The following is a 72,089-nucleotide window of genomic DNA, read 5'->3' on the forward strand; positions in this document are numbered from 1 at the left end:
TTTTTATAAGAAAACCACCACGTCAACGACGACGTCAATGGTGGCTAACGGCAACGAGGGGCCTTTGAAGAATCCGAGACCAAGTAAGAAGGATCAAGAAGAGGGTAGCAACATATTAAAATTTCAGAGGATTTGGCAGGCAGAAAGATGGAAAAACAACTGTTTAAAGTTTAGGCTTAAAACCTCAGATCTACGACTCTAGAGGCATTTTTCGGAAAAGCCAAGTCCATAGGGTGAAAGAGGAGATCAAAAGGAAGAAGTGCGTTTTTTTGGGAGATTTTCGGAGCCAACCAGCAACAACGATGGTGGCCTTACATTAGATTCTGGGCTTAAGTTTGATCGGTGACCGGCCTTTGAGTTTTTGAAGAAGAGTAAAATTTAAAATTTTTTATAAGGAGAAGCTACAATGAAATAGAAAAAAATTTTTTGGCTTTTATAGGTGCCAAAAAGAAAGAGAGAGGGCTGGTGTAGATCCGGACCCGATCCAGGGTCCACATTTCCGACCCGTGGATCGGGTATATGCTCCCGACCCGTGCTCGACTCCATCAATTACAATCCCCTCCTGCTGTTGACCCACCAACTTAAACCCTATCTGTTGACTGGACTGTTCCGAATTCATGCTCCGAACCTCTCTCAATTTTAACCTAGTCAGCCCAATGTTCTTGTTTTGAATTTTAAATTAGGTTATACCAATTTTGTAGATACATTTCTACCTCTTCGATTCATTTTGTTTTATTCATTTACTTATTATATATTTATCATAACTTTCAAATTCAAAAATTTGCTTATTAGATATAAAAATATGAATTCATCATCAATCATGTTTATCTAAATATAATTGATCATCTATGTAAATCTATTATTTTTAAGGTTGTCGTAAGCTTAAACTAAGAGCTTCTAAAAAGAATATGTTATGGTTTATATCAATAGAATTAAGTTTGAGAGTAGGTTACGTATATAAAAAAATTAGCATCCCATTATACTTAAAATTAATATCAGCTTAGTCATATGTTATTTTGTTTAAGTTTTAGTCAAAAATGATATTTTTTTATTAATATCGATATTTAAATATTGAACAAAAGTTTTTAGGTTTTCACCAAAAAAAATTTTTTCTTACTTTAAGAGTATTTAAGATAAACTCATTATTTACTTGAAGAGATTGTCGTCGAATTTATTAAATATCTTATCAAATTCAAACTCATTTTATTTATTCACAAAATATTATCATACAAAAATTATATAAAAATATCATGCAATTATATCATAACATGCAATCATGCAAAAATAAATCATAATAAATAATGCCAATAAATAAACTTCATACAAAATATTATGAAAAAAATATCATAATAAATCAAGCAAATAAATATAATAAAAATCACGCAAATAAATATAATAATAAAAATCCTACCAAAGTTTTCATTTTTTTTCTCTTTCTTTTTCTCATTACCTTTAATTCAATCACAATTAAAATACTTAAACAGAAAAAAAATTATAAAATAACAATAAAAAAAAAAAAAAGAAAACCTATGATCATACTAGGACTTGTGTAATTTACAAAAAGAAGCTGATGGATAGGAGAATGAACTTTAACGGGCCATTAATAGATTACGAGGGGATGTTTTGGTCTATGTCATACTACAACTGGCGTGGGAGACATACATATATTGGATTTGGGTAGAAAGGAATGCACACATATACAAGTTAATAGAGCTCACAGGAAAGCAAATATTGAGAAAAATCAAATATGTAGTTTGATTAACTTTAAAATATAGCTTACAATCATGTTAACCAAGGACTGTGTAAGAGATAAGAATTAAGAAGAGACTCATTTGTTGTGTAAAAGTTGAATAATATGTACTTATTGCTTGGTAACAGTTCTACTGCTTCTTGGATAATGAATAAAAATTACTTATTTAAAAAAAAAATGCTATCAAGTCAAGTCAAAAAGAGGGACAAGTAGGTTTAGATGTGGGTCGAGCCTCCTCCAAACATTACGCTTTGCTCTCAGTATTTAAGCAAAAAAACCAAGCCTTTACGATTTCCTTCTCCTTTCTCTTTCTAGCCTAAAAACTTCTTCCTCAAAACTCAAAGTTTTGTATTGCTTAATGATTCTGCTTGTTTCAATTACTTCTTAAGTCTTTGATTGCTAATATTTTTTACTAAAAATTGAGCTCTTTATATAGGGATTAAATCCCTTTTTAATTTGAAAATTTTAATGCTAACTAAATTTATCAAGATCTTGTAAAAAAATTATTTTTCTTCTTTTTAAGAACTTGATTCCAAAGAATTATCAAAATTAAACTTAATCTTATAATTTCAAATCTAAATAAAATCACAATATTTAAAAAAATTAAAATTTATGTTATTTTTTTACCAAATAACAAGACATAAATAAAAATAAAAACACTTTTGGGTCTTTTTATTTAGACTTAAAATCTATGGCATAATTAAAAGTCCAATATCAAATTAGAACTCCAAGCTCAATAATATCAAAAAGACCCTAAACAAAATTAAATGTTTACATCTATGATAGTAAAAATATCTCTTAAAAAATTTTAAAATGTTGTATGGTTAAGATTATAATTATAATTTTACCTTGTGTAATTATATTTATTTCACCATGTAAATTTAACATAATAAAAATGGGTGAAAATTTTTTGAGGATAAGATTCAAAGGAAATCTAAATAATGATTTCTAAGAAATTTATAGGTGAGAAATTTTTTTCAAATTCCATCAAAGTATTGGAGTATTTGAAATAATTTTCAATATTTACCCTTTCTTTGTTAAAAATAAAATTGAATTTTATAAAAGATAAAAATAAAATATTGTTTAAATTAAATTATGGGCATTATATCTTATTATTTGCATTATATATATATATTGATTTTGAAATAAATATGAACTATCGAAGATGAAATTCTTGAGAAATTCAAATAGTTATTCTTAATAAATCTTTAAGTGAGAAAGTCTTTCTTAATATTGTCAAAATATTAAAATAATTTTTAATACATAAAGTTCTTATTTATTTTTCAAACAAAACATTAAAAAAAAAACAAAAAGATGTTTTTCTATAGCAATAAGATAAATTAAAAAAATTATTTTTAAATATCAGAAGTATGACCACTTTTATTAATGTTAAGAGATAACATATAATTAATTGATATTTTAAAATGTACGTTTTGAGGTGCTAATCTTTCCCCACAATAAACATACTGTTGAATATGATTTTATTTTTTATAAACTCAAAAGTTATCTCTTTAATCAATTTTAAAATTTTATTAAAATAATACATTTTTTAGGTGACCAACTATATTTAACAGAAAAAAAAAAAAGTGATGACTTTCCTATTTGATTTTAAAATTTCATCTACCAGTCACAAAATCATTATGACACTATTTTGTTTTCAAGTCATCAAATGCTTAATGAAACTATGTGCCAAATAATTCTTGACTGAACATTCTTATCAAAAATAAAATAAAATATAATACAATAAAATAAATTAGTTTAGGAACAATAATTAATTATTAGTATTAAAAATTTATGAGATATCATATATAGATGGAGTATCTAAAAATTTAATGATGATTTTTTGATTTGATTTTAAAATTTCATCTACTAGTCTCAAAATCATTATGACACTATATTTTTTTTTTCAAATCTTCAAATGCTTGATGAAACAATATGCTAAATAATTCTTGATTGAACATTTTTATCAACAATAAAATAAAATAAATTAATTCTGGAACAAGAATTAATTATTAGGATTAAAAATTATGAGATATTCTTATACAGATAGAGTATCTAAAAATTTAGTGATGACTTTCCGATTTGATTTTAAAATTTTATCTATGAGTCTCAAAATTATTATGACACTATTTTTTTTTTCCAAGTCATCAAATGCTTGATGAAACAATGTACCAAATAATTCTTGACTGAACATTCTTATCAAAAATAAATTAGTTCGGGAACAATAATTAATTATATATTAGTATTGAAAATTTATGAGATATTCGTATATAGATGGAGTATCTAGTAATCCAAAAGTTTGACATTGTGGTTGGTTGAAAGGAGAGAGGAAGGAAGGAAAGAATCTGGAAGTGTTTTTTTTCTATCATTTCCTTCATTTGGTAAGGAGGAAATAAGATAAGGGAAGGAAAATGAACGGGTTTGGCACATTAACTTTTCATTTAAGTTTAATTCAAATTTAAGTTTTACGATTTATTCAATTTAAATTAACAAATTCATTTACAATTTTAATGTTAATCTTTTTTTCTTCTTTTTTTTAATACTTTCTTTGGTTTTATTTTTCATTCTTCATACCTGATTTCTTTATTTTTTTTTATTTTTTCCTCACCTTTTTCCTTTCATTCCTACCAGATATAATGTAAGTGAAATTCTTCCTGTCAACGCCACAAATGCAGTATTAACAATGCATTATTAACAGTGTAATTTTTTTGTTATTTAAAATGATCAAAGATTAAACTCCATTCATTAAAATTAATAATCAAATCGTTGACAAAATATTAATTAAAATTAACGAGTGGAGGAGTTCAATAGCTAATCGAAGACCATGTCAGTTTTAAAGACGAGTACTCTCTTACTTTTCAAACTTAATATAGATATATATTTGAATTTTGATCGGTCAACTCATTGTCGGCTAGCTAGCTAGCTCTATAAATATGGAGGCTAACATCCCATACCCTTCAGTTTTTTCATACACATCGGCAGGTTCCTACAAGCGATAACAGAAGAAAGGCGTATAGTTTTCAGTTTTTTCTTGAAAATATTTACAGATATTTTTGCAAAAAAAATTAGTGATATCTAACATATCGATCTCCATGAGAAATCATCTTTGTTCAGGATCAGGGAAAATGAACTTCGAGTCAGCCACAAAACGTTGCAGCAATCTGATAAGAAGCCTAGTTGTTTTGAATAGAACAAGTATGGCCACAAGCAGCGGCTTGAATACATCAAAGTCAGGATTTCATGGAGAAGTGGATGGGTCAACGCCAAAACTCGAGCGGTTTAGGATAAGAACAATTGAAGCAGGCCAGGTTGTGAAGGATGAGGAACAGAAGTAATCAAAACATAACAGCTGTCGCATTGCATTTTTATTTTTTATTTTTTTATAATCTATTCCAATTCTTTGATCATCTTTTGTTTTTTTACAAAAGAGACCAAGCTTAAAGAGAATTGGAAAAAAAAAATTGTAAATATGATAATTGAATTTTAGCTTTACGAGAATTCATCTTGTAAGGAGGTGAATGAATCATTTGAATTAAATTAAAGTTCAATTTTTGTATTTGAAAAAAAAAAAGTATTTTGTTTTTAGATATTATGGATTTTACATTTCTACAATGTCAATAGGTTCCAGCTATCATAACATGGTAGCAATATACAACACCAAGACTCGGGTCTAGCAGTTCGAATTATGTTAATTAATTTGGTTTAATGTTGTTAATTAGAGAGATGGAGGTTAAATTATAGATTTTAGTTGATTTGTGAAATCAATTGGATTAACGTTTTTATAAATGCAAAGGCTAACTGCTAAGTTGGAGGGTTTGCATACAACATTGGATTTCAGTTTGTTTACTAATTTTTCGAGTTAATTATTAACATTTAAAATCATGATATGTGTGTTTGAAAACATATTGGATCTTGTCTTAGGTAAATTAAAATTATTTTGAGGTAATTTCCAATAACCAATAAATTTTAAAGTTGATTATGCCTAAAGACCACAATTTTAGGATTAATTTTTTCTAAAATTCCTCTATGTATAGGTAGAGATCAACTTTCAAAATTAGCTAATGAAATCTTAACTTAGTGGCAAAGAGGAGACAGAACCTTAAGATTTTAAATTTAAATTTTATTATGTGAGTTTAGTTATTTAGTTAAAGTAATAGTTTATTAAATAATTATTTAATAATATAATAATTAATTATACGAATGTAATACTTGACTATGAGTATAACTTAAAAAGAAAATCAACATTCAAATTTTCTTCAATTAGGAGAACTTTCCCACGGATTAAAATTGTTGGCTGAACCTACTTTATTGCATTTTGGGCAAAGTATGCATGGCAACTTCTATGAACAGTGGCATGTACAGGAACAAAATTGAAGACTATTAGCTTTATATAAATATATATATATATATATATATCTGCGGAATCTAATTTTGGGTATGGCAATAACCAGAAAAAATCCTGATATTTATCACCTGACATACAAGAAATGAATCTGATTAATGATTTTTTTTATTTACAGTTTACTCTTTCTTTTTTATATAAAAATTAAATGTCAAAACGTAAAGAATAAAAATATCAATAATCAAATGAAGTTTGAATAGTATTTCATTCACGCCCAAAAGAATACGTGAAAACATTTGGCCACGTAATTCCAAGAAATTATAGATGCGTTTAAATAGGGAATTTTGAAATTTTGAAAAATTTTATAATGCTAACGTTTTGGAATACATCAATTTAAAATAATAGAATTTGTAAGTATTGACTTATTTGGATAATTATTTTTACAAGAAATTTTAAATATAAGAATTTAATAAGATAAAAAATAATTATAATAGATAAATAACAAATATTAGAGATAGAAAAATATTAAAAATATATAATACAAGTATCATTAAATTTGTAATAATGTTTAGATATTATTAATAATATAAAAAATAAAAAAACTATAATGAGTTTTGCAGTTAAAATTGAAAAAAAAAAAAATTACGTAAAAAATATAGTAAATGTTAATCTTTTATCATAAAATCAAATAATTTCATAAATTTTACCTCCTTGGATGAAATTTGAAAAAAAAAATTTTGGGTCTCCTAAAATTTTTTATTCAAATTCAAGAATTTCTACAGTTCTAATTTTTATTTTATCAAATAAGATAATTTCATTTTAAAATTTTTAAAAAAATTTCACAAATGAAATCTCTCTTTAAAATCTCTCATCCAATCGAAACGCAACCCATGAGTTTTCCTCAAAGGCGTTTGAACGGTTTGGCATGTCCCCGACGTTCTGGCTTCTTTAGCCTTTAACTGCTATTAGCACACTGCATTGAGATACCGCACTCTCATTTCCATTTGCATTTAGGTAGGTGTTGCCGCTTGTTGAATCGTATTTGTTGCCTTTCTTTTACTCATTTGCTTGCTTATTGTATGCATTAAACAACCAGGACCACATGATTATATGAATTATCAACTTTCCATAACGAGTAACCCAAGTCCTAGCTACTAAATGAACTGCAATAAATATAGAACGCTGAGAGTCTGCTCGGTCCAAATCCATTGCTAGATGCAGTTGGCTCTATAAATACAGAGGCTAAACCCTTAATCATGCATTTCCCTGCCCAACAAGCACAGATCGAAAATAGAGCTAGCGCCCATTAATTCACTTAACAAAATCTGCTAGCAAAACGCTGAAAATCCCCATGAGAAACTGGATATATTCAGGGTTTACAAATTTCGATAACGCCGCCACAAAAAGACGTAGCAATCTAAGAAGCAATGTGATTCCGAATAGCGAATAGAGTGCACGCATCGGGGCCGAGGGTTTGAACGCTGGTTCAACCTCAGCCTCAGTTTATCACGGAGAGAAAAATCAGGATCAATAGAGTTGGCATCGGGGCAGGACGGGTTTTGCTCATCTCGAATTCGATTCAATTTTATGTGTTATTAAATTCGATCCAATTTTATTGGATTTTTTTTTTTTGTTTTTTCATATTCAAACTCGATTCGACACGATATTATATAAATCATACTTGACTCAACTCGGTCCGAAATTAATAAAATATTATTTTTTAAAATATAAAATATTTTTTAAAATATAAATATTTAAAAATATCATTATATAAATATATATATAAATAAAAAATTAAATAATTAATTTTAAAAAATAATTTTTTATAAAATATCGGATCGAGTCGGGTTTTCCTAAAACCCGAACCCGATCCAACACCGATTATTTCATAATCTTACCCGACCTGAAACTTGAATTTCAAAAAAAAAAAATGACTTCATAAGATCGGATCAGATCAAAATCTGTCGAAGATGTGTTAAATTGTCGATCCTAAAGATCAACGCCTAAGCTTGATGGGTTCAAGATCCGAACAGTTTCAGGACAAGTCAGCAAGCGTGATGAATACAAGTAATAAACTAATCAAATTATGAAATGAGAATTTTGTAACATTATAACTTCATAAATTTCTTATGTTAATTCGATTCTTTGGTGAATTCCACATATTTTGAAGATCTTTTCTTATCTTTAAGTTTATTTGTTTCAATGATTTTGCGAAAAATTTTCAAATATATATATATATATGAAGAAAAATTAAGTTATACCGATATAAAATTAATTAATTTTACATTTTTTTATAAATATCTTGTACAATTAATAATTTTAAAAATTGATCATTGGATTTAGCACCATAATCATGTTTATGTATAAAAAATTATATATATGAATAGAACATGAAATATATGTATAAAAAATATGATTAGTTTTACTTCGGTGAAGGTGAATCCTCAGCTCTATATAAACTGGAATGATCATGCAAAATGATAGAACACAATTTTACACCCATCGATTTCAGGTTTTTTCCAATTCTTTTTTTCCCTTAATCGCCTAGGAGGTGCTTTAGTCTCAGTCGTAAGTCGAGTGGACCAAGATTAATAAGGCCCCTTGTTTGGGCCGGCCATGCACATAACATGCTTATTTTGGGCTTCTATTTTGTCCATTCTAACTTTCTTTTTAAAAGAAAAATGAAATTTAAGTGTAACGAAGAGGTCAGAGTTTTCACTTGTTCGTATCATATGGGTCAGTTGAAGGGTGTAAATGATATATTAGTATTCGTAAGTTATTCGGGTTCGATTCGAAAAAAATTCGAATTCGATTAGATTATTGTCGAGTCGAGCTCGAGCTCGAGTAATTCGACTTATCGATCGAGCCGAATTCAAATATTTTTATATCCGACTTGAGTAACTCGCGAGCCTAATCGAGTTTTTATATTTAAATATATTTTTATTATTTTAATTAATAAAATATTTCGAGTCCGAGTTCGAGCATGAATAATCGAACTCTTGTCGAGTATACGAATCGAGTTTATTTTTATATATTAATCGAGCTTAATCGAACGAGCTCGAATAGCTCGAATTCGATCACGAATCGAGCTCGAGCTTGAAAAATAAAACTCGATCGAGTTCGAACCGAGTATCGAGCCCCGAATTGTGAGTCGAGCTCGAGCTCGAGCTTCTCACTACTCAACTCGACTCAGCTCGATTACACCCCTAGGTGAGCTTAGTATATTTTGGTTTATAGTTTTAGATTTAACGGCAATATTTAATTTTTTATCTATAATATATACATGCAGATACACATTTATTTCATACATCTATACATTTATATATAAATATAAATTTTAAAAATTATTATATGTAATTTTCTAAACCTTCAAATATCAAATAAATGAAACAAATATAAACTAATAAAAAATAGAATTTAAAAATTATTTGCGTAAAAATTTTCATGAGAAATTATATAGATCAAACTTCTACGAGGAATAAAATTTTCCATACCAAAATTAGGTTGATATAATTATAATATGAATGAACGTAATTATGCAATTAAATCTCAATACTTAATAATGTGTCGGGTTTTGAATTGCGGACGTCTATTTTCCAATTACAATGTAGGTCAAATAAACCGAAATAGTCTGGATTCAGTTGTTCTTGGTCGATTTTTATAGTCACGTGGCAAATTCATCAAATAAGTTATTTTTATTTTCATAATATTCTTCACAAAAATTGAACTTTAATTGATAAAAAAAAATTCTTCCTCTAATAAACTGAATTAATCTCTTGTGGGTAAAATTAGAATGAGTTGACTCTTGCTTCCATAGAGTAATAGGAAAAGAAAGAAAACCAATAAAACTAAGTGTTGTCAAATTGTCAATCGATGAGCCATATATCTCTAGCTATTTTATTTGTAATTTTTAGTAAAATTTATTTCTCATCTGTTGTAAAAACTCTATAATTAATTATGAAATTATATGCGAAAGTAATTGCAAGGAAAGGAGGCAGATTATGTGCTGGGACGAAGGTAAAATTGCCGACGATGGACTTAATTATATACGGCTAATAATCATCACATATATTGAAAAATTAACTTAACATCGGAGTGCCCTACTGTTGTTTCTCACGCTGTGTTTGTTGACTGCCACCAAGATTAATGAATCAAACTGCATTTTTTAGAAAAAAAAAAAAAAAAAAGAAGCTTAACATCAATGGCAATTATCAATTTGACAAGACATCTTTCATGACTTAATTACCATATAACTTACCTTGATATTGAAATTGCAATGATCTAATGCTCTTCTCGATTCCTTTTGAAATTATTGTTTTGGACTAAACAAGTTTTGTTCTTTGCATCCGCAAAATAATTTGTTTTGTCAAGGTTTTGCACACATTTAAAAGCCGTAAAGTTAATGGAAAACAGCAGCAGAGCAAAAGCTTACAGTTAATTTGGATTTAATGGGCGAATGGCAATTGAATGGATTTTCCTTGTCCCCCCCACGTTGCGTCTCAACGTTAATGATGTACGATTGTAAGTTTGTGGAATTTTATTTGATGGGAAGGGGTGATGGATAAGAAGAAATTTTCAATTTTGTTTTAAATTGATACTAATTACATAATTTTACTGATTTAATTTATTATAAAAAAAAATAGATCGATGTATAAATGGAGTTTCGAGGTTGGAAATTAAAACATATTCTTATATTCCAATTAATTCATTTGCCAACATATCACAAATGAATTATTTAATTTTAATTTTAGAAATAAAAAATTAATATTTATCAAATTCAAAATTTAACTTAATTAATTAATATAATATTTTTATGAGATTACATTTAGCATATTTGAAATTCTAATTTAGTACCCACAAGTTTTTCTTTTATTATCAAGTTATGGTTTTTTTTAACAAAAAAAAATCTTTAAAAAATTAATTGATTTAAACATATGCACGATTAGTTGAAGGGAAAAGCAGACTCTATTTGATGAAAATCACAATTACTTGCAGATGCTCTATGATATATAAACGTTAAATATTCTGCTATGGTAAGAAACTGAGCATCATATAAAACTATTTATAAAAAATGGGCCAGTCCTTGTAAAAGGATTATTTTGATCCTATTGGGTCGGCCCTGTGCCGACATGGACATAGATTTCGTAGCATTTGTTCATAAGAGATGTGAACCCCCAAGCCAACTTTGCTCTGGTATAGTCAAGCTATTCCATATTCAAATTACGCCATGTCGATATGACATGTTGTACACCTCAAAGAAAAAATAAAGTTTGGTCTGGTTTATTTAAGTTCTTTTGTCATATTGAAAAGTAATGCAAGACATAGGTAAAAAAGTAATGTAAATTTTGAATAAGACGGACGTATCTTGATTTGTACCAATATCTTCTTTTATTCATTTGGGGGCAAGGGTGAATATAGCTAGCTAGGTGCCAAAACAAGATGAGGGGCTAATGTCATCACTAGGCTTGAATAGTGAGAAGCATATAAATCTTTGGTTAAGCACAGAACAGTCAATAATTGTGATAATTAGGCTTTTGATGGTGCTTAAACCTTTCCTGTGCTCCTTAATAATTGCTTAATACCTAATTATCACTTTAATTGACTGTGCCCATTAATGGATCAGTTGTGCCTGTGACCCTCAAATGAACAAATATGGATACATAATCACATATATGGTATTTAGCCTGATTTGGCTCGATCCCTCGATCTTAGCAATGACATGCCACCATCCTTGTGACTGGCCCCTTGCATGAGCTTAGTGAAAGAAGAAGGCGCTGCCAATGAGTTTGTTTCTTTCCAATTATTATATTTTGATAATAAAAATTATGTTTTTAATAAATTAAATTTTAATTTTAATATTTTCAAACATTAAAAATAATTTGTGCATGCAAGTATAATATATTTTCAATATTTATATGGTTTATTACTAGTACTATTTGTTAATTGGAATTAGTAACAAATACTTCATTTTTAAACAAATTATTATAAAGGAGGAAAGATTTTTGTACATAAATGAAGCAGATGCACCAAGACATTTATACGATTGCATGATTTGTGGGGTCAGAAACAGAAGGAAGGTGGAGTGTCAGCATCTACCATGTCATTCCACACAGTTTTCTTTTTGCTACACCTCCCATTGGTAGCTAAAATGCCACGTCTGATTAGTGCAATTAGATGAGAAAGACACGTCAACAAGGGGATGAGGTGGGCCATAAGCTTTTTGGGGAGCATTATCAATCCGTTCGACTGGTCTTCCATTCCCAAGTACGGATATCCATCTTTGAAAAAATTTAATTTTTTATCCTGATAAAAAGAAAGATGATATTACATTACGAGGACGAGAATAAAAATAAATATATTTTTAAATTTTTATCGGTGCGAGAATACTGATTGATAATAAAATATTTATTTTGTATTCATGTTTTATATATTTAATAAATAATTTTTTTATTAAATAATATAAATTATTATTTTAAATTAATTAAAATTAATATATTTTTATTTTTAAAAATATATTAATATATATTTATAAAAAAATTACATAAATATTAAAGATAAAAATAAAAAATAAAATTTTATTTTTATTTTTATTTTTTTAAAAAAATATAAGTATGAAGATTATTTATATCCAACAAATACTCACGAGATAAAAATAAAAATAAATTTAAAATATTTATTAAATATAAATATAAAGATAAATATAGCATAAAACTTAAAAAATAACAATAAAAAATACCTTACTAATCTTGTACCTTTCCGGTGAACATTCTTATTCATAAATTGTAATAAGTAAGATTTTGGTTGCTTTGGTCATCGATGTAAGCAATGCAACATATTTATAAGAAGAAAAAATTATATTTGATTTACTTTCCGTCTATAATCTATATTATATACTATTGATTTAGAGAGTTCGAAGTGAGTAATTGTGCATTGATTCCATCCTCACAATCCCTTCTTTGAAGCAAAAAGAACAAGCAATTGCAAAATTTGATAATCTACTAAAAATATGGAATCTTGAAAAACAAGAAAATGTTTAGAAAAGAAAGTCTTGAACATTCTGGGAAGTAATAAAAGGTTAATTCCTTCATAGATTTTTCTATAGGCTTGGGATACCAGCAAATATTGCATGTAAGCCCAAACTCAAATTTTCAATTCACGATCAAACCCCATCAATGGCAATGTGAACTCTGGCATAAACCACAGTCAACCTTATCGTAGCCAACGTGTATATGCCTTCACTATTTTTGAGGTTTGATACATTATTAAATTATAAGCTCAAAAAATAAAGTTTTAATGTTAATTAAATGGTTGGAGAGAGAGAGAGGATATCCAACTCCTTAAATAATCAACGTGTTAATTATTCTTATTGACTAAACCTCCCCCAACTTGCTTTGCTTTTTTCTTCACCAAACAATATTGGATGTTTGTCTTTGCTTTGTTCTTTGGCTTTCAAATCTCATAGCGAAACTGAACTTTGAATTAAAGTTTGAGCAACAATAGCAATTTTTGAATATTACTTTTTTCTTGTTTTCATCTAAAGCTCTACGTTGCATAACTTGAAATGATTGTGGGCTGTCTCGGATGCTGTATTAAGGTAATTCTTGATCATATATGGATATGATATTATGAGCTCTTGCAGGTGAGTGATCAGTTGTTTATATTCTCCACAAAATTTAGAGATCATTCACAGTCGGATTAGGCAATTCAAGTCCTCTGTTGTGGCAAAGAATCATATCTCAATCTTCTAGTTTAGTAGTTACAGATCATTGATAGTTGGTGGAATATAATGGCTAGCTATGTTCAAGCATTGCAAGTTGAAGATGATCATCGGAATATTTATTATTTTGGCCACAGCTTTCCGCTGCAAACTGCTCATTGTTTCCAATCAAGCCACACTGGCAAAACCTGCAAAAGCTTCAAAACCTGGTATATTAAAAAAACCAACCCCAGCAGGTGAATTCGATGTGATCTTACCACTTGCACTGGATGAGATGATATGTTGATATACCATGAAAGATGCGTCAGCTTCGAACAATTACAAAGACGGAACAAGCAAGCTCAAAGCGTTTTATTGCTAAAGGTTCAACTCCGTTGCAGATTTTACGGACACTAAGAAGCATTACATGCACTAAGATAGTAGAGAGATGAGACAACAGCAACTCCCATAAATAGAAAATCCTGTACAAACAATAAAAAGGCAAAACCACTCAAAACCACTCTTCCCATGTTTGTGGTCTAGTTCATGCTAGACACTATCATATATACTAAATAGTGTCCACTGATCTTTTTCTATTTTTATTTTTGATGGTGGAGACCTTTGGGGAGAGTTTTTTTTATTGCTAATAATAATATTATTATAGATATTATATTAAGGGAATTTCCAAAGGTTCTCAGCATCTCCAGCGTTATAGGCGGGATCATGATCAGCAGCAATGTCCAAACGAGGAGGACTAAGAAGCATCCCTTCAGCCATATTGACAAGAACATTAGGCATATCAAAGATCAAATCCTCATCGACGAACTCATCAGCTGTAATCGGTTTCTCAGGCACTATTGGATTGTTTCTAGCCTCATTCCCAAATAAAGCATCGTTTGCAGCCCCTAAAGCTGCTGCTGCAGAGGTTGCAGCTGCCTGGATATCACGTGGGGAAGTTGAGGCAGGCACAGGCAAAGAAGCAGCAGAGTTGGGGAAGTTAAGCTCTGCATCTTGGCCTTTTAGGGCAAGTGCCGCAACATCATAAGCAATAGCTGCCATTTCAGCAGTAGGAAATGTACCGAGCCAGATTCTGTTGGGTTTCCTCGGCTCCCTAATTTCAGACACCCATTTCCCACTAGTCCGACGCCTTACTCCCCTATAAACCGGGTGACGCCCTGTAGCAGCAGCAGCAGCAGAAGCGCCTGCTCCACTACTAGCAGAAGCACTGCCCCCACTGCTGCTAGTGTTAGAACTTTTGTTGGATTTTGAGTAATGCATGGTGACTTGATTCTAAAGAGAAATGGCGGGAAGATTTGGGGTTTGAAGTTGGAGATGAGAGAATCCATTTATGGTGGATGGAAATCTAGGGGTTAAATTCTTGTTGAAGAGAGAACAATTAGATTTCTCAAAGTTTCAAAAGTATTGCAAGTGCAAACCAGTTGTTGATGAACTGCAGTCTGCTGATAGTTGGGGTGTAAGCCAGATATATGTTGGACATCTGGGTTGGACTGCGTTTTTGGCTGCTGAAATAAGCATATAACTGCCTATATCTTAACAGTGACCTTTTTGGGCATTATTCAAACACTCACTTTTGTCCCCCCAAAAATAATAATACTAAAGGTTTGAAAATAATTATTATATTTGAGACAATATGTGGCTTGTAAGTGCAAAAAACTTGTGTTGGGTGCGTGCTCAAATCTAAATGCTAATGCCATGTTTTCCTCCTCAACAATACGCAGCTCTATACCCTTTACAATCATAAAGAAATCAGCTTCAGCAGCTAGTCAACATCAATAGTATAGTGTGTATATATATAGTTGATAACTTTGTTTAATAAGCTACACCTTCTTTTGTCAAGCTAAAAATGAGTTTGGCTTCTGCCTCCATTTGCTAATAGAATTATCTGCAATAGTAGTAAAACTGGAAGCTCTGTCGGTATGAGCTTTGTTCAGTCCAATTAATAATCATCAAATATAATGACAAAATGAAAGAAAGGCATAGATGCAGGTATTTATCAGGTTGATTCAATGTATTGCTGAAAGATGACAAATGATAAGGCCTGTTTATTACTCTGAAAGGTCTAATTCAAATGCTTTAAAAAGTTAAATTAGCTTAGCATCTGCACTCAAAGAAGATTGGAAACTGCAATGATCTTGACCATCAGATTTGTGATGCAAATTCTTTAACATGGTAATAACTTGCTAGACATGGAAAATTAATCTTACAGTAACTTTCCTGAACTTCTTGGGAAATATTTATACTAGAATTTTTGAAAGCAGATTGTACTTGTGGTGGAGAAAATATGGTTTTCTCATAGGAGTGCAAATTTCTGTCCTGATCATTCCACTTTCTGCTGTCTTTTCACCCATGATTTAGTGCTAAAAACAAGTATTTTCATGATCTAGATAATTAGGCAAAAATAATCCGGACAGTTGTATAACTGGAAAAACTTCTGAGCACCCATCACACCCACTTACCATCGACTGAAAGGAATTGGGGTAAATCATCAGGTCATTTCATTCAAATGAATTTACCTGGAGCACAATTTGTTCAAAACAGTGATTTTGCTTTATTGCCAGACAGAAGGTAAAAATGTTAGGTGGCAAAATTATTTGGCTCAATCAATTCGATAGAGAAATTTTCCTTTAGAAGGACAAGATTTATTCAACCGTAAATACCCAGAAAGCAATTATAGAGGAATCAGGATCTAGATCAAATGATTCATGCATCAATCTTAAAACATGATATTCAGCTGATTTAATATTAAAATCTCAATATCTGCTACTCCTTTATTAAAGAAAAAAAAAATGCTGAAGGAGCCTACTCAGACTTAAAAGCACATCTAATTACAACATTACGAAGAGATTTAAGGGCACGAATTTGGTAGCCACGATCGCACCAATGACCAACCAAGGCCGTGCTAACTTACCAAACTGCAAGCAACCAACCTCTAACCAATTGAAAAGTTTAAAAAAATAATTAATAAACGTAATACAACAACGCATTTTTCCTATCCTTTCTAATTCAGGGAAAGTGGGGCGGAAAAAAAATTGATTCCTTGCCCTTTTCATCACTCCGTTTAGGCTTATTCTCTATGAAGAATTCCATTTTTCTACTTCATTATGATGCGTGCTCAAAAGAATCTTTGGAGATTTAGCTCTCAAAAAGTCCCCACTCTAATAAAAAAAAAAAAAGAACCAGAGTATTTTATAATATTAAATACTATATTGTTAAAAAACTGCTGGGGCAAAAAGGAATGAGAAAACTTTAGTTTTAAGAATAAGAAATGAAGGAAAACGAAAGGAAGAAGAAATCCGTGCAAAGAGGGAGTGGAATCAGCTCTCTCCAATCCATTAGCGCTGAATGTTTGTGGGTGTGATTTCTGCTCCCAGTCCCACCACTAAGGGCCAAAAGTCACGCCCTGAAAGAGATGTTGCGCGAACCTGGAAGTGGATAAGGTGAATTTGGAATTCCTGAAGGAGTCGAACTGTAAAGTGTATTGTTTTTTTTTATTTATTTTCATGGTACCGAATAGGAAATTCAGTTGCAAAATTAGTAACTATTATAAACGTTTTGACACTTAAAGACATAAAAAGATATTTGCAACAAATGAGTACTCTTGGATCAATCTGTTAGGAAAATGGGTCCAGCCTCATATAAGTGATTTTGGACCAAATAAAGGTCATGGGCCTTGATCTTTCATTTTACACAGAGCCCTAGCTACTTAATAAAAAAAAGGTGAGATTGTTTTAAGTGTGTGTGTCAAAAACTAAGTAGAGAAAGAAGAAAAACAAGAAAAAGTAGAGAAAAAAAAAAGGAGAGTTGATTGAACGGAAGTTGATCCGTGATCCGATTGAGTTGGAACCTTGTCAGGAGGTTTATGATTCAGAGTTCTACATTCTGAACGGTGAAGATCGGGTTTGAAGCTCTATAAGAATAAATCCAAGGTGTATTTGTTAAATCACTTATTTGGTGAGATTTCTCTAATTATTTCTCTAGTTGTTAATTAGCTCTAGTTTTAGCTAGAGAAGAACTTTGTATACCTATTATTTGATAGTGAAGATTTTTCTTGTGATCCATGATTTTTTCTCTCTACACTGGAGGGTTATCCACGTAAATCTTAGTGTGCTTTATTTTTCTTGTATTTTTTATTATTGATTGTTGTCTATTGCTTTTGTATTGTTGTGATTATTGCTTCAGGTGCAACAAGTGGTATCAGAGCAATGATTATTTTGAGACATCGATACAGAAGTAACCCGAGATAAAAGTAAATTCTGTTTGAGATTATGAAAGGTGATACAGGTTTCATGATAAAATTGACAGCATCAAATTATTCAATTTGAAAGCCTATGATGGAGGATTATCTATACTGCAAAGATTTGTATGAGCCAGTATTAGGTGATTCGACTAAATCAGTAGATATGAAAGATGAAAGTTGAAAGAAGCTAGGTAGAAAGACGCTGGCTATAATCAGAAAATGGGTTGATATCAGCATGTTTCATCATGTAACGTAGGAGTCAGATGCTCACATTATTTGAAAAAAATTGATAGTATTGTATGAGAGAAAAACATGTATGAATAAAGTTATGCTTGTTAAAAAGCTTACAACTTTACAGTACATGAATGGATGATCTGTTATAGAGTACTTGAGTGATTTTTAAGATATATTTAATTGGATGACTACTATGAAGCTTAAGATAGATGATGAAATGAAGGTGTTATTTTTTTTGTCAGACAACTGGAATACTCTAGTTGTGACTGTTCTTAATTCAACTCCTGATTATAATGTGACATTGGAGATGGTAAAGGATAATATGCTTAATGAAGAAGCAAGGTGAAAAGATGTAGACCCTAAAAATCAAGCTCTGGTCATAGAGAACATGGGTAAAAACATCGACAGAGGTCATGACTCAAAAGGTCATGGTAAGTCTAAACATAGATCCAAGTCTAGAGGTAAAGTGAAGTGTTTCTATTGTGGTAAGACAGGTCATATAAAATGAAACTGTAAAATCTTGAAACAAGAGCTAGAAGATAAGAAAGACAAGAGTTCAGATGATGGCAATGTTACAGTGATGAATTCAGATAGTGATTTAGTTACTTTGATTGTAATCATGTTAGTGATCCCGACATTGAATGGATAGTTGACACAGGAGCGGCATACCATTGTGTTCTTAAGAGAGAGTTGTTTACAACTTACAAATCAGGAGACTTTGATTGTACCAAGATGAGAAACAAGAGTGTGTCACAGATTGTTGGGATTGATGATATTATTGTACAAATTAGTATAGGCTGCATGTTGACTTTGAGGGATGTCAGACACATTCTAGATATGATAATAAACATGCTTGCTATTAATGTCCTTGATAATAAGGGATATGAAAGTCGACAAAAGAATGGATAGTGGAAGCTTCTCAAAGGATCTATGGTAGTTGCAAGGAGAAAATTATGCTACAAAATGTATAAAACATAGATGCAATTGAACGGTAACCAGGTAAATGCCGTTGAAAATGATGTTTCAATAAACTTGTGACACGGGAGGCTGGCACACATGAGTGAAAAGAGGTTACAAGTTTTGGTAAGACAGTCTCTTATTCCTTTGACCAAATGTATGTCTCTCAATTTATGTGATTATTATTTGTTTGGTAAGCATTATAGAGTTTTTTTTCGTAAAAGCTTTAAAAAAAATAGATTGGAATTAATTTATTGTAACGTATATGGTCCCATTGAGGTTGAGTCATTAGGTGGTATCAGATATTTTATTACTTTTATTGATGATGCTTCACGTAAGACTTGGGTGTATATGTTAAAATACAAAAGTCAGATACTGCAGTATTTTTAAAAATTTCATGCCATGGTTGAAAGGATGACAGGGTTACCCTTGAAATATATTTGAACTGATAATGACGGGAAATACATATCTAAAGGCTTTGAAGAGTATTGTTCAAAGCATGAGATTAGGCATGAGATGACAGAACCTAAAATATTGCAGCATAATGGTATAGCTAAAAGAATGAATCGTACCATTGTGAAAAAAATCATATATATATTGAGGATGGCAAAATTACCAAAACCATTCTGGGGTAAAGTAGTTAACACGGCTTGTTATTTACTTAACAGATCACCATCAGTTTCTTTGGGCTTTGACATTCCAGAAAGAGTGTGGACAGAAAAAGATACTTCATACTCTCACTTGAAAGTTTTTTGGTGTAAAGCATTCATGTATGTACTGAAAAAACAGAGATCAAAGCTTGATAGTAAAGCTACACAGTATGCATTTATAGGATATGGTGATGAGAAATTTGATTACAGGGTATGGGATCCAGTAAAGAAAAAAACAATCAAAAGTAGAGATGTGGTCTTTCATGAAAAAAAAATCATAGTAGACCTTGAGAAAAATGAGAAGACTACACGGGTTATTGTTAAGTGTGATGTTTCAACACCAACAAAGATTCTACAGGAAAGAGTCACAGATGATGAAAATGAGCAAGAAACAAAATTTGAAAATATGAATGAGCCAGTCATAGTTGGTGATGACCCAGATGCAATTAGTTTTGAGCAGGGGGAGCTACCTTTGGCATCAAGTGATGTAGAGTCTCAACTCAGGAGATCTACTAGAGAGTGCAAGCCATCTATCAGGTATTCAAGTTCATATTTTATTTTAGTTACCAGTGAAGAGGAGTCGAAAAGCTTCTAAGATGTGCAGGCTACTCCGGATAGAGAGCATGATTAAAAGTAATGAAAGAAGAGATTGAGTCATTACGAAATAATGGTACTTATGATCTTGTTAAACTTTCAACAGGAAAGAGGCCATTAAAGAATAAATGGGTGTTCAAGTTGAAAAAAGATGATGACAAACTAGTGAAGTACAAAGCTTGATTGGTAGTAAAAGCTTTTTCTCAGAAACCAGGCATCGATTTTGATGAGATTTTTGCTCCAGTTGTAAAGATGAGTTCTATTCGAGTGGTACTGGGATTAGTAGCTAGTTTGAATCTTGAGCTTGAGCAACTTGAAGTTAAAACTGTATTTTTACATCGTGATTTACAGGAGGATATTTATATGAATCAGTCTGAGAGTTTTGAAGTGAAAGGGAAAGAACACTTAATTTGTAAATTGAAGAAAAGCTTGTATGACTTGAAACAAGCTCCACGACAGTGGTACAAAAAGTTTGATTCTTTTATAGTGAGTCATAGCTATAAAAAAAATAGTAACAGATTCTTGTGTGTATGTTAAATAATTTTTTAATGGTAACTTAATAATCCTATTATTATATGTTGATTATAAGACAAGATGCTAGTATGGTTTACAGGTTGAAAGAACAATTATCTAAGTCCTTTGATATGAAAGATTTAGGTCCAGCAAAGCAGATTCTTAGTATGAACATTATCCGAGATAGGAGAGCTGAAAAGTTGTGGTTGTCACAAGAAAAGTATGTTGAACGAGTGCTTGGTAGATTCAACATACAACATGCTAAATCAGTTAGCAGTCCACTTGCCAACCATTTTCATCTAAGTAAGAAATCTTGTCCAGTGTCTAAAAAAGAGCAACTAACTATATCTAGTATTCTTTATTCTTCTGCAGTCGGTTCTTTAATGTATCTTATGACTTGTATAAGGCCTGACATTGCTCATGCAGTTAGTGTAGTGAGCATATTTTTTTCTAATCCGGGAAAGATTCACTAGGAAGCAGTGAAATAGATTTTTAGATATTTGAAGGGTACCTCAAAAATGTGCTTGACTTATGGAGTTTCACAATCAATTTTAGAAGGGTTTACGGATGCTGACATGGCAGTCGATCTTGATGGTAAGAAATCTACTTCATGGTATTTGTTCACTTTTGCAGGAAGAGCTATATATTGGCAATCTAAGTTACAGAACTGTGTTGCTTTGTCAACTATAGAGGCTCAGTATATTACAGTAATCGAAGCATGTAAAAAAATGCTTTGGATGAAACGTTTTCTTCTTGAATTGAGGTTGAATCAAAAAAAGTATGTAGTATTTTGTGATAGCTAGAGTGCTTTAGATTTGAGTAAGAATATCATGTACCATGCTAGAACAAAGCACATTAATGTTAGATATCATTGGTTACATTTAGTGATTGAAGAGCAGTATATGCTATTGAAGAAAGTTCATACTGATAAAAATGTAGCAAATATGTTGACTAAGATACTTCTCAGAAAAAAGCTTGAGCTTTGCAGTAACTTGACCGGAATGAGTTCTCTGGCCAAGGTAAGTTTCAAACGAAACTACTATGGTGATGAATCTCCTTCTAATGGGGCTGGAAGGGGAGATTGTTAGAAAAATGAGGTCCAACCTCATGTAAGTGATTTTGGACCAAGTAAAGGTCATGGGTCTTGATCTTTCATTTTACACAGAGCCCTAACTACTTAATAAAAAAGAAGTGGGGTTGTTTTAAGTGTGTGTGTCGAAAACCAAGTAGAGAAAGAAGAAAAGTAAAAAAAAGTAGAGAGAAAAAAGAGAAGGGAGAGTTGGTTGAACGAAAATCGATCCGTGGTGCGATTGAGTTGAAACTTTGTCAAAAGGTTTATGATTTAGAGTTCTACAGTCTGAACGGTGAAGATCAGGTTTGAAGTTCTATATGAACAAATTCAGAGTGTATTTGTTGAATCATGAGACTTATCCAATTGTTTCTCTAGTTGTTGATTAATTTAAGTTTTAGCTAGAGAAAAACTTTATATACCTATTATTTGATAATTAAAATTTTTCTGATGGTTCGTGATTTTTTCTCTCTACACTAGAGAATTTTTTTATGTAAATCTTGATGTGCTTTATTTTTCTTATATTTTTTATTATTAATTATTGTTTATTGCTTTTGTATTATTATAATTATTACTTCAGGCGCAACACAAACTATGAAATTGTAATATTACTATTAAATAGATGCTCACGCGGCTAAGCAGGCTAAAACCTAAAGATAATGTTGTTGGTGGAGGTACGTACGCGGTTATTCATTTGGCCGATTGATAGCATAGATGAATAACAACAAAATTCATCGTTGAAAATGACCCATTGACAAAAGATTAATTTTGATAGCAGGAATGTAAGTCGGTCTAACCTCCAAGTCAGAATTACACGTAAGTCTCGAAAATTTTTATTAATTGCAGTTGAAATTAGCACTATTGAGAGATCACCGATGAGACTCTGAATCCAGACGTATGTAGCGAAGAGAGTAATGTTAGTCAACCGAGCCGACCCCTCGTTGGCAGTTGTTTGATAAAAGCAACAGGGCAGTAGTTTCAGCTTTCGACATCCTGTTTTTCTTTTGGGGATCGACTATCCTAGGCTTGACCCAATCCATAAAGCCAAGTGTCCAACTATAGTGCCACTAGTCTTGGCATTGAATGGTCTCTCAAGCCCATATTGGTAAGGGCAAAGTACCAAAACTGACAAATTACATCCTATGAGCTGGCCAACTCGATGGGCCTATTCTTGAAGCCAGTCCTGCTCTTTGGTGTCTTGGGTTCACAAGTAAGACTTGGTTGTAGCTACCCCAGGCCCAGAATGCCAGATCCCTAATTATTGTATTGGACGGGAGCCCACCTCTCCCTTTTTTTGATTATAAACAAACTCGGTTTTTATCTTATGCGTATTTTGTTCAATTTCAGCTTTTAAACTTTTAATTATTCATATAGCCTACCCAAAAAAAGTAATAGAAAACTGATCAAGAGTCTAAAATAGTATCAGTCTCAGGTTTTTATTTTTAAAGTTTATCTATTATTAACTCATTATTTTCGGATTCTGATCATTCATTCAACAGGGATAAAAAAAACTTGTGAAGATGCAAGAATTTTTTAATGGCGGTTGACTAACAAGGCTTGGTTTTTTGCACTAATTGATTCACTTTATTTTCTCCAATATTCCACCAAGTACCATGATATCACCGAATCAATGAACAAAGGGGACAAGAAATGCAAGAAATCGCATATAATTTTATGCTGATAATGAACTCCTAGAACTTAAACCTGCATAGAAAAGATTCGGAACTTGTAGGCTGTGGAAGACACCTGTCGGCATTTGATGGGATTTTTGATGGTTCAAACGAAGATACCTTTGCCCAATAAAGAGATACATAAATTTAATTAGTTTAATGCCCTAAATCAAAGCCTTTCAACTTTCTAATATTTCATGATTAAGCTTTTCAAGGGTGACAACTCACTCCCACAAATCGATAAGACAACTTTTAACTACAATCAACCAAAAAGCTTGCCCTGGGTTGGCAACCCTTAGCTCTCCTTCCTGGGTGTTTTGCGGCCAGCAATCAAGCTTTCGTTTGACTCTCTTCTCCCACTTCTTTTATTTTTTCCTAGTGCCCGATATGGCATTGTCTAAAGTCTCAACCCTCAATCCTCCTTTTTTTTTTTTTTTCAATTTTCATGTCCCATAAATTATCTTTTTGCGTTGTAATTATTGAGCAATCCCCCTCTTGGGATTTTTTCATTATCATGCATTCGGTCGGATAGCCATCATTCGAAACCTACCCCACGTTGGATCATGAATCGAAATTTCTTATCATGGAGATGGTGACAACCATTCATCATAAGCAGCAATATTGAATGGAGATGAAGGAGACATGCTTTCATTGGATAAGCCTAGCTTTTTACTAGCCTAATATCTTAAGTGGACCCATTATAATGATAGTTGCGCAAATTTTGCTCTAACATTTTGCACCTTGTTTGGATTAAATCTTTGAAAACAAACACCAAAGTCCCCACTCCAAACCTACCAATTTTACATCAAAACTAAGATAGGTTTACCACAGTTCGAGAAATATTGCCCGTTTTGGTTAATTAGGTTTACAGTGTTAATCATGTATAATATTATATTATAAAATACATGATTACCTGATAAGATTATTTAATTGTAATTTTATGTGAATAATTTTTATTGTTGACATGTAAAATAATTGTTTAATTGTAGTTGTCTACCAAATAGTTTTATTATTTAAATTTTAAAAACGTTTCGAATCTTAAAATGTTAGATTTATTCAAATCTTTTCTATGTTAAATAATTTATAATATTTATTTTCGTTTAAATTAGATAAAGTTATTATGATAATTCCAATGAAAAAAAATAAAAATTTCATTTAAAATTAACTTGAATTTTTTTTATAAAACATTTACATATTATTTATTTAGCATTTAAACTATGTACGTATGTTGTACTTTAATTATTTAGATTAATTATTTGTTTCAATTTATTTTAAGTACCATTAATTAGACATATCATAAAATTGACAACTTTATGATAATATTAAAGACATGTTCAAATAGGTGTAATGAGTCGGCTTTAAAAAGAGCCATAAATATTAAAATATTGACAATAAAATATAATTTAGATATATCTCTTTTAAATGAATTTTTCAATAATATACTTATATATTTTTTAAATTTGAAATTCTCATATATATTTTTTACTACTTATAGATTTCCTATTAATCTTGTAATATTTGGTTCTTTTTTAAATTCAAACATATTAAATATCATCAATTATATCCTTTATTTATTTAAAATTTACCTAATAATTAAAAGATTTAGTTTCACATATTTAGGTTAGTCAATCATTGTTTTCTACTGCTCTTAATCTGTGATTGAGCTTGCATTGAAATACAAGTTAGATATGAAATTTATACTTTCACCTGTAATAATTCCACACAAACTACGCTATTTTCATTCAAATTCTTTCCTTTTTTAGCATAAATTTCTTAATTATTTTCAACTTTTTAATGTTATGATCAAGATTGCAATTTAGTTAAGGTATGTAAATTCTTTTTTGAGTTAATTTTATCTTCTTACATTATTGTTTATTTCCAATGTTTCTTTTATTTGATTCACATTTCCTAATTGTTTTAGTGTTTTTTTTTTTTTTTTTGGTTGTGTTTTGATCAATATCACACTTTTCAAATAATAAAACAACATTTGGAGGTTTTTTTTTGTTACACCCAAATTTTATTGAATGGAGATATTGGTTTTATGTCATTGAAAAATAATATGGATTTCATTAGCTAGATTCTTTGTGCTACATGTTGATCCTGATTTTGTGAAAATCTTGCTTAAATGCCAAATAATTGGTAAGCCATTGATCCTACTATTTCTTATTTTTTGGACATATGAAATTTCAAGATAATGATATTTTATCAAGTAAGCGCTATTTTTATTATAATCTTTACACTAATTGAAAAGTGGAAAAAAATAGAGTAAAGAGTATATTTATTATTACTATACTAGGTTTATATTTTAAATTATTGATCATTTTTACTTTTATATTAACACATTTTTTTCTCAATCTCAAAAATGATAACATTAATTGTGCTCAAGGATATTAAGCCACGAAATATTATTTTTTTTGGAACCAAAGATAGCAAGCTTTACTTAGTCAATAAAGATTTTTCAATTCAAGAATTTCTAGATTTATGTTTTACTATTTTGTATATTGAGTAGGGTCTTTTATATTTAAATTATTGATCTTGAAACTACATCAGATATGAGAGTGGAGATATATTCTAGAGGAATTTCTTTCACATATCCAATGTAATTTCTTATCTATAAGCAATATAAAATTTCTCATTATGTATTGATATTTAAATGTTGATAGATATTGAAATATAATATTTTTAGTTTATTTGTAATAATAAATTTTGATTAATAATTTTGTAAATTTAAAGTATTTTAATTAATGAATAAAATTAATCAGTGCATCACATCAATCATAGACTAATTTTACTATATTAAATGTAACACCATGAAGGCAAGACAGGTCATAGCACAACCCCGCATAAGAACTTTGATCTGATTTAATTTTTATGAAATAACATCTATTGATTCAACAGATATCATGGTTTTATGTCGAAAGAAATTTTATGAGATTATTTTTATACGCATTTAATAATGTCCAATCTTGCTGTGGTTCATATTTTCTATGTTAGCGAAGGGGAAAAACTACAAGACTTCAATAAACATCCACTAGGAATCTTGTGTTTAATTAGATGTGTCCTGTTATTGCAAAATGGGCTAGCACTCATGGTAATGTCGGACCTGTTACAATCAAGTGCTCATTACGAACTCGAAATCTCAAATTGTGTTGACCCACCAATGATCATATCGACCCCCTCCGATTAGCTAAGGACACTTGGCCTCATAACAATGATTTCAACATTTACATAATCTAAAAAAAAGCTACAAAAAATTTTTGGTATAGTTTGCCGCAAGCCTTAAATAGCCTTCGTCTCAAGGGAAGTACTCATGAGCAATTAACATGTGAGAATACATACAAGACTCATGAATGCTCGAACAAGTTAAAGAAAATTTCTTGTTTCTTGAGGAACACCAAAAAGAATATTGTTAAGGAAAGTTCGATTAACAAACAATAAGGGCTGTTGACTCTAGCATATTAACAGATTGATGATCAACATTAATTACGCAAGTCGTGAATATGTTGGCTGCCAGAAGTCTTGAAGAAAAAATCTTCACGAGTCAAAGGGACAAGGAAACTAATAAGAGAGTTTTCAAGTACGTACAATGAATGAAAAATACATGTACGACAATGGCTGAGGATAGTAATGATACCATCCCAATTAGGAAATTGATAGTAACTACCTTGTAACTATGGAAAATCTTATAACTATTTACTTAAATTATAACATATTCTCTCATCGTTATTAGTGTAATCAGGGAGAGGCAACAAAAGTTTGGTTACATAGAAAAGATATTGTAATTTGGCCTTGTACCACAAAGCTGAAATTTGAATAAAAAATTTTCAATAAAGGAAAGAATGCCGAGAAAAGTGAAAAAATAAATTAAAAAGTGTAAGAAAAATGACTTTTTTGAAAAGCCCTTTTGAGCCCTAGGTGATTACATTACAGTTTTGAAAAAACAAAACAAAAGGCAATGGAGTGCTTGAAAAAGATGACAGATTGAAGAAAAGAAAAAAGAGAGAGGGGACTCTTCTCTTTAGATGATCACTGCAAATAGCTTTTGCCCCTTTATCTCTCTCTCTCTCTCCCAAATGTCAATTTTCTTTTTTTTATTTGCATCCATGTTCATTCATACATCATGTCCATCCATCAAAGGAGAGAGGGGGATTGATAGACAGCTAAGGGGGAGGGGCCACATGGCTATTTTTGTCAAGAGAAAGCCCATCTTCCTCCGAGCTCACAAGCAAGCCTTCAAACCCCCCCTTCCCGGGAATCCTAATTCAGTGAACATGATGAGCCCCAATCATTCACTTCATGATTTGCCACGACAGCCCTGCCGGACCAGGGCCAGGCCCTTGGCTAGCTGCTGCTGCAGCTCCTGATCAGCTAAAGTTATGGGCCACTCGTGCATTTTCCTTTTTTTTTTTTTGTTTGAATTGATTATTATACAAAAATCTTCAATTACTAGGTGTAAAAAACAGCAGCAAAGAGTAGTATATACTAATATGTCATTAGTATTACTAGTAGTATTTTTATACATGCATGCATGCATGGATGGAACGTTCTGCTGTTTGAAAAGCAAGCTATCAGTCCTGAGGGGTCTGAACTGACCAGTGACGACATCTCTGTCCGAATCTCCTGCTCTCTCTCTCTCTCACAGAAAGCAGTGAGATTCTTCTGTTCAGCTTTGTCCCCAATTGGCCTTCTAAGCCTGTCTGCACGCGTGCCTTAAATTTGCCTGAACCCCTTTTCCCTTGATTATTTTATCTTTTTTGTCCTCCCTTCACCACCCAATTACTTGTATTTTTATTAGAAAAATGCAATTAATGCTTATTCATGGCTATTAATAAAAAAAAAAACCTAATTAAAGGTTCTTAATAACAATGAGAAGACGAAAATAATGATATTTGATTGTAAAAGAGACTATTATAGAACATTGATTAAAAAGGTTAAATATAAAATAATTTTTATACTATATATTTTTTGTCATATTAATAAATAAATAAATAAATAAAATTATAAGTTTAATACTCTAATTTTTATTCTATCATTTATTTTAATATTTGAAACTAACGCTATCAATCAACTTGTCAATATGATATGAATATTCAATAAAATATTAACAAGTGTTAAAAAAATTTAATTAATGTCACATCATTAATTGTTACATCAATATTAAAAGAAAATTTTAATAGGAAATCCTAAAAAATTCTGAAAATTTCAATAACTAAAAATTTTAATAAAAATAAATTTTTCTTAAAATTTAAAAAATCATAAAAACTTTTAAAATTTGAAAATAAAAAAATCTAAATTTTTTTTAAAAGATCTAAAATTTTTTAAAAAATTATAAAAAAATTGTAAAAAAATCTGAAAGTTTTTCTTTTTTTGAATCTTACAATTTTAATTTTTTATATTTTTTTTGAATTTTAAAATTTTTTTGAATGGTTTTGGATTTGTTATTAAATTTATATATTTTTAAATTTTATTATCTTAAAAAAATTTTTATTTTTTTTATTTTTAAAATTTTTTTAAAAAATTTTAGATTTTTTCAAAAGATTTTAGATTTTTTTAATTTTCAATTTTTAAAATTTTAAATTTTTTAAATTTTAAATTTTTTTAAGTTACACTTAGTTACTTGAAAAATAAGATTATTAATTGGTAAAATAGTAGAGATAGGAAAGGTCATGACTAGGAGATGAATTAATATTATGTGTCTTCAAAAAATTAAGCAAGGAAAAAAGCTAAAGAAATAGAAACATAGAGCTCTAAGCTTTGGTACACAAATAATGAAAGAAGTAGAAATAAAATGAGAATAATTATATATAAGAATTTGAAGAATGGTGTGGTTGATGTTAAAAAAAAAAGGGAGATAAAAATTTACATGTTAAACTTATATTAGAAGATTAAACTATTAACATTATTAGTGTTCATGCCTCACTAATATGTTTGGATCAAGTGAGTAAGCAAAATTTTGAAAAGATTTAGACCAAGTAATGCGAGCCATACCAAATGGAGAAAAAAATTTTATTGGAGCAAAAGTAAATGGCCAAGTAGGTAAGGATTGCAGTGACTTTGATAAAGTGCATGAAGGATATGGTTTTGGAGAAAGAAAAGATATCGGGGATAATATTCTAAAGTTTGCTATCACATTTAACCTAACTATATTAAACATGTATTTTAGCATAAGAGAATCACATTTGATAACTTTTAGAAGTGGATCAAATACTATTCAAATTGATTTTTTTTATGAGGAAAAAAAATAAAAGAAATTGTGTAAAGATCACAAGATTATATCGAGTAAGAGTGTGATAACACAACATAGATTTTTAATTCTAGATATCTTTTACCTTTGAGCATTAAAAAAAGATACGTCAGAGTCATGAACCATGTATTAAGTGATTAAACTTGAAGGGAGATAAAATGTTAGTTTTTCATGATAGACTTGTAAAAAAGGTTGATTGAAAGACTGATAAGGAGTAATGTGGAAAATTTTTTTTACAAGAATTCAAATTGTTGCTAAAGAGATACTTGACATATCTAGGAGTTGTGCACCATCAAGAAAAAAATCTTAGTGGTAGAATGAGAATGAAAATGACAATTAAAGTTAAGCGAAAATGTTATAGGAATTTAAGAAACAATAAGGATGAAATGGGTTATTTGAAGTATATAACAATAAAAAAAAGCCAAAAATGCTATTTTGAGATTCAAATACTAGGATCCATGAGGAATTGTATAAAAAATTAGAGACCAAAGATAGAGAAAAAGAGTTTTTCACAATTGCTTAGATAAGAAATAAGAAGAGTAAGGATCTTAATGGCGTAAGATGTATTAAAAACAATGACAAAGAGTTTTAAAAAATGATGAAAAGATTAAGAAAAGATTATTTTGATAATCTCTTTAATGGTAAATTTAACCATGATATAAATAGGCTTAACATACATTTTAAGGATATATATCATGTGTTTAAATGGAATATTAAAAGGTATGACGTTAAAGAGACTTTAGAAAAGTTGAAAGCAAAAAAAGTTATAGGACTAAATAAAATCTTAAATGAAGTTTGAAAATACTTGAGTGAAATAAAGATAAAATGGTTGGCAGATCTTTTTAACAAAATTTAGCTTACTCAAAATATGCCAAAAGAATGAAAGAATAGTACTTTAATACCTTTGTACAAGAATAAAGGTCATATACAAAATTGTTTAAACTATCAAGAAATAAAGCTTATGAGTCATCATACTATGAAACTTTAAGAAAGAGTGATTGAATGTAGGTTGTGACATAAAGTCACTATTTTTGAAAATCAATTTGGGTTTATACTAAGATGCTCTACAATAGAGATAATTCACCTATTGAGACTTTTTTTTAGAAGATTTTTGAATAATAAAAAAATATCTACATATGATATTTATCAACTTAGAGAAAGCATACAATAGAATTCCATGAGAGATGCTTTGCTCGGCCTTAATCAAAAAAAAAAAGTTCTTTTAAAGTATATTAACAAAATTAAAAATATATATGAGGGAGTTATAATGAATGTGAAGAAATTTGAAAGTGAGACTGATAGTTTTCCCATTCCCTCAGGATTGCATTAAGGTTTAGCACTAAATCAATTTTTTTTTTACATTAGTTACGGACAAGCTCATTGGATATATCTAAAATAATGTGCCATGATGTATGTTATTTGCTGATGATATAGTCTTAGTTACTGAAACTAGTAATAATCTTACTGCGAAATTAGAACTATAGAGGCATATATATGTTGAAATCTCGAAACTTCAAATTGAGTAAAATTAAAACTAAATATATGAAATGTAAATTTAGTAATCATAGAAAAGTAAATGCTATTATAATTAAGCTGGATGGTGATGTAGTACTAAAGAGTAGTTATTTTTTATATTTGAAATCAATTATTCAGAGCAATGCTAAGATAAAAAATGATGTAAATCATAGGATTCAAGTGAGATAGTTAAGGTGGCAAAGTGTTTTGGCTGTGTTACGTGATCACAACATGCCTTTAAAGTTAAAGATGAAATTACATAAAACAATTATAAGGCTTGTGTTGTTATATGAAATTGAGTGATAGGCTATTAAGAAACAATATGAGAAGAAAATTAGTATAACTGAGATAAGGATACTTAGATTTATGTGTGAATAAGACTAAAAAAGTTAAAATCAAAAGTGAAGAGAATAAAAAAAAATTAAGGATAGTTTGAATTGAAAAAAAGATAAGAGATGACTGTTTGAGATGGTTTGGACACGTAAAATATAAATTTATCTATGCACCAACTAGGAGAAATGAGCTTCTAGATTTAAGAAAGACTAAAACTTTTAGTGATAAACTACAAAAGATATGAATACAAATAATAAGAAATAATATGAAGATAAGGAAGTAAATGAAAATGTTACTTTTTTATTTAAATGAGTGACGTAAGAAAATTTAAAACTACAATCTAATATGATTCGTTTTTTGGCTTTTTATACAATCAACCCCTAAGTTATGGAATATTAGGTTTAGTTTGTTTTTGTTGTTATTGTTGTTGTTTTTTTTTTTTTTAATTTTAAGAAAAATTTATTTTTATTAAAATATTTATTTTTTGGAATTTTTCAAAAATTTTTTTAAATTTTTTGGATATTGTATTAAAATTTTTAGTTTTTTAAATATTTTAATTTTTTATAAATTTTAAAAATATTTTAGATTTTTTTAATGTTTGATAAATTTTTTAATACCAATTTAGATTTTTTAAAAAATTTTTAAAATTTTTTTCTGAACTTTTAATGATGACATTATAATTGATAATGTGACGTTGACTGAACTATGGAGACCTACACCTAACTTTTGAGGTATTGTCTACTTTGATTCGAAAGCCTCATAATTTTATCTCATAAAAAATGATTCACAAGTTTAGGTTTTAGATATATATATATATATAAATCATAACAGAACTTCAGATTATCTCAATATGATATTAGAGTATTACAAACTTTCCCTATTAAAGCTTGACCTCACCGTAAAGCCTAATAGAAATCATACAAATTCATTGAATCACATCACATGTTGGATAAATCTAACACAAAGTACATACAGATCATAAAATCATATCAGACGTTGAAATTTTAAAGGTAACTCCCATCATATAGCACTTATCTCCCACAATATTCTAGAGGTAGTTCTCATCATGTAGCACTTAGCTTATGTAAGATTTCGTTCTGATATTATTTGTGAAGATCTACACCCAACTTACGAGGTATTGTCCATTTTAATTTGAATGCTTAAAGTTTTATCTTACAAAAACATCTCATAAATTTAAATTTTGATCTTTACATATATATTATCGCTATATCAAATTGAGACGTCACATAAATTTTTTAATATATATCAACATTTTATTAAATAATCATAAAATGTCATCAAATTAACTAATAAAGTGAATTCATAGTACTGAAATAAATATAAAAATAAAAATTGAGTACTAAATTGACAATTTAACTTTTTTAGATATCAAGTTAAAAAAATATATATAGTAAAAAACTATTTTTATATTTAATCCATTAAAAAAAACGCAGTAAATGTTGACCTTGGAAAGGATACTACTAGTATTAAAACAATATAAATATCTGTAAGACCGAAAGAGAATCGTAACAATACATGATAGATCTATTACTTCGTCAGAACTAAAAAAAATTACAATGACCGTTGGAAATTACCTTTGTAAAAGTTATCTTCTTTTGGATTTGTGGCAAACAGCCCATCCCAAAAGCTGTTTTGCAACTTGTTCTGAGTCAATTTCTCTACCATGCACAAACTTCCATCGATTTTGTTTGTTTCTAAACCCTCTGGAGAAGAGGAGAGAAGGTGCTCCAATAATATTCATCATACTATGTATATTGTAACAAATTTATTTCAGGAACAATGAACAGAATGATAAATTCGACAACACCGAAGCATATCAAGATTTACACACAAAGGGTTAATTTCAGTTAGCATGGAAGGAGCTCATTTTATTTGTCAATCTGGATCCTCTTGTGAGAAGTATTCTAGAAGTAAAATCTTAAACATGTTAAAAAATGCGTTTTTAAAATCATTCGAACCAAGTTTAGTTTCATATATTCAGGTCTTCGGATTTTTCCTAATTTTTCATTAATCATATATTATTGCATACATATTGTATCTTATTACAGAAAAAAAAATCCAGCATTAATGTACTTTTATTATCTTATTAAAATAAATATATGTAATGCTATAACTACTATACTTGCGGCATGTCCATGATATATTCTTTGAGAAGAAGGAACTTATCCAATTGCAGAGATTGGAAATTATTTAATTGTTTGAAGAAGAATTCAAATATTTTAATTTATGTGGAATTTCTATCAAGCTGGACTCTCCAATAGTTGCATAAGGATATAATCAAATCTAATTTTCAAATATAACAAAATGTAAATCTCTAATATCGACTGGCATTTTCGGAACAGAACTACTCCATCAAGAAACTTGTTGAAATATTGTAAATTTATCAAGGTTTATAAAAATCCTTACCTGGCTCGGTACTTTCCTTAATTTGGAATTTTTCTATATTTGGGCAAAACAATCTATCATTTCCTACTCAAAGCATTTCAGTTACACATTTGGAGCCAACGTCCATTTTAGCTTAGCACTTTACAGGTAAGGCTCAGGAATGGGTTGCTTTATCCATGGAAAAGAAAACACTAGCTAGGCTTGCGTAAGAACTCAGCTAGACCGTCATTTAGGTGCATTTTCACCTAAAAATATTTATATATTTAAAAAGAAAAAAAAAAGAAAAAAACCATAACCTAGAGTTTGAATCCAGACTTGTAACATCCGATCTTAAAGGCAAAACATGATCAATCGAGTCAACATTCAAGGTCAAGTGTATATATATACTTCTTAACTTGAATAGACAGAAAAATGAGTACGATTCACCCACATTTTAAAGAGTTAAATTTCAATAAAATTGCACTTCGATCAATCTTTCCCCTGAACCTGAAACCAGTCACCACAAATTACTACTAAAATGTTTGTAGTATAGGGGCCATTGGGGGCTTTTCACCTACTTTTTAAGAATACCCTGGCTCAGCGTTGCATGCATTGAATGAGATGTTGATTAGGTAAGATGAAAAGACTAAATTGATTTAACAACTTGCTGTCCGCTGTGGCAACAAATTTGATGCATCTGTTAAATTCTGAAACTAATTATTAATGTTAGTAGTTAACTAAAGAAACCTGTAATATGCAGTGGAGATATATACATGAATCAATAATGAATGTATAATTTGATTTGGGACTCAAATTCTAAAGCATACTCGTTGAAAGGAGTCCGAGATCTGAATAAAGAATATATATATATATATATATATGAGATTTTGGCCAGATTATAGTGATTTGTAAGTAGAGTTAAGGCAAAAAGAAAAGAAGAGTAACAGGAGTTTTCGCAATTCTCTTGGCCAAAAATCTGAGTCACGCGAAGATATTTGTAGTAGCGAAGAACGGGAGGGGACGCGGAGGGCACTGCAGCAGCATTAAATGGAAGGGGAAGGAAAGGATGTAGTACAAAATGACCATTGCTCTTTGTGGTACGACTTCACATATATCACCATCTATTCTTTGTAATCACACGGCCTACCTGCAGATTTACGTTGAAATCCTGACATATGGACGTGGATCGAGAGGGGTCCACCTATCAGATAGTAAGCTTCAATTATTGATTTTTTATTTAAAAACTTAGGGATAACGGGAGTTATCTATCTCATTTCATGATCATAATATATCATAAATCTCTTTTGAAAACTTATAAATTGATTATCAATAAAGATCGTTAACAGAGAAAATTGAAGCTAAATCTTTTTTTTTTTTTTTTGAGAACTCATAAACTGATTATAAATGAAAATTTGTTAACAGAGAAAATTAAATCTAAATTCTTTTAAATTTTTTTTAGAACTTATAAATTTATTTTTAATAAAAAAAATGTTAAAAGACGCTCCATTCTTTTCACTTGAGCCAACTTTTGTTGGCAATTATTGATTTTAAAAACTCTTAATTTCTTTTTTTTGTAAAATTGTGTTCTTAGTTTAATTAATAGTAAAATGTTTTTGTTAATAAATCAATAAACTGTGAGATCCCTAACAGCTAATAATATTTCGTGGTTGTATCAGATTTCTTATATCAATCATTTTATTAAAAAAAAAAAACAACAATTATATGATATACTAATTAGAATTATTTTATACATGGAATTTCAATATTGACATCAGACTCTCACACTATATGCAGATGTACTTCATAGTTTGTCAGTTTCTTGAAGTCATACGGTTATTTGAGATTTTCAAGTATGAGCTATTATACATTGCAAAGGAATAGGTAGGTTAATTTCCCTCTCTCTCTCTCTCTCTATATATATATATATATGTATGTATATATATACACTTTGATAATTTGAAATACTGTTGAGTGTTGACAATCATGAGTTTGATCATAACATATAATGGGCATAGTTAGGGGCAGTCCAGAGTTGAATTTCTTACTATAGCCAAGCAAGCCTTGGACTAGGTATGTAGCAAATTTAAAGGTTATCATTATTGTAGATCTTCAGTTTACTTTGCAGATAAAAGTATGAACAATTATATGTCGGAAGTTTCATATCGAGCTAATAGTCACTAGTACTTGATACATAGGACCGACACTATAACCAGGGTAGATAGTGTGTATAAATAGCTATCAGACAAATATACGAACATTAAATTTTCAACATAATTTAATTTGCGATAACTGATCAGTCCTGTTGATGAACATGTAGGGAATTGTCTGCATCCCCAGCTGAACCTTTCCAGGGAGCTTGATGGCCTCTTTCCCAGTACTTGACATTTTTTTCCAGGGAGATTGAGTGATTCAGTTTGCTCTTCAATACAATCACCACTACTTCAACAGCTCAGGTTTTAGCAATTACACTCATTTTCATTTCTAGAAAAGTCATCTCCAGACACAGAAAGAGTGACGAGTCTTAACATTTTGTCTATATAATTATCAATATTCGTCACTAAAAAGTATTCACCCTTACCTTAATTGATTCCCAAGAGTCATGAGTATTAATTAGAGACACGCTTATGACCATACACTAGCCAGGTCAATCTTGTTCACTACAAAAAGCAACAAGACTTTCAACTCTTAGGTAAAAGACTTCACTAGCTCCTCTTTTAGATTCATTACTACTTTGGTGTTCTTAGTAATTACTTGACCATCGGAACCGGCACATATGTATGTATCCGCCGTCTTTTGTTTTTGTCTTACATAAATCTTCTCATCAAGTTCTTATTGTGCAGATTAGGCGATAAAACAACCGTTGAAAAACTTTGCAAATCACCAACAGCAATGCGGGTATAGCAGTTGAGTTAGGTGCAGCAACGAATGACCACTCAGTTTAAGAATGTATCAAAACGAACAATCGTTTAGGCCAAAGATCCAAGACCCAGAGGGCTTGGTGGTCGCTAGTCCTAGCCAAACGGGGTCGGAATTGAGATCCATTGGTACCCACGAAGGAGCCAAAGTGAGTGTCAGCAGCACTCAGCTGAGCTGAGCAGAGGGACACAGCGAGAAAGTGGGATAGGCGGTCAAAAAGGTAGGATGCGATGCACTGTACACGAGTCAGCCACTTACGTCCCCCTCTCTCCAGCATTTTTCGTCGTCTTGCCTTTAACCACGTGTCCCTCATTCATTACTCTTCTTCTCTCTCTCTTCTCTGCTGCTAGAATTCTCTTACCATACGTGTGGCTTCCCACTATTTTGTCCGAACCAGTGAAACGAGACGACTTCCCCTCTCTCTTTCTCTCTCTCACGCAAACTCCACAGTTTCACTCCCGAAAACTCAAAACGGAGGAAACAAATTCTCTAGCCTAGCTTAGACTAACTTTAGCAATTTAGAGAAGTTAAAGAGAAAAATAAGGAAAAGAAAGGTTAATGTAATAGAATACGTATATTTATACACCACTCGCAACATAGATGGGACCATTTTCCTGTGCTTAAATTCGAGTTTTTCGTGGACGACACGATCCGAGTCTGCCGCTCTCTTCTCTCTCTCTCTCTCTTTTTCTTTAAAACTTTTTCAGTCTCTCTTTTTTAGCTTCTCTTTTCTACTCTTTCCTTTTTTTTGCTATTGTATTTTTTAAAAAATCGACATGGAAATGGAGGATCATCATCATCATCATCAATATGGGATGCCTGATCTTAGGCAACTACTCAACAGAAGACCAACCCATTTCCAAGCAATTCCACGGGGTCCCGAGTTATTCTCATCCGGCAATCTGAATCTGCCGCCACCGCAGCAACCCCACCATCAACACCACCACCCCCACTTTGATATGATGCAAATGTTGGGTCGACAAGTTGGTCATGAGTTGATCCCTCGTGGGCTTCATCACGAGTTCCCTTCTGAAGCTACTGCTAATAATGCTACTCCCATGGCTGCTGTTGCTGTCACTATTGCTTCAACTCCTAGTGCCAGTTGTGGGTTTGATGGTGAAGCTACTGCTTTTGGTGGTGAGGGAGGAACTGTAAGATGGCCTAGACAAGAGACTTTAACACTTCTTGAGATCAGATCTCGTCTTGATCCCAAGTTCAAAGAAGCTAATCAAAAGGCTCCTTTGTGGGATGAAGTTTCCAGGTATGCACTAATATACTAACATACCCTAATTCTCTCTCTCTTTTTTTTTTCGTCTTCTTTCCCTCTTTCATTGGCAAAGGGTTTATATGTTTTAATTATTATAATGGGTTCCTTTTCTTTCATTGTTACTAGCTCTAGTGATATGAAATGGTTTTTTTTTTTCTTCTTACAAGGTTTAAGCAACAAAAATAATAAGGCCCTAGTTTGCTCATTTTCTTTCTCTTTTTTTTTTTTTTTGAAGAACACATTTTCATTCTTACTATTACACTAAAAAAAAAATGCATTTCTTTACTTTATCATGATTGCACAGCTTTCTTTCTTTCTTTCTTTCTTTAAATTTGTACTATTCAATTTCATGGTAGGATCGAGTGGGCTTAGCTGTCGCCGTTATATGATTTTCAACATAAAAACATGTGGCTTAATTTATGTTAAAAAAAAATGACTTCCCATTGTGTTTCTTGCTGTTATTATTAGAGAAAACTTTTGAAACAAATTCATGGTTTTAGGAAAAGGACTACACTGTGAACAAGTTCAGTTCAGAACCAGGCATAGTGTTAACTCTGCTAGTCTTCTTTGCAACCGTTTTTCTGGGGTTTCTACTTTATTTTATTTAAAAAAAAGAATGTCTTATCATTTCAATCTTCAACTTACTTGTTTTTCCTTTGAAAATGTGCTGTCTTCATTTTTGTGCAAGTTTTTACTGGTTTTTTTGCTATAAATATGACTAACCTTTTGAATGTTTAAGTACAAATCTACTAGTTTTATCTGTGAAAAGACGTTTTATTAGTCTCTATTAAAAACCCATCTTTGTTTGCAATTTTGAATGGTCAATTATATTCTTCGTTGAGTTAACTGCAAAATGCTCAGCAAGGGAAAATACAGTTTTTTCGTAACATTGGCAAAAAAATCACATAATCTTTTAATGGTAATCTCTTTTTTTTCTTTTTTTTTCATTTAACAAATTTGAATTAGGGTTCCTCTCCATTCATAATTATTTTTAGATTTAAAATTTTAATTTATTAAATTGCCATTTCTTTTTTTTTTTTTTTTTGGGCTTGTTGCTGTAGGATTATGTCTGAGGAACATGGGTACCAAAGGAGTGGGAAAAAATGCAGAGAGAAATTTGAAAACTTGTATAAGTATTATAAAAAGACAAAGGAAGGGAAAGCTGGAAGACAAGATGGTAAGCACTATAGATTCTTTCGCCAACTTGAAGCTCTATATGGAGAGAACAGCAATTCAGTTTCAGTCCCAGAAACTCACCTAGTTGGGAACAATTGTCGGTTTCATGGTACTCCCAACAGCAATACTCAAGCAAATCAAGAGCTGTATCACTCTCAAAAGCTCTGTGATAATCTTAGCCTATCTAATTCCTCAGAATTTGACACTTCGTCCTCAGATGACAATGATTTAAGCACTGCAGCGGCAATGGAGAATGATTCATCAGAGAAGCGGAAAAAGAAAAGAGGTAGTAGGAACTGGAAAGCAAAGATAAAAGAGTTTATTGACTCACAAGTAAGGAAGTTAATGGAGAGGCAAGAGGCATGGCTAGAGAAATTGACAAAGATTCTTGAGCAAAGAGAGCAAGAGAGGGTTTTAAGGGAGGAAGAATGGAGGAAAGAAGAAGCAGCCAGGATAGATAGAGAGAACGAGTTCTGGGCTAAAGAGAGAGCCTGGATTGAAGCTCGTGATGCTGCTTTAATGGAGGCCTTGCAAAACCTGACAGGAAAACAATTGAAGGCTGCATCATCTGAGGAGCTAATGGCAACTGAAATTCTAAACCACAGTGAAAACCAGAATGAGAATGGAAGTGAAACAATAAACAACACCGTTAAGGCAGATGGTTGGCAAGAATCTGAGACTTCTAGGCTAATACAGCTTAGAACCATCATGGAATCGAGGTTTGAACAAGTAGGGTGTTCAGAAGAGATTATTTGGGAGGAAATAGCTGCTAAGATGGCTTGTTTAGGCTTTTACAGGAGTGCTTTAATGTGCAAAGACAAATGGGATAGCATTGGTGCTTACCTAATGAAAACCAAGGAGAGTAACAAAAAACGCAAGGAGAACTCAAGAGGCTGTGGTTATCATCAGAACAATGAACAGTCCCTCTACAGGGAAAGAAGAGCATACTGCGAAATTAATAAGCAAGGACCTGAGACAGTGAGACTCCAAGCAAATGATGGCTCTTCCCCTTCTAACTCTAACGTTGGCAATGCTGTAAATGATAGCTGCTTTCCCTTCCTGATTGCTGATGGAGAGAATTTGTGGGAGAACTATGGTTTGAAGCTCAGCAGAGGAGAAAACCAGTAAGTTGAAAACAAAAAAAAAAATGACAGATTTCACAATTATTCTAATCCTACATGAGATATATGCAATGGGTACTGGCGAATGAGGGAATTGCTGACTCGTTAAGAGGTAAGAGAATGTTTGACAACTGTACACTCTCTTTTAAGAGGGGATTTACAATGTATAAGTAAGGTTGAGCTGACTGATGAGAATTTTATGTATAGCAATTTGTGTTTTATTTGGATCTTAGAAAGTGCACATTTAAGATTAAGTAATACTAATATTGGATTAATGAGTTTAATATCTGGCTGGCGATAGAGCCAAAAAAAAAAAGCCTTAAATAATGCTCTAAAACACTGATTTCTTCATCTTAACATTTCTGAAAAGCTTTCGCGCTATGCATGGAAATATGATTATATATGTTAGTTCTTCATCAGTTTCTTTCTTTCTTTCATATTTACTGATCATTTGTTGGGTAGTTGAAAATTTTCTGTCTTTATATGCAACATGTGCATGAGAGCATTTGCCCCCACGTGTGCGAAAGTTTATGTACAAGTTTCTCTGCAGTACGGTGCATAGGCTAAGGAAACAGTGACTTAGATCAGATTATAAACCAGAAATAAATCTTTCAGATGGTCTTTTTGCAGTGCCTTAAGTCAAATTTTTGTACCAAAGAAGTAGGTTGATGACTGCATGTGGTTTTTAAGGGGGTTGCTCCAATGCTGCTCAGCTTTTTTAGTACTAAATCTCTGAAGACTTGTCGATTAAATGACATCATATTCCTATTTTTTTATTCGAAGTTATGAAGATTTGAATTCTAAACTTTAAAATTAAAAATTTAATATTTTATCATCGTATCATATCTCTGTCAGCACATATTTATAGTTTTGATCATTAGAATCACGACAAAAACACTTTTAACCATAGTAATTAACCGATAGTCATGAATGAAGTTTTCCATTATTTTCCACCAAGATATTGTTAGGTGTACAAAGAGTTTGGCATTACGAGTAAATGTTAGAAGGCAAGTTTGTGTAGTGAACTCGAAATTCATAGGAAGAGGATTGCAGATAAAAGTTCATAAAACTATGCTCCCTTGATACACGGCCAGTTGCCCTTCACAACAATGTCGGCTGATAACTTATTCAACAACAAAAAAAAAAGCTTTTACATTCAATCCAACAAGAAATGTTTATCTTTCAAAGTACCTTGATTGGAAATTATATAGTCGGTGGGTAGATAATAATAAGTAAAAATAAATAATATAGCAGCTTTCCCTTTTTTGTCTGTATGAAACTTTTTGGCTGTTAACATCAAAAGATCAGTAAGAAGCAAATAATCAAATTAACAAAAAACAACAATGTACTCAAATGAAAAGAAACTTGTTTTGAAAGCGACGTATGTATTTATGTTCAGCAGTTAACTTTTGATTTAATTTGATATATCTCATGTTTAAGGCTTTACAATAGAGAGAATGGAAAATGAAAGGGATGAAAATTTTAATCGCCACTGTCTCTATTTAATTTGGTAGAATGTTAGATTCTTAATTTTAGTAACCAAAGTTCAGATTTTGCTAGTCTCAAATATAACAAGAAAAAAATATATTTTTTATGTCCTTTCCCATCCTTAAGTTTTTATGAAGAATGAGAAGATAAAATGCTTAACTTTGCTTGTGGATGACGTGTTTAAGGTCCGTGCCGAATATAGTTTGAGATTATTAACAAATCCCAGCTGAGTTTCCCATTTGTTGACTAATACTAATTAGGAATAAAGTACAAGCTAGATATGGTGAAGCACAAAAGATTCTTTGTTAGACAAATGCTGGCTTTTATAAAGCGGCAAATTCCAATGAATTATTCTAATATAAGCTTATATGAGGTTGGCAATGCTGCAAAATGGTGGAAAAGAAAATGTTGATGATGATAAAAAAAAATGTTATATAATTAATGAAATATTGGAATCAGGGTGTTTACTAATCAGGATCCTTTGATCATTTTCAAAAAAAGCATCACTTTTTCACTTGAAATTTGAAAATGAAAGGCATTCTAGAAGAGTAGAAACTTTGCTTAAATGAAGCCCCAAAATGAATACTTAAATTAAAGTATAAAAGCGACATTTGAACTTTTTGGTGGTCTCCTCATGACCATTAAATTTCCTTACAATAATGATATTTCTCCATCAACTCCATGAATGCATAAAAGGGAAAACCACAATATCAGCACAGGTAAATAGCTAGCATTGAATATATATATATAAGAAGCTTTATTTGAAATGTAAACATGTTTGAGTGTTGGAAAAAATACTTTGTATGTATAAATGGATGGATACCAAATTATGAAGAGAAAGAGATGATATTGCTCGTGCCTTCAATGAAAGCTTTCACTTTTGTAGGAATTAAATATTTCATGTACATATACTCCATTATGATCTCCAACACTTGCGTCGAGTAGTGTTTCTTTTCTTTCCAGACAGGCACTGGCCGTACATAGGAAAGAGTAAAGAAGCTTCGCACACTAGAAGGGACCAAAGAAAGGAGAGACGTAGCAGTCATTATCACAGCAACCCTTCTTTTATCAGCTTTTTTCTTCTTTTTGTGTGCGTGTGTTTGCCTCTTTCCTGAATCCTAAACCAAGCTTGGTTGTTCCAAGGCGTAGAGACAGTTCCAGTGCACTAGCAGTCATAGGAAACGATATTATACATTACTAAGCAATACCATCCCTTTTGGTGATGCCATTTGATGTGACTGGTTACTGGAAATTAACCGAAAATTTCTGCCATCTCAAAAACACTTTACCCCATATTGGGAAGCCTACCTTTTCATCCAGTTTTCTGTATCTTTGGCCAGAAATAGCAAACCCACCACTATAGAAATCTGAAACACTGACACTACCGATAATTTACGTGATCGAATTTATTCGAGTTCTTCTAAAATATAGTATCACCTTCCATATAATAAGCAGCACCTACTAAAAGCCCCTTCTAGGGCATATCAGTTTGACGTGCCAATTAACCATTCTTGACCTCTCTCTCAATATCTATGTTTTACCTTTTAGTATATAAAAATTTGAAAGAAGAATGTATAGGTTATCATTGATGTAAACCCTGATAAGAACCTTTATATTGCAACTGGATGATAACAGGTCGACACTCGAATGGCTTCCCAGTGAGTTCTCGGTACCCCTTTGCCATGGAATGATAAAAGCTGCAGTTTTACTTTGGTTTGGTTCCAAGGGAAGTTGGAAAATGGTTATTTTATGTAATATATTCTCATGATAATATTGTAAACAAAACAAACTCTATCGTTCATGAACTTGGCCTATGGAATATAAGAACATTAACTTGTCACATAAATGAAGCGAGTGATTTGCCAATGTGAAGTGAAGGGGAAAAAAAGGCAATCCTGATGCAGAATTTATATACTGGTAATGGACAGCGTAGAATTTTGATAGAAAATAATTAATCAGTGAAAGAGTGAAGAGTGAATATAAGCCACACCATGAATTAAATAAAGGAATTTGCTAATGATTAGTTAACATTCTATTTATAGTAATATCCTTTCATGAAATGTGGTAATTGACAATTAATATGTTAATTACCAATGCAATAAAAGAAAATATTACTTTATAAATCATCTCTGGATCTTACTGTGCAGACAAATTTTGTTTCCAAATTAGGTACAGATGATCAGGCCAGCCAGGAATCCAATCCAATGAGCGCCTTAAGTGATTTACTAGCTTGGTTTCTGGACCAATCAGGAGCTGGGCTTTGGCGAGCAAAATTCTCTGAGGCATTATATCTTGCTAAAAGGGCCTGGGCATACTATGATAATATTAATAAAATATTGAACCCAGCCCATAATGCAGTACTTCACTTACCGCCTTTAGGGTTTTCTTTTGCTTCTAGTTCTCTCTCTTTGACTTTTTTTTTTTTTTCTAGGTTCGTTTCAGAAGTTTATCAACGACCACGACTACATGATCCGCACTTTTGTGCCAACCTAAGCTATATATACTTCATACAGAGGGAAGAAAAATTTGCTTAGAGCAGGCCGAACATCATTGCAACACCTATCTCTGATCAAAGGTTTTGCCAAGAAATAATCAGAATGAAAAGCTTCTCCATCACTTACCATGTCAAAAAAAAGAACCCGGTTACTGGTTCACAACCTAATACCGCAACGGCCATTTCAAGATTGCTCTCGAGGGTCTTATGTAGTAAATAGGATTATGATTAAACGAATCAAGAAAAGCAACAATTCCATACCAATCAAAAATAAAAGAATAGAACCAAATCATGTTTGTGCTAAAATGCGGTCTTAAACTCATTTATATAATAAGCAGAGAATATTGTTTTTAACTGAAATAAACAAAACTCATCCACACTCAACAAGCACAAAGGCTCCCCAAGCTTATTTGTCTCATTTTACCCGGTAAATTCAATGAGAAATCAAAGAAACCTCCAAAAAACCCCTAAAAGCCTAATATCCATAAGGCAATTTACTCTGCAAATTATGACACATTAGACCACAAGCCTAAATTCTTAGTATTTGTAGTCTTTGACATGGAGGCTCTCTGCAGCCCCCTCACCAAGCCTTGCATCACCCTTGTAGCTACCAAGAGTAGCCTCGGAGTTAGCCTTGCACCTAATGAGAAAAGCATCTTGGGCCTTCTTCAGATTCTCCTCCTTCCCAGCCCAGGCCTTGAGAGTGCTCTGCTGAAGGGCACGTCCAAATGAGAATGAAAGCGACCATGGCTTCTTGGTCTGGAGCTTGTTCATGGCATTAAGGTTAATGGTAGCCTCCTCCTCACTTTGTCCACCAGACAAGAATACAATAGCAGGGACGGCAGGAGGGACAGTTCGCTGCAAGGCACGGACAGTGTACTCGGCAATAACCTCTGGTGCAACCTTCGGGGAATCAGAACCAGGGGTCACCATGTTAGGCTTCAAAAGTGTACCCTCAAGCATGACATGGTGGTCATTTAGAGCCTTATAACAAGCAGCAAGGACACGCTCTGTCACCTCAGCACATTTTTTAATGTCATGTGGTCCATCAACAAGGATTTCAGGTTCGACAATGGGGACAAGGCCACACTGCTGGCAGATGGCAGCATACATGGCTAGCCCATTGGCATTTTCTTGGATTCCAAGTTCAGTTGGCTCATTAGGGCCAATCTTAAGAACAGCACGCCATTTGGCAAAGCGAGCACCAGCTTCGTAGTACTTCTGGCATCGCTGGGCGAGGCCATCAAGACCCTGGGTAAAAGTTTCACCATTGGTTCCATTAAGCTCAACGGTACCCTTGTCGACTTTAATGCCGGGGAGTACACCACCTTCCTTCAAAAGATCAACGAAGGGCTTCCCTGCAATCAAAAGCCAATTATCAGAAACCAACAACAAACCATACATTCTTTAAAAAAAATGCATAACGAGCATGTTTAGTAATTATACCAGAAGCGGTTTTTTGATAGAGGGTTTCCTCAAAGAGAATAACACCACTGAGGTACTGGAGAGCTCCGGGAGTAGTGAAGAGAAGCTCACGGAGAGCACGCCTGTTTTCTTCAACATTCTCTACATTAACGCTGGAAAGACGCTTGCCGATTGTGCCAGTGGATTCATCGGCAGCAAGGATACCCTTTCCAGGGGTGCCAATGTAGGCAGCGTTTTTAGCTAGCTCATCTGCAAGATTGTTTATGAAAAAAATTCAAGCCATCAATTCACCATTAAAGGGTTAAGAAACAGATATCCAAAAATGGAGAAACTAAAGTAACCTAAGCGTGAATGTATAACGTTCAGTAATCTCAGATCTACATGCAAACAGATCTAGCTTTTTTAGATACCATAAAAATTAACCAAAAAAGCAAGTTGATTGGATTTTAATTAATAATTAGGAAAAATGTATTATGTTTCTTTCTATTAAAGATTTATTATGTTTCTTTCTATTAAAGAGAACGGAAAAATAGATTTAGTTAATGCCAACTCAATATCCGATCGCAAGAAAGCCCAACCTGATCTATTAGTCAACTAACGAAGCTTTCTCGTCAAATTATCAAACATCAGACAGATTAGACCAAGAAACTAAAGAAGAAACTAAGATCGATCAAAGAGATTGTTAAGATTATTATAAACATAAAATTAACACCAAGAATGCAAAAAAGAAAAACAAATCGAATGAGAAAGAGAAGAGAGATTACCGGCATATTTGCTAATGAAGCAAGACATGATTGAAAGGTAAACGAGAGAAAGGTAAGAGACTTTGTTTGGTTAAAAAAGAGAGAGAAGGAACAGAGCGAAATGTGGAGGGTTTAGGGTTTTTAAAAGGGAAAGTAGGAGGGTAAAATGGGCAATGAATGAAAGAAAGTCAAGTGAGTGGGTAGGTGTGGGGGTTAGTTTCGAGATTGTCGCTATTTCTGTTCTCCCGTTTCCAAAGTAAATTAGTAACGGTGTACGGCCGTTGAATCTTTCCTCGTGGCCACAGTTTTTTTTTTTTGCTTCTTTCTTTTACTCTTTTACCCCCACCGAATTTTGCATTTACCTCTCTGTATTTCATCCTTGCCTTGGCCAACCAAAAAAAAAAAAAACCACATTTCACCTTGGCCTTCCCTTGCCTTTTTCTTTTTCTTAAATTTGATTATTAATATGTGTTTGTATTTCTAATTTGTAGCAATATGAATAAAGGTGAAGTTTAGTCTATGTTACATTAAATTTAATATTGAATTTAAAATTTAATTCGTTAATTTATATAATTATTTTTAAAAATAATATTAACACATCAAATTTTTAATTTTTAATTTTCACAACTTTTTAATCTATAATGATATTTTTATAAGATATAATTAAATTCAAAACAACTATATTCTATGATGAATTATTAGCTATTATAAAAGAGAATGAAAATATTTGTATATTTAATTCAAAAGTTAGATTCAAATTTTTTAAAACTTTTTCAATGAAAATTTTAGATTTCATTTTAATATTAAACATCTGCTTGATAATTATGATTAAGTCATCTACGTAAAAGAATTTGTAACATCTACGAAAAATGAATTTATGATTGGATTATTAAGTCATCATTAAATTCAAGGAAATAAAATGTAAGAATTTTTATTTCCACTTTTCTTGGGCTTGTCGCATGGATATTAACCGAAGGTCAGAATTGGAAATAAACACTGAAAAAGGCGTTTCAAAAGGTTTCTCAAAAAGTGCGGTGAAAGAGGTGGGTAGGAAGGGGAAATTGTGAAGGGTCAAAACCAACCATCGGAAATCATGTGGGACAGAGGCTTTTAGGGGAAGTGTTTGGTTTGAACATGAAAATTGGACGATACTAAAACAAACCAAAACGGAGAGCGACGTACCAAACCCCGCGGATTAGGTTCAGGTTCCTTTTTCAGCAAACAAAGACTATTAGGTTTGGCTTGGCAGTGTTTCTCGCTCACTTCCGGTTCAGGTGTGCCTTTTTGTGTCACCTGCCACGCTCACATCTGACAAATAAATTAGGAGTAAAAAATAAAAATTTAAAAATCGATTTAAAATTATAATATTTAATATCTGTTTTTATTTTATATGTAAAATTATTTAAATATATTAAAATTTTATATTAAAATAATATATAAATTAAAAAATAAAATTTAAAATTTAATAAATTAAAATTATAAAATTTGATCTGAATTGAATGTATTAAAAATCAATTTAAATTCAAATCGAATTTCAAAATCTTATAATATTTTATTTTACTTTAAAAAAATTAAATTAAATATATTTTAATTCAAACCAATATCACTTTTACTAAAAACCGCTGCATGAATCATTTTGGAAGTGCTATTAAACAAAACAATTACCCAAAAACATTATAGAACAGGAAGCCACCTGAATGTGTCTTAATTATTTGATGTACATGGGATAATTATATAATTATATGTTTGACATAAAACAAAAAAGTAATGTTAATAACAATTAATCCCATAAAAAAAACATATAAGTTAAATGAGATAATTGTGCTTGAAGCAGGTTGGTACGCCTTTTTACTCAAATACCTAAAGCCGCTTGTCACCTGCCAAGAATCAAGTGCCAACGCCCAATCGCATTATTTAGAAGTCAACGAAATGATCCTACTTAAATTTGCTCAAAATTTGCTTTAAATAATCTCGCTGGTGGAAGTTAAAATTTAATTTAATTTAATTGATTTATATAATTATTTTTAAAAATTAAAATTTAATAAATTTAAAACTTAAATTTAATTAGTTACAATTATTTTTTATGTTTAAATTATAAATTTTTTATAAAAAATATTGATCCAAGCATTTAATTCATAGTTAAATGTAATTTTTTCAACTTCAAAAATTGGATTTGAAGTTTTATTTTTAATAAAAAAAACTGCTAATAATAATAATAATAATAAATTAATTAAAAAAAAACCTATCAGTAATGTCTAATGTGCAAGTTGACAACTGAGAACGTCACTGATCACGCCCTAAAACCAAAAATTAATTATTCTCATCTCAAATGCGAATTATATATATTTTATAAAAGTGTTAATAAAAAATGGCTCAAGGGCACTCTTAAAAGTTATCCAATTAAGTAAATTCCTATTAAAAGATTCTAGAGGTAATTTGCATGCACTTTGCCAAAGCATCAGAACTTTAAAATAAACCCAAAATTCTGATACATCTTATGTTCTTAATTGAGTCAGAATCAAAACTCATAAAAAAAAAAAAAGGAAAAAAAATAGGGTTCAATCATCAACAAAATAAGCGTGAATCCAGATTAAGATTAATAAAACAAAATTGTTGGTTTAAATTGGTTTGGTCCAATAGATCCCCTCATTTTTATGGCCACGAATTTCGCAGCAAACAGTTTATGATAATTTAATGTTTAAAACGAGTCTTTTGTCTGCCAAAACATAGCCATCGGCTATTGTGACAAGTGGACTGAAACACGCGAATGATAAATTTAGAAGCGGCGTGCTTGATGCCGTCTGTGCCTACCTATATAGTCAACATTGATTTGTTTTTGTAATTGAATTTGGATCCTCAATTTCGTTTTTACTCGATAATTTAAAATAAACAATTATAAGTTATATATTTAAGATGATTATAATAAATAATTATAAGTAAAATTTAAATTAAAAATATTTTTATTAATAAAAATAATTTTTAATTAATTAAATCAATCACTTATTTATATATATCTAATAAATATGCTTGAATGGACCATCAGATGTGGTATTTTTGAAACCCAATTTAGTAGCATTATAATTACTTTTTTCAGTTAATCTTTTCCCTATTTAAGAATAAAAAGTTGGGTCGACAACATAGTTAGCCATATTGGGTTGCTGTTTTAAAGGTTCTCCTTTTTTTTTTTTTCCTTGTTAAAGTGTGTCCTAATAGATAAATTTTAACTTTAAAATCTATATTTTATGAAGCAAAGTATGATTAATAAGCATTTAGAGAATTAGAGTATTAATGGTGTGACAAACCAAGATGTAATTGTTATTTTAAATAATGTTTTTTTTAATGTTTTTCATAATATATAGTAAGGGTTTTTTAAATTAAGCTAAAATTTAAAAAAAATTCATATATATTATCATTTTGTTTAAATGAACCTTTATATTTTATTATATCTGAATAAATTTTTAATTTTTTATTTGTATTCAAATAAAATTTTAATTTATATATTAATAAACTCTTAACATAAATTAATTTTTTATTTGAAATAAAAGTTAAATAAATACAAATGAAACGATCAAAATTTATATAGATACGATAAAAATATAAAAATTTATTTTAAATAAAATTAAATAGTTCAAGAGTTTTTTAATATTTTAATATTTTAAATTAATTTGAATAAAATCAGGCTCAATCTAAAGAAAGAAACCATGTCAAATAAAAAATCATGGATTTTGGCCAATTTTTCTTTCCAATGACAGTATGAGTGGAATTTTTTTTTTAAATGATGTGTAGATTAAATGTATATATATTTTTACAAAATTGTGTAGATTAAAAGGTAGATATGCAACAGAATAAATAAACTTGTAGCTAATAAAATGACTCAAGTAGTAATACCATGATTTAGAGTAAACAACCAAACGAACCAAAAAAGTCAATACTTAACACCAAGGTCAATAGGAATCGAACAAATGAGTGCCTTGGCGAAGCCTTTCTAGTTAAGCCCAAGCAGACAGCCCACACTTTTGGGCTTTCATCCTTTCAACGAACCAAAACAAAAACCAGATCATTATTTATAATTATTATAATACAGTTAGTCAATTATAATTTAGTATTATATAAATTTTTAAAAATGTATCTGAAATCTAAATTTTTAAATGATAAGTTTTTATATAATTTTTTTATTATGGTTAATTAATTATAATATTATATTAAAAATTATAGTTAATATGTTCACATTTCAGCTCATGTGGTCAACGCTCCATAATGAACGAGCCTCGTGCCATTAACTATGGCGAGTGGCAAGTTGGAAAGGGAACCATGCCAAAATTCCATACCCTAAATTTGTGAAGACATAACAAAATGATGAAAATTTTCTTACTCCCAAAATACAATTACTCGAAATCAAATCTAAATTTACGAATTTTTTTTGTTTTTTAGTGAACTAAATCTAAACTTATGAGTTTTAGACTTTATAACATTTAATATATTAATCTAACATAAAGTTACAAATGTTATTCTTTCAAAGATTCAATCCAATTAATGTAGGATGTGATGGGATGCGATTAATTAAAGCTTAACTCAATAACCATTTTAAATTGATTATTCTTGTCATTCAATCATGCTTAAAACAATATAGTATATTTTTAATTTTATACATTTTATTATTTTATACTATAAATAAACAATTAAATTTGATGCCATCAAATCATATGATATTAATTCTGTTGTGAAAAAAAAAATCATGATTTCAAATAATAAATGAAATTGGAGTATTTTGGTTTTTCAAGTTTTTTTATAATATTGTTAAAAATAAATTACATATTTTTCTTAAAAAAAATTACTCACTTCTTAAAACTACTATATGTAACATTTTTTTTTCTTTTAAAACACATTTTTTCACACCTTTTTTTTTCTTTCACCCACGGAAGGTAGGTGCACATAATTCTTGTATAATATAATGAGAATGCAATTCAAATTCAGAATTTATTGTATTGACCTTTACGGAATTTAAAAAAAAAAATTGAAGTTTAATGTATTTAATATTAAAATTTAAATTTTTTATAAAATTAAAATTTTATGATTTTTAATATAAAAAAATTAAAAACATAATAAAATATATTTTAAAATATAAAAAGTAAGAATTTTAGATGTAAAAAAAAACATAATTTTAGGATATATATATATATATAAAGAGAGAGACAAAGAGATGAATTTTTTTAAAAAAATTCAAATCGAACATAAATATCAAAATGCTTTGATGTACTGTTTTTCTCCCAACGACTACAATCGTTTCATTCCTTGATAGAAGAATCTTAAATTATTTTTATAATAAACGAGAAAGACAATTACTAAAATGTATTTTTTTTTTTCCTTCATGATTTGATTTTAAAACCATTCACTCAATTGAAGTGTTAACTTCAATTATTTTTATTTTTAATGGCACATGGATCCCTTATACTATATTGAAAGGGTTGTGAGATTAGTTGAGACAGAATTGAGATGTGTCAAGTCCTTGCTCTTAAAAACAAATTATGCGTTTCTCATCAATCATTATCAAGGAAAAAAGAAATCCCAATGGAGGGTTGACAAGGGACACTTTGGATAGATAGATTGGAGGTTGGTTTGTGAACATTGTAGTTCCAAATGGCCTTCTAAATTGAATTGTAAGGTATTGCTGAGGATTTGATTCTGGCTCAACAAGCCTCATTCTTAAGGGTACATTTCAGACGGTAAAAATCTCTTTTAATCACGCATATCCAAATCCTTTGACGACCCATTTTCACACAAACAAAAAAATTAATATTCATATATAAAAATATATAGAAAAATTAAACAATTAAAAACAATTTATATAGAAAAATCAAACAATGAAAAACAATTAAGATATTCAGACCCGGCCGTTACTAAGTTGTTCTCTTTTTTTAGGGTGAAAGTTTAGAATTGTTTCACAAATACTTTCTTTTGGAATGCCAGAGGCTCATGGTGAGGCTCTTTCCTGTTTTTAGTTTTGGGTTAATCAGGGAAAAAAATGGGTAGAGAAAGAAAAAACCCTTTTTCCAGTTAGGAACAGGGAATTGCATCTTTGGCTTCATTACCAAAAGAAATCCTTTCTGATCAATCCCAATCCGAAAGCAATGTACGAAACTATATATTAATTCCTATTGGTTATTGTTGATTCGTAACAGAATCCTATCAGTTTCATTTCTACAAGCAAAAAACATGTGGCTCCCTAGCATTTGAATATGACCATTGCTTCTTTATTCAATATATATAATGAAAGAGACAAAAAGGTTATTGTCTTAATTATTAAAAAGGAGTTTTTATTTTGTATTGAGGTTATGGAGATTAAACCTTGATTATTAAAACTAAAAATTTAACATTCTAAAAAAAAAAGTAATTGTATTCATAGGGATCTATCTCTCTAATGCAAAGTTTCAATAGTGTAATTGCAAACCACCCTCCATTGACTTGCTTAATGTCCTGAAGGACAAAAGGGAGAAAGGAGAAAAAGAGCAGAGGAAAGGAGGAGGGAAAGGAAGGGTGAGGGTTGAAGGAAAAGTTTCATTAAAAGCACATCATCAAGGAAAAAATATACCAATTTTGCCTTATCTGTGCCTGTGTAACAGTAAGACAGAAGCAATCCATTGAAGAAGTTTCATTTACAATTTCGTTGTTTACAACTCTAGCAATTCATTTCCCCCACTCCAAGTTAAGCATATATTTCTTCTATAATCAGAAGATTAACTATCTATCTTCTTTAATATTTAAAAATCTACAATGAAAAGTATTTTTCTTTAAAAAAACAAAAAAAAAAGTACTTTAGATCAGTTATTATATATATATAAAAAAAAAACCAATCAAATTTAACTAATAACAAAGAACTAGTCAGGACTCTTACAAGCACAGATCAACAAGGAGAACTCAGCTCTTTCTTTCTCCTTCTGTTCCAAGCTGCTGCTATTTTCTTCCAACCAAAGCCTGCTATCCAACCCACTCCTTGTTCTAAACATAAAAACAGCACAGCCTGATGTTTGATTAAAGAGCCAATCATGCAAATCCCACATCATATCCACCAATAATCCATCCAAGAAAATTATTTGGTTCCCTCTGAAATTCCATCTCAATCTCTTCACTTGAAAAATCTTCTTCTGGTCAATGCAGACAGACAATACAGGATTTCTACAACCTTGTTCTCCTCCACTGCAGTTGATTAAAATGTCATGAGCCAATCCTGTATCACAGAATTGTGCCTTTGTTGAATAAACAGTACTGCCTATGAAATTTTCACTTCGTGAAACCAATGAGAATTTTGGAGTTGCTTCTTGTTCTGATCGAATGTTTTTGACATTTAGTTCTTCATTCATATCCCCAAGACATAGACAGAGTTCTGAGTCAACTAAAACTATGACAGAAAAGTTGGTACTTGGTTCAGGTCCGTTGATATACCGAGCATTAGAGATATCCCAATAGACTTCAATCTCTGAATTGCAAGATTTGAATGTTTTGCTGCCTTTTTTCTTTCTCAGTTGGTGAGAATTGGAGTTGAATTTAGATGGAGTAGACAGGCTTTCACCAACGTTGATCGTTAAGCCTTGGCCTATTAAGTTGTTGCACCATGTGAGGGTGATCAGAAGTTTTCTTTGAGAGGAGATTTTAGCTTTGTATATACACGTTACAGTATTTGGGGTTGAAGGAGCAAGGTTGGGAGAGAGATAGGCCTGACCTGAAGGCCCTGAACAATAAGAGTCCGACACTTTGATGGCGTGTTCACTGTAACAAGATGCTATGCTCCTCATTGTTGAGAAAATCCCAGAAAGAAAATGAAAAGGAAGATGAAAATTAAGATTTTTTTCCCTTCAATTGGAATATATGCTGGAGAAACAGGGAGGCAAAAAGAAAGAGGTGTTACTCTTCCTTGCGTCAGGCACAAGAAAATGGAAACACTGATTAGTTACTCTTCCTTTGTTAGGCTACTGAAAATAATTGGAAGATTGAAGGTGACAAAAGATTAGTACTCTCCTCTGTGTGTCCCATGTGGACTGTCTTTTCTATTTCCCAGTGGGAAAAAAAAAAAAACAAAAACCAAAAACAGCCATAGAAATGAAAAGGGCAAAAAATAAAAAACTGAAATCCATGTTCCAAGCCAGCCGTGTACATTAAATACGATTCTATTATCCTTAAATTTTCTTTTATGAAAATTACAAGCCAAGACCATTACTTTTTGTTCTTTAGCTTCATGTGCCTGTTCATTAGAATGATTAAATTAATATCAATTAAACTGTTGACTTGATCCCACACTGGCAATATAAAAATATTACTCTCAATTCTGAACTAATAAAAAATATACATTGATGCAATAACGAAGACTCGGCTATCGGTTCCTAGTTTTCTGTGACAATATACCGTTATAATATTGGATGAATGGGAATAATAAAAATGTAGTATTCTAATATTGGATGAATGGGAATAATACAATCAATTTAAGTCTCAAGGTACAACCAAAACAAGAGGAATTTGATTCATAGACTTTATAGACACATGGGATTGGGGGGTGACTTTGAATTCTATTGGATAACATGGGTCTGGACTGATGGTGATGACGATGAATTAATGATAGTGAGTTATGGTCCCATAAATTAAAATCTTTCTTCAGATTCACCTACTACAGCTAAAGACAACAGTGACTGAAGTGAAGGATTCCCCATAAGCCTGGCTAGCCTCTTCTCTCCATTACTCCTTCAATATCAGTTACAGAATAAAACCTGAACTTTTTTTGTTCTGAAAGAAATGTTATAAAAACCAATAGGAAAAATACAATTCAGACATGAACATAAGCTTTTCACATCCTCAAATTGTAAAATAACTCCCATTAATTGTAATAATATTTACATGATAACCGCTTAACCTATTTTTGTAGTGAAATTTTCGAGATATTTCATGGGAAATTTTCTGTTGTTGATATTGATTTTAGCGACTATTGGGTTCATCATTTCCATTAATTCCTCTATTTTCCCCATCTCAGCCATTCATCATGTGACAGTTACAAGGTATGGGTGGATGTGATGTGATGAGTAGAGGGAAAAAGGTAAAAATGGTAAGTAAAATATTTGCTGTATCGCAGTTTTTTTTTTAAGGGCTGCGTCGGGATCTACCTCATCAAATTTTTACAACTACAATTGGGAAACGTTTTTATTACAGAATTAATAACGAAAACCACCATAATTAACTAATCAAAGACATGGCAGCTAGGCAACAGTTTGGACATGATTACTGATTGGACATCCTTAAAGATAAACAAGAAACATAAGCCGAAAGAAAAAAAGTACCACTATAGGATTTTTGGTTTGGGATAGAAGCCTAGGATTGCAGAATATCAGATGGAGTAAACAAAGACTTGATTCAGCAACAAATAAGATGAAAAGATTGTTAGATTCTCGGAGATTTTTCTTATTCTTCGAACAGGTTTTTGGAGAAAGTTGCTTCCATAAAGGGAAAAGAATTTGCATAGTTGTTATGAAAATGACATGGATTTAAACATTTAATATGAAAAAAAATGCAGACAAATATTGTACTATAATTTCAAATATGTGAAATGTTTATTAAGAGATGTTTCTAAAAGTGATGTGTAGGCATTTCTCATTTTTGCATACCAATTCACAAAAAGTTATGGCGTTATTACATCTTTGGAGCTGAAAGTGGACACAACAATATTTTCCCATATTGTCTTTCCCATAATTACCCATGAACTGTGCTCAAGATGTTGGGGACCACATTTGATTTCGAGGTTCTTCAACCTACGAAGTTGTCATAGCAGAAAGCGAGTAGGAGTTATATTCCATTGTGACAATTTAACTATGATGTTCAAATACAGCCTGGCATCAAGCAAACACCTTAATCAAGTAAGAATCTAGGTTTTCTGATTTCTGAATGCAATTTTCATTGAATATTTTTTTTAAAAAATTCCCTGGACTGTAACAAGTTTTACTTGTTTCTGGCTGTAAGTTGCAGATTTTACTCAAAAAACAACAAATGTTTGTTCATATCAATCAGATAATTTGAGGATTTGAGGATTTGAGGACTAATTATCTTAAAGTTTAAGATGATAGACAATAACCCAAACTTCATATTTAAGATTTTACAAAACAGGTTAAACAGACAGATAGCATGTCTGCTTGATCATGGTCCAGGGCATAAGAGGCTAAATTTTGGATCACCATTCCATTAGCAAACAACCAGAATTTAATACACAAAACTCATCTGCCTTGGATCCTCTCTATAACAATCTTTTGAGGTTCATGAATCCATGTTAGAAAAACACTAATGCCATGTTGCAGAGTTTAAATGTGCAACATCACCTTCATCATATTCATTGCCTACGATTAACTACAAGAGCAAATAAAAGCCAACTGAGAGTTATTCCTTTCTTCTTTAGGAACTAGTTCACTCTCTCATTCCAGGTCAGGAAACATCCATTCTTGCAGTAAATCTTGAAATTTACTTTTCTTGCCTTGCCTTCATTCCCAATCCCAGGATTGCACAAGAGGACAAATTTTTAGAAAAAAATAGTAACAGGTTGTGACAGAAAAAAAAAAAAAGAGTTTGAACTCCTTCAGATATTCTGTATGCATCTTCTGGTTGATATATGGCCCACTTCTATGCATTTTCAAACTAACTAATGAAAAGTGAGTTTCAGCCAGCTTCACCTCTCTGTGATATTGAGTTTTGGAATTTATTCTTCTACTGTACTTCCTGCAACTTGAAGTCTCGATCTGAATGTTATACAAATCATAGAAATAAGATGGACAACACATTTGGAATCCATGATCAGAAACTGTTCATTCTCTTCAAGCCGAATTGATCACATTATTTTCTCATTTTGGCTTCATCTTTTTCAGGATAACCCCAGCCTCCAGAATCAGAAGCTACTTTTAGCAAAACAAAAGCCAAGTTGATTGCTAGCCATAAAGAGAAGGAAAGCCATAAAGAGAAGGAAAGCAACTTCCAACCTCTCTCTTACAATAAAAGAGCTTGGTACCAACTTAACTAATTAATAGACTCATTATATCTCCATCTCAACTACTTGAAACTATGTTCTTCAGGGCATCAGATGAAGAATACAGTTTCCAAATTTGTATTTCAATCGGAATTAGCGGAAAAGACTCCCTTAACTGGGCAGAAAATTAAGTTGGATTTCTTTTCTTAAATTTCAATTCCCATATCTATACTTTATTGCACTTAATGGGAATTAAACACCTAGCCTATCACCCCCTTCAAATTAGTCAACTTACATATAAATGGTTAATTAAAAGAGTGCATTAGGCTCCATTACTTAAGAAACCACCCTCTCCTTTCGCCTACCAAAAACCTTAAAAAAAAACCATTTTCAATCAAACTTCTTTCCATTAAAAGATCAAATACCTAACTGATTATGCTGGGATGTTTGAGTGGACCAATTATAGTGAACCTTATTCAAGTATGCTGAACAACCTTGGCAAAACGTCACCATCTCATGCAAGTTCCATGGGGTGGATTTTCTAATTCCACCTTAAATTTTTGAGTGGACTGTGATTTCTGGATGCACCAGCAACTCAATAGAAAATAGGCATCATCGATAGAAAGGGCTAAACCTCTTTACTCCGTGGTTGTCCACTCAAATTTTTTATCCCTTACAAACCAAAAGACGGAAAAGAAAAGGAAAAAGGAACCAGTATATTGCAGTATCAGATGTACATATGAAACAAATTTGCTTGTGTATTGACCGATCAATTCAGAAGCAAACCTTCTGTTTTATAAGTCCGAGTCAAGTCTAGAAATTAGCGCTTTCCTGCCAGTAAGGAAGGAAAGAAAAAGACTGAAAGCCGGAAGAGGTTCAGCAATGACTTTTTGTGGACTCAAGAACATGAAAACACAAGGTGCCTTTCAATATCCTTTTTTTCAAATCCCCATTTTGGTCCCCAAATCAATCTCAACAGGTCAACTAATTAGATACACCAACCAAAGGACTTCTTCAAGTTGATATCAAACACTTAAACTACCACCTCCAATGGCATCTTACTTATACCTGAGAACATGACTATAATAAATCTATTAACTCCAGTTAAGGTGCTTTAAGACAAAAGAAAAAGAATTGCACCAAGTACTTGCTGCCTAGCTGACATAAATGATCATATCTGATACAATCAATAACAAACAGGTAAAGGGGCAGACACCAGAAAAACAGTGACAGTCATTCATTATTCTTAGCACAATTTCTTACATGTCAGGCTCAGGCACTATATCTGAGCAAAACTGGAATTCTAGCACTGAGAAAAGAATTGGATCCCCTGAAGAAGACTTAAGAAAACAGCCTTCAGCCAAAAGCAATTGATATCTCAATGTTTACAATAATTACCACTCCCATTCCACTATGTACTCTGTATCCCTTTCTGCCCTAGAAAATTTTTGCAGGAAGGTCTTTTCTAGTTGAAGAATATTATGACAACAGTTCCTTAACTTTGGAGTAAATGGCCAGCTGCATCAAATATCATCTATTCTAGCGTGGCTTACTTTTATATTTATATCTTTATCCCTTGTGTATGTTAATTAGTTCATCCATTTGCTACTTCTAGAAGAGAAATACTAATATGATGGCCAATTGGTTTTAATCAGATTTAATATAAAACACTGTCAAATGGATTTCTAAGGTAGAAACTAGAAGGATTCTCCAATGATTTTCAAACTTGCAGAAGCTCATTAACGAAAATCATTTCCAACTTTGCACTCAGTTATATAATTGTCATAGCATAAATTGCTTATTTGTTATAAATTTTTTGCATCACTTTAAAATTGATGACTTGCTTTCGATGGACAATGGTATTAGCAATAGCCTCCACGGTTCCAAAGTTATCATTGAAAAGAGACAAAGGTCAAATTTACAAACTGATTAGATGAAAAGAAAAACGAAAAAATGCTAGGAAAGGGTGAAACAAGTACTTTTCCTGTTGTAAAAGGTCAAGAAATTGAGGACTATGATGGTGAAAGGTGACAAAATATGATGTCCAATTATTATGAATGGTGTAAAAATATATAGTTACCCCTTGGGTACAAAGGAAAGAAAGAATAAAGCCATAGGAATTGTTTCTCCTCCGACTCCGAGAATGATACATAGGAAAGTTCTGACTGAATTTCATGTTTGGGCTTAGGAGTCTCGTTCTGAGCTGCTTTTTCTAATACACCTGAGGCTCTTTTTCTAGTCGGCCCATGTGACTATCTTCGGCTTTTGACATAAAACATAGGAAGGACAAAGATTTGAGTAGCAAACGAAACAACCGCAACATATCAAAATTTACAGTATAGATAATTGCTAATTTTTCGGAAAACATATGAGGCGCAACTTCAAATTAAAATTAAACATATATATAATTACAAAAATATATTCGTTCTAAACACCCCAAATATGATATTGTAAGTAAAATGAAACAATTAATGATGGCTGATGAAAGTGAAAAAACCTACTTACTAATTTAAGCATAAAGAACAAACGTTGAATCAACTTGTGCCCTGTCTCCATTTTTTTTTTGAAGTACCTGCCATTGGATCCATTTTTTTATACAAACAATATGTATAAGATTTTTACTTGTATCGAGTTTTAAGGTGAGAGATTTTTACTACACTATCATGGTTGTCGAGGACGAAAATACAAAAAGGTGTAGACAAATTCATCCAAGTGTGGCCCACATGATCCCACGTGAAGAATCCACCATCATCGACATAAATAAAAAACACTATACAAAATTTATATAAAAAGATCGTCAATTAGGATTAGCTTGGTCCCATGATCCCATTACCATCTAGAAGAAACCAAAAAAATCCCAAAAAACAAAAGACAAAAAGTTGACCCCACATCTGCTAGGCCGTCTAAAGTTAGTGGTGTTCCTCAAAAGTTTTTGCCAAACCCCCCACTCCTATGTCACTGCTTACGTCATCATACCAATATTGATTTTATTTTTACTTTTAAAATGTTTTTTCTTAAAAAATCGAATATGAAATTATAATTTTCTCGAGTTATCGACGACTCCCACTGCACATCTCGATCGACCTAAAGCTAGCCGATCCGAGATCCTTATACGGGCCGGATATTACACCACCCGTTTCTTCCTCCAAGATCCGCTTCAGTCCTCTCTTACTCATCCACATCTTGTAGCTTCCAAACCCGATTGCCCCGATCAAACATATTGCGGCCCCACCTAATAGCCCAATCCCCACTCCTAAACCTGCATCCACTTTTTTCTTTCTGGCACCTTCCCTCATTTTAAAGTACCCCACTTTACTATCATCCGCCACTCCCAACAGGGTTTGGACCGGGTAATCCAAGATGTAGCAAAACCCGGATGCATTATTATAAACGGCCCCAAAACAACTACAATTCTTTTCACACGAGTCCTCGCATTCTTCCAAAGACGACGTTGTTTCATAATTCATTAACTCCTTAAACGGCACCTCTACCCCTTCTCTTCTTAAAACCTTGATGTCGTTTTGAGTTTTCGGGTCGGTACACAAATTATTTAAGTAGGACCCGGAGCCCAAACACTCACCGGATGAGAGCTCCGTAGTATTGTCCAAACAAGAACAACCCGACCCGGGAGTACACAAACCGTACGAACCACAGGGATTCGGCAAGTCACAAGTTTCACGAATAGCTTGGTAATCCAAAACCCAACTTGACCCGGCCCAGTAATAAGCTTTGAGGTTCCCGTCCGGTTCTAACCGGACCATAAGGAGTCCATCAAGGGATCGTTGGAAGCTGTTAAAAGATTCAACATCGACCGGGGTTGTTCCATTTTGGTACATTCCCAGCCACCCATCTGAGTTAACTTGGAGGTGAATCGGTCCATTACCTTCAATAATCCGAGCTTTGGCTTGTAAAGCTTTGTGCTTCCAATAAATTTGGTCAGAATTTGAGTCAAATTTAGCGTACAACCCAATGAAATCGCTACCTAGACGCATTGAATACAGGCCATTTGAAGAAATGAGGGTCATGGTAGAAGTGAAATTTTGAGTTTCCACAAGGGTATTTGTGGGAAAATCGAAACTTTGCCATAAAACAGTAGGGTCGTTGCTGTTGTCGAGGTTTTTTTGTATCTGAAGATTTGAATTATTAAGTAGGACAAGCTGGTCACCTTGGGTTTCAGTTGACCAAAACACCTTTGTCCGGCTATCTGCAATCACAAGACTGCCATTGAAGAAGACTTTCGTGCTGTCTGACCAGCGAGCCAAGGTGGTGGGGTTGGCGAGCCAGAGGGGTTCACTGGAAGGTACGTGCAGGACGGCCAGAGCTAGTTGGGTTGAGTTGAATCGGAGGAAACCAAAAGAGAACTTGCCTGAGGAATCGTTAAGGAGAGGTTGGAATGAGGGAATTGAAGGATTTGGGGTGGCTTCAAAGCTTGTAAGAAGCTCTTGGGTGGCTGCAGCTTCGATGCATGGCCATGTCGACGTGAAAAGAAATGAACTGATGAGGAGAGAAAGGAACCGAGTCGAAATTGGATGAGTCGCAGAGTTGAGTGGTCTTTCCATTTTGGGAAGAGATCGAGAGACACAGAGAGAGAGGCTGAAGAATGAGAGGACGATAGAAGCAGCCCTGAGAGCCCATTTATAGTTACTATATAGTCACTAGGCATTATGAACTAAAATTATTTTATGATTTTTAATTCGATAATTAGGGTCCTTTTAGATATATTTTCAATTTTTTTTATTAATGTTAAGACTTTAAAAACAAATTAGGTATAATAAAGAAATCGAATCCACCGAAAGTTGAAAAAAGAGAGCGTTTAGTTTTGGGTGAAGTCTCTATATGTATGATGGGCTGTTTGCAAGTTGCAAGTTGATCTTCAAATAAATGCTCTTATTCCCGTAATAGCACCTTGGTGTTGGTGGGAGTTCCAAATTCAGATATACATATGTATATATATAATATTATTTTTGTTTATTTATGCCTTACATTTTGAGTTTAATTGATGCCTATTAATTTGATGTACAAGGGAAAAAATAAAAAATTAATTTAAAATTATAATATTTTATTTGGTTTGAATTAATTTTTTTATTTGATTTGACTTAAATTTAAATATTAAAAATATATATTAAATTTAAATTGAATTTTAAATTAAGAAGTGAAAAATTAAAAAAAAATGAAATCGAATCAAATTATATATTTTTATTAGTTTTTAGATATATTTTAAATTTTTATTAAATAAAATAATTATTTTATATATAAATTTATTTAAATGTATGAAAATTTTATATAAAAATAATATATAAAAAATTTAAAAATTAAAAATTAATTAATTAAACTAAATCAATAAAATTTAATTTAAATCAAATTATAAAAAAAATCAAATCAAATTTAAATTAAAATTTAAAAATTTATGATATTATTTATTATAAAAAATTAAATCGGATTCGATTCAATTTAATTTAAAATATTATAAGTAATTTTTTTAGTATCTTAATTCATTTTTCTGTTCAACAAACTTCTCTTATTTTCTTTTGACTGCTCTATCTATGATTCAACTTGATAAGGGAAAAAAACATGAAAATCCTTTTGAAACTGGCACGTGTACTTGTGCTTATGTATATCCCTATATATGTGTCTTTTCCATAATTTTCTAATCTTTTTTGATTAGTAAGCATGCATGGGCTTAAGCTAAAGCCAACTTTTCGACTTTTTGCAGTCCTTTGAAGTTTGGTAAACACACGACTTCACAGGGATTGGAGAGAAAGCGAAACACGTATTGATTTTAGATTCTAGAAATGTTTGTTGGGATTAAGCTACCGCTTTAATTAATATATTTGACTATGAAAAATAGTAAATATATATATATATATCAAGCTAACATTCAATCGCATATCTATAATTTAAAATTTAATACTTGCAGTTATTTTCTTTATCTTCAATCTGTCATTTCTCATATACAAAATAAAAATAAAAAATATAATTGAACAGTCATGAGATAGCAAAAGTCAAACCAAAATTCACAACGTCGGAAGAATCAAGCTCTTTCCCTCAACAACCCATTAAAGACTACTGAGTTCTCGTATCTCTTTTTTTTTTTTTCGTAAAGATCCACTATTTTATAAATTTTATTAATAAAATTAAAAAGTTAACATATATTTTATTAAAACATATTTAAAATAAATAATAAATTAATATGATAAATAAAAAATATAAAAAATTTCTAATCTTATTTGAATTTTGTAAAACGCTGAACAAATATCACAAATTTAATATATTTAAAAAAATAGAAAGGAAAAGCTTTGTCCAGTTGACATGGCCATTTCAAGCAATAAATTCATGAGATACATAGTTGTGAACTTCGGGCTGGGGAAAATGTGAACAGGATTGAGCTTCAAAGTCCAAAGCTTTGGCAATTAAGTGAAGGGTTGGATACAAGGGAGAGGGTAGCTGAACAACTAACAACTTTTCTTTTGCCATTTATAAAAGCCATCATCATATAACACGACCAAATTACTAAATATTGCCAATACACAATAACCCACAGTACTACGTGTACTCTCTTTTAATCCATCTTTCTCTTCCGTTGCACAATTTCCTTTATTTATCCTCTTTGAATGATTTTGACCTTTATGTTTAAGCCATGTTTCTCTTCTATTCTAAAAATAGCCCTTCACCCATTAAATAAATTATTTTTTTATTTTTTAAGTTATGATCAAATTTAAAATTTAAAATTTTTAATTTTGTAATCGATTCGAGTATTATTAAATTAGAAAATGCTGTCACCCTCCCTTTTTATTTTAACTAAATCTTACCCTCTTTGAAGTCATGTATCTCCTTTTTCTCCTAAAACAAAATTAACCTCCTCACCGCCAAAGCTCTCATCTTTCCCTTTGTTTCAAACGTTGTGTGCACTTGGATTTAAAAAATAAAAATTAAAACAATAAATTAGACATGTCAACTAAAATCATTGCTGCAAAGTCCGCAGCCTTTCCTCCAAATAATGAATGACCTATTTCAATGTGCCATTCTAAAAGCCCTTTTCTTTTCATGCAATTTTAACTTTTTTTTATTACATTAGGAGAGCAAAACTTTAATATAAATAAAAGAGAAAGAGAAGATTTTGCTCGAAATCAGGTTTTTAATATATTTTCAAACATCTTTAACCATTAGGTCAAAAGCTTGGGGATAATTTTAACTTAATGCAGACACATGATACAATCGCTTTTGAGGTGTGCATAATTCAATTTTAATCAAATTAATTGATCGAATCAATTTAATTCAATTAATTAATCGATTATCGAAATTAATTTCGATTGATTGATGAAAATAATTTTTAAAAAAATTTTGATTTTTAATTAATTCGATTCAAAAAATCAAATTAATTGAATTAACCGACATATAATATAATCTAATTATAAAATAAAAAATACATGAAATGGATTATTTAATTTCATAACTTGTTAAAAATTTTAACATATATAATACTTTGATATTTGAATATTTTATTGGATAATTATATTTAATTTGTTTAAAATATGAGAAATTAAAAATTAAAAATATAATATAATTTAAATATATTTATTATTTAGTTAACCAAAAATATATTTATTATTCGATTAACTGAAAAAATTAACCGAACTAACTAAATGAACACCTCTAATCACCATTCATTAAGAAAATGAAAAAAAATCTTAACTAAGGATCGTTTTGTAGAAAATTAATTTTTAAAAAATAATTTTTTTTATTTTTTTTATATTTATTTGATAAAATATTAATTGGTTAAAAAATGATTTCTTAAATAACAAAAAATAGATATTTTTTAAAAATTATTTTCCCTTTTGAAAAAGAAAAAATAATTTTTAAAAATCCATGAATAGATCTTTTATATACTAGTAGACTGTGCTATTATATAATTCAACTTTGTCGCTTTTCTGGTAGATAACACAGTCTAAGCTATTCAATTCAAGAGAAAGAAGAGTTAATTCTACACAGAACTAAAAAGAAACTTTGCAATTGATGACTTCCTTCAATACTATAATTTGTTTTCTTAATTATACTACTGCCGCCATTGTTTGATCAGTCGACTCGAGAGCTTGACCCCTCACTATAATATTATATACAGTATTATACTATTGTATCTGTAATGTTAATGGTTAATTGATGAATCAGTTGGCTCGTGGGCTCTTATATATTAATCACAACGTCCACCGGACCTTATTTTTGTAAATTATATAAACCTGCTTTAAAATTCCTGTGATACAAATTCCAAACCAGCTAAATATTGAATTATTAAAAAATTCAAATTATGTAGCAATGTTGCCAAAACTGGATCAGATCGGCAATTCGAATTAATTAAGGTGAAAAATTATTAGAGTTTTAAAGTCAATTGATAATTAAATTGATTAAAAATCGATCAACTTATCGATTGAATTAAATTGAACTAAATTTTTAATCAAATTTGATCGATTAATACAACTTCGTTTGTTTTTGAATTCGTGCATTAGTCTTAATTGAATAATTTGTCGGTTGAATTGAATTGATTCAAAATTTTTAATTGAGTTTGATTGATCGAATAAGATAATCATTTTTAAATTGATGTTTTATTTAAAATAATACTGAAATTTAAGATTTGAACTTTGATATCTTAGTTTGTAATTAAAATCTTTACCATTTAATTTATGTTAATTATTTTACTCTGTATTCACTACATTTAATATGTTTTAATTAACACAGAACTTAAAGTCCGAACAATAACTCTTCTGGTGAATTGAACTGATCAAATTGATTCAACCAAAATTTGATGATTCAAACCGGTTGGATGATCAATTAGAAAAGGATTCGCTCTATTATTTAAAAAATGGTGAAAGTTTTTTACTATTTTATTTAAAGATGATAAATATACTTTCAATTGAATCTAAGATTAATATTTATTCAAATCATTTTTATTTATTTTCTTATTTAATTTAAAATCATTAAATTTCAATCATAAATTTAATTAAAAGTATTATACCTTTGGATAAAGTAATAAAAATGTCTATTACTGTGTACATTCACCTTCAGTAAAAAAAAAAAAAAGTATATACACTACTATAAATATTAATAGCAAATTATTTAATTTATTAATTAATTAATGTAAGAGAGAAGTGATAATTTACCAAATCAGTATTTTTGCAAAGTGAAAGAAGATGACAATACGAAAAGCAATTATAATGGGATCCCCACTTACTCTTAACGCAGAAGAAAACCAATTTTTTAGGTTTTACTTTGCAAATCCAACTCATTTAACAAATTAAAAAAATATACATATATTAGAATCCAAAAGAAATCAACGTGTTCCTCATGATTTCATAACCATATATATAATATTATTTTGACTTCCGAATTTCTTTTTGAAATTTCGATGGTGTTGTGTCAAATAATATTTCTAGTGACAAAAAAAAAAAAAAAGAAGCTCATTTCTAATCAATATTCTTGATGTGGTTGACTGCATAATTTTTTAGATTTTTTAATGAAAAATCCTTATATGAGCAGAAGCAACTATTTGTTGTAATTAAAGTTTTAATAATTGAAATTAAAATCCAACACTCTACTAATATATTTCATGGCTGATAACCAAGAAGCAGCTAAATGATAATTAAAGGATGTTTCTGGGAATTCTGATATTCAATAAATGTATGTGCCACAAAGATTCAGTCGTCCAATAAGAAGGGGGTATGGGTTGGTTGTTTTGGCAAACGTAGTTGGGCTTTTGGAGGCCCTTCATTTACTGGCCTTTGTTCATTTTGTTGGCCTTTAAATTCCAATCCACTGATTCTTGTGACCCACAGACATTGATGCAAAATTTGATCCTCTGAGCATCACAAAAATATTGGGATATACGATCATCTGCTGCTTGATAATCGGTTGGACCAACTGTTGTCTAAATTTTGGTGAAAATAAGATATTAAAATTTGTAGGTTGTGAAGTTCGAATCTCATTAAATTTTTTTTGATATATTCATCATCCATTTCCATTCTTCTTTGGTAATAAAAACAGAAGAAAATATAAACAATGTCATATCCATTTGGATCCATATCTTCTATCAAAGATTTGATTTTTGAATTCTGCTTTGGCTTCTTTCTCAGTTACTCCATAATTTTGATAATAAGAGCAACATCTGTTTCCACTGCTTAGGAGTTGAACTTTTTGGAAGCTATGAACCAAATAAATAAGTTTATTGATCCTAATAATTATGTGATCTGTTAATAAAATATTAAAATTTTAATTTTAATTATCAAAGTTCAATCTTTAATAATAGGATTCTAACTTCTCATTAGTTGTATATTTTATATAAAGAAAGTCACAACTTGGTTATTAAAAAAAGGGTGCAAATGTTGAGATTTAATTTCAAACTTGATGTTAAATTTTAAAAATAATTATATAAATTAATTAAGTTAAGTTTTGGTTTTTTTTTTACTATTATTATAAAAGGGAAAAAAAATAAAGAATATTGAGAGTGGGAGTTGAACCCACGCCCTTTCGGACCTGAAACTCCATTTTTTGCCTCCAAACTTCTTTTAGGTACAAATGCAATGGGAAGGATGACAGAAATCACATCTACATATGATCTCAAATGGCCTTAAACTAATTAAGTAGGTTGAAAGTTCCACTTAATTGGGGGCTTAAGTGACTGTCATTCTCTAACCTAAGCCCTGCAACTTGCATATAGGAAATGCCTGTAATTTCCTTATGTAGACAAGCTTAAAATTGACCTAACCAACTTACAGAAAAGTGGCCTGTTTCTTTTAGCTTTTTTGACCTTCAAAGCAAATGATCAATGTACAAATTGCAAACAACGAGACGGTTGTGATAATGACAGTAAGCAGATTCTTTTGGATGACAACTATTGCCTAACATTTTGCTGGGATAAGGGCTGGGGTCCTTAAAGTCATCTCAACCACATATAGGTATGCATATACAGATAGACAATATCTTGGCTAAACTGATATGGGTACAAGATAAACTGTTGGGTTGTTCAATAAACATTAGCCAAATAAAACAAAGTCAAATGTTGTAGTATCATATTATCAGCATGTAAAATTAACAAAGCCTTTGGAGTTAATTCCCCTGGCTACTCACTTTCATTTGGGTAAAAATGATTGATGTCTTATAGGAGCATACAGATTGGAAGAGGAAGAGGTTAGATTAGAATTAGAAATATCCATTCTCCATTTTATTGATAAAAGTTTCAATTAATGAAACTACTCTTTTGAGTTATGAAAGCATAGGACTATCAAATTGAAGAGTAAACTAAAAAATTATATATGACTCATTAATTCGTTATATTGAACAATCTATAGATATTCATACACATGTACATATGTATATATACATATATATGTATTTAGGTATAAAGGGTTTTAATAATTTCTGGGATTGTGTCTATATATATGTTCAAGGCTATACAATTTAATTAAGAATGGCAGTGATGATTACAAAGGACCTGTGTTTTATCTAAGAAGGCAAAGCTTGTTGTCTTTGTGCCTATGAATATATAGAAACAATATTCAGTATTTTAAAGAAGCCTCTTTTACTAATGCAGTCATGAGCTTATAATCTTGTCAAAGTCTATCAATAAGCAAAAGTCGTCAATCATACAAGAAAGAAATGAAATAATTGAGAAAATGTGTCGGATGGTGGAGGCATATATATAATATGGCACGTCTACTCCATTTTAAAAGCATTTCTTTTCCAATATAAAACGATGGACGAAGGGTTAATAAAGAGAGAGAAAGAGAGGATCTGTTCATATATATATATATATATATATATGTCATAATTAACGATTCAAAAAGTTGATTAGGTAGGTGCAGCAATCAAGATGCAGTACTTTGGTTCAAAAATTCTATAGTTTGGAATTCCATGCATGAAAGATATGAAAGGCCTAAAATTCAATCTAAGGTCCCGCAAGGTTTTTCATTTTTTGTTGATTGCATGTTGAAATTTGAAATACATAGAGGCAACGTGCAAATCATGCAACAGTCAAAACTTTTATCTGATCTGCCTCCTTCCTCCACCGATGCTTCAGTCTGAACTGGAATTTGATATGAATAAATGCTTAACGTTCAACTCTATCATCATCAGTTGTTGACGTTTCTCATACTCAGATTGTCAAAAGGAATTTTGTCGATTTTATAAAAAAATTCAATGACAAAATTTATTAGAAAAAGACTTGTAACAAATCAATAGATTAGTTAGACATCGAGGAAGAAGTGTAAAAGAAAATATATATGCAGAAAAGAGTTTTCCTATAATTTCTTCCGACCAGAACTAAAACGTGCTGTTTTTAGTGTAAGAGGGATTAAAGAGATTGAATAGATTCCAGTGCATTGGACTTGGAAAATTCTAACATCAGTGTTGGGGGTGATGAACACAATGACAAAGGATAAAGCAAAGCCAAAAAAAAAAAAAAAAAGAAGAGAAGTGGGTTAGAAACTTTTTCTCCTCCGTTAAAAAACCTACACTTGCCACCAAAACGTCTAATCCTCCATCTTTTTTTTTTTTTTGGTTTAATTTTTCTCTGAAGCAAAACTTTATCGGACAAGGATCCACTGGTAGCTTATCATGATTCTAAATTTTCAACTCGTGAAAGCATCAAACAAAGTGAGCTAGCTTTCACGCGGTTAGACTTGGACAGTAAACCTTTAGCAGTTCAATTATTGAAATTAAATTCAAACATTGAAAGGTATTGCATGGTGTTTTTATCTTTTTGCTCATACAGTAGAGTTGTTTTATTCATAAAAACAGTCCAATAGACATAAAATCACCGTATGAAAACACAAGATAATAACAGCATCCCAACAGAATAAACTGCTACACCTACGCCATGAACAATTCTTCTTTCTCCACCCCCATCTGTGTTCTTGAATCAGCCAAACAATTTTCTTCCCTGAATGTATGTATGACAGAAACGTTTCCAATCTGTTTTGTCAGTTTGTCAATCTCATTGAAGGTATGCCATTCACTCCAAGGTCTTGCTTCAGAATTACTCACCCAAGAAATAGCAATCTTCAAATCTGATTCCACAACCAGTGGCTTATCTTTGACAGGAGTTGACATGGAAAACATCTTCAGAGCAGAATTAATCGCCATTAACTATGCCACATTAGAATCCAAAATACCAAGTGATCCAAAAAAATAATCCCAAAGTAACTCCTGTAGAATCTGAAAGCACACCCCCATATCCTGCCTTTCCAGGTTTTCCTTTCGATGAACCATCGACATTAAACTTCAACTCGTTCCCTGTAGGTAGGCGCAGTCCATACGATCCCTTTCCTAGTACAGCAACCTCACATTCCCAATATCCTTGCTCGTAGGCTTGTTCCACCAACATGCCTCCTCAATACATGTATTACCTTCAATGGCTTTGATCCAATAAAAGGCTCTCAGTTTAATAATGAATCGAATTTCCTCCCCTGCCCACTTCTTTCCCTCAAGAACAAATTCATTTCTAGAAGACCAACTAGTTGCCCCACAAACAGACAGCCATCTATATCTTTCGTTAGTCCAACAAAAGGCCCACATTGACATTGACGAATTCAGATTCATTGCATGGGTTTGATTTTAGATTCATGAAATTCAGCAAATTTAAAGGACAAGTAGGACCAAGAATTTGTATGACAACCTTAGATTTTACAACACATGTAGTGATACAAATGGAAGCAAGCAAGGTCAGACTTCAATATTCCATATATACCTCCTAATTTCTCACTTTCCAAATTTCTCTCTCTCTCTCTCTCTCTCTCTCTCTCTCTCTCTCTCTCTCTCTTTGCTTTCTCTTTTCTTTTTAGTTTCCAATACCCAAAGATTAAAATTCACTGATAATTTGTCTTCTATTTATTGGCTTAGTAGCAAAAAAGCCTTAAGGAAGACATTTGAGTTTGAATTCGAACCAAGCCATCCTTTTTCCCTTTTCATGTAATAGGTTGTTGCCTTCCTTTAACAAAAAAAAAAGGAAAGAAATTCACTGATAATTTGTGGTTTTAAATCATGGGTTTGAATCTCATGGAGTAACAAACAATTGTAGAAAATATTGAGTTTTCTCGTGAATGGGGGGCTTTTGTCATGCTTATATTGCCTACTCCAAAGACAGAAATAGACATTAGACAAGCGTGCCACTAACTCCTAGAGTTTCCCCTTTTCTGATTCTTTGTCGTTGAAATTTAGGATACCTTTTGCTTGTTTTTTTTTCTTTGGCATCGGACTTGCAAATTACAAACCAATGAC

General features: G+C 31.2%; 4 protein-coding genes and 1 pseudogene across 4 annotated transcripts; 1 reads left to right on the top strand and 4 right to left on the bottom strand.

Moving 5' to 3' along the window:
• Nucleotides 1-13,311: 13,311 nt before the first annotated feature.
• On the bottom strand, nucleotides 13,312-15,428 carry LOC111310989 (ethylene-responsive transcription factor ERF024 pseudogene; annotated as a pseudogene).
• A 21,574-nt stretch (nucleotides 15,429-37,002) lies between these two features.
• Nucleotides 37,003-41,068, top strand: LOC111310990 (trihelix transcription factor PTL-like). The gene is made up of 2 exons (XM_089758360.1): nucleotides 37,003-38,387; nucleotides 39,455-41,068. Exons 1-2 carry the CDS (start codon nucleotides 37,903-37,905, stop codon nucleotides 40,695-40,697), a joined length of 1,728 nt encoding a protein of 575 aa, XP_089614486.1. The 5' UTR covers nucleotides 37,003-37,902; the 3' UTR covers nucleotides 40,698-41,068.
• Nucleotides 41,069-44,966: 3,898 nt separating this feature from the next.
• Nucleotides 44,967-47,006, bottom strand: LOC111311753 (fructose-bisphosphate aldolase 6, cytosolic-like). The gene is made up of 3 exons (XM_022911424.2): nucleotides 46,862-47,006; nucleotides 46,119-46,346; nucleotides 44,967-46,030 (listed from the first exon to the last, which is right to left on the bottom strand). Exons 1-3 carry the CDS (start codon nucleotides 46,887-46,889, stop codon nucleotides 45,210-45,212), a joined length of 1,077 nt encoding a protein of 358 aa, XP_022767159.2. The 5' UTR covers nucleotides 46,890-47,006; the 3' UTR covers nucleotides 44,967-45,209.
• A 6,402-nt stretch (nucleotides 47,007-53,408) lies between these two features.
• LOC111310594 (uncharacterized) lies at nucleotides 53,409-54,999 on the bottom strand. The gene has a single exon (XM_022910067.2). It carries the CDS (start codon nucleotides 54,628-54,630, stop codon nucleotides 53,716-53,718), a length of 915 nt encoding a protein of 304 aa, XP_022765802.2. The 5' UTR covers nucleotides 54,631-54,999; the 3' UTR covers nucleotides 53,409-53,715.
• A 5,460-nt stretch (nucleotides 55,000-60,459) lies between these two features.
• On the bottom strand, nucleotides 60,460-62,790 carry LOC111310991 (D-mannose binding lectin protein with Apple-like carbohydrate-binding domain-containing protein). The gene has a single exon (XM_022910371.2). The coding sequence runs from the start codon at nucleotides 62,384-62,386 to the stop codon at nucleotides 60,878-60,880; it is 1,509 nt and encodes a 502-aa protein (XP_022766106.2). The 5' UTR covers nucleotides 62,387-62,790; the 3' UTR covers nucleotides 60,460-60,877.
• Between the last annotated feature and the right edge of the window lie 9,299 nt (nucleotides 62,791-72,089).

Source organism: Durio zibethinus, chromosome 1 (genome assembly GCF_047325235.1).
Source record: "Durio zibethinus cultivar Kanyao isolate XHJ-2024 chromosome 1, ASM4732523v1, whole genome shotgun sequence".
Classification (NCBI taxonomy): Eukaryota; Viridiplantae; Streptophyta; class Magnoliopsida; order Malvales; family Malvaceae; genus Durio; species Durio zibethinus.

What these genes read in the sequence shown, in the direction of transcription:
- LOC111311753 (XM_022911424.2), bottom strand. Translation starts at nt 46,889, where the DNA reads ATGTCTTGCTTCATTAGCAAATATGCCG. An exon ending in CTTCATTAGCAAATATGCCG is followed by an intron (nt 46,347 to 46,861) that starts GTAATCTCTCTT and finishes ACAATCTTGCAG; the next exon opens with ATGAGCTAGCTAAAAACGCT. An exon ending in CTATCAAAAAACCGCTTCTG is followed by an intron (nt 46,031 to 46,118) that starts GTATAATTACTA and finishes TTTTGATTGCAG; the next exon opens with GGAAGCCCTTCGTTGATCTT.
- LOC111310991 (XM_022910371.2), bottom strand. Translation starts at nt 62,386, where the DNA reads ATGGAAAGACCACTCAACTCTGCGACTCATCCAATTTCGACTCGGTTC.
- LOC111310594 (XM_022910067.2), bottom strand. Translation starts at nt 54,630, where the DNA reads ATGAGGAGCATAGCATCTTGTTACAGTGAACACGCCATCAAAGTGTCG.
- LOC111310990 (XM_089758360.1), top strand. Translation starts at nt 37,903, where the DNA reads ATGGAAATGGAGGATCATCATCATCATCATCAATATGGGATGCCTGAT. An exon ending in TTGTGGGATGAAGTTTCCAG is followed by an intron (nt 38,388 to 39,454) that starts GTATGCACTAAT and finishes TTGTTGCTGTAG; the next exon opens with GATTATGTCTGAGGAACATG.